Source organism: Cricetulus griseus, chromosome X, assembly GCF_003668045.3.
Source record: "Cricetulus griseus strain 17A/GY chromosome X, alternate assembly CriGri-PICRH-1.0, whole genome shotgun sequence".
Taxonomy (NCBI): Eukaryota; Metazoa; Chordata; class Mammalia; order Rodentia; family Cricetidae; genus Cricetulus; species Cricetulus griseus.
The window spans coordinates 15,878,888-15,933,727 of NC_048604.1; the positions used below are offsets into that span (position 1 = coordinate 15,878,888).

The window sequence follows — 54,840 nt, forward strand, 5'->3', positions numbered from 1 at the left end:
TCTGACAGGAGTAAGATGGTATCTCAGAGTTGTTTTGATTTGCATTTCCCTGATGGCTAAGGATGTTGAACACTTTCTTATGTGTCTTTCAGCCATTTTAGATTCTTCTATTGAGAATTGTCTATTTAGTTCTGTACCCTACTTTTTAATTGTATTAGTTGGTGTTTTATAGAATAGCTTCTTGAGTTCTTTGTAAATTTTGGAGATCAGCCCTCTGTGGGATATGCCCACTCTGTGGGCTGCGGTTTTGTCTTGCTGACTGTATCCTTTGTCCTTGTAAGGATTTTTATTGTAACTTTGTTTCATGTATACATTCACTCTGGGGTGAAAAACACCAAGTTTTTCCATACACCATGCAACCCTTCTCTAATGACTTTCAGTAAAATTTTATAATTATTTGCATACTGGTTTTATATATATTTACATAGTTACATACATCTACTCTATACATTGTATTATAAAAGATGTATATTTACGTGTCTGGTCTTATTGTAGCATATATGCCCTGCTTGGTTGATATCCTTGGGAGGCCTGCTCTTTTCTGAGGGGAGATGGAGGATGGGTGGATCTAGGGGAGAGAGGACACTGCAGGGAGGATAGGAAGGTGAAACTGTAGTTGGGATGTGATATATGAGAGACGAATAAAGAAAAAAGGTGTCTATTTCTGTATGTTTATATATTTATTCCTCACAGTTTTGTTAATATCTGAAAGGCTTGTATTTCTTACATTTTTGGGTACTGCTTTTTAGAAATTCAGTTCATTTTCATATGCTGAATTTATACTTAATAAGCTACTTGACCTTTTGGTTCATCAAAATAATTTATATTTGAGTGCTGTACTATTGAATATAATTGGTGACAAAGAGCACATTTCATCTTGTCTCATATCTTTGGAAGATTCTAATTATCTTCTCAGATGAAATCTCACTATGTAGCCATAGCTGGCCTTGAACTTGCTTATGTAGGCCAGATGGCCTCAAACCCTGAGAGTAGCCTACCTCTGCTTCCCAAAGAGAAAGAACTGGGATTAAAATCGTGTACCACTATGCCTGACATATATTGTGTAGGTAAACCTAAAAAAACAAAACAAAAACTCATTGGCTCACCAGGGTGATCTCTGGTGGACTCAAACTTTAGTTTGTTATTAGAATCTTAGAAGGAGGGGGGGTAGACATTGCTTAGCCTTGCCCCCATGAAAATTTTCACAACAACCAGAAAGAGTTGGGTACAATCTTCATTCACACATTATATACCAGCTCCTGTACAACCCTGGCAGTGTTCCTTACCTAGAATTTTCCAGTCACTCTGGTATCTCATTCTCACATACCTCTCTTTTAGCAACTGCTGACATCATTATCTCTAATGCAATATCTGACAATTGTCTCTCCACTCCAGCCCATGTATCATGATCTCTCACCAGTGGACCATGACATCCTCTTAAATGGTCTCCCTAACTACTTTCTAAATTTTTTCACACCCTGCAATTTGTTCTTAAATATCAGTACTTGTCATTCTTTTTTTGCCTCCTTTCCTTCTCTCATTTACTCACAAAATACTTTTGGAATCAGATGGTTTTTCTCTGTCCTTATAGCCTACTCTGACATTATTGACATTGATCGTCAGGAAGTCCAGTAAGTCTGTTCTGATTAGCCTGCTTTCCATTTGTGTCCACTTCCTACCCATCCTCTTCCCAACACTGCATTGGAGTGAGGACAAGAACAGGTAAATGAGCCATGCCACACCCGTGCTGAAAGCCCATCCTCTGTGTTCCTTAGCCCCAAAGACACAACCCAACTCCTGACTGTGATCTATAAGAGTCTGTATAATTCATCCCACCATTGCTTCCTCTCCTAGTCACAGTGGTCTCCTTGATATTGTTGCCTCTGCCTCTGCCTTTCATTCCATGCCTCCAAACACATGCTTCTGCATCCTCTGCCCTGGAACTCTCCCTCTGCATCTACACAGTCCTCCTGTCTTCTCAGGTTCCACTTAGAGGACCCTTCTGAGAAAACCATGCCAGCACCCCGGTGAGCTTTGCTTCTCCCTATCACATCTTTGCTCAATTCATCTCCAACACAAGAAAAGCTGTGTGTGGTTTCACCGCACTCTTTCTCTCTTGCATGTTGGGGGGGGGGCAGTTCCTGTCCCTATTTCTTCTGCCTCAGAATACCAAATTTTCTTCACTCCCAGTCTGACACCTCCACGTCATTTCCTTATCTGCTGTGCCTGCACAATCCAGGAGCTGATGATCAGCACAGAACAAGAAACACAGGAACTAGGGCCAGGCGTTGGTGGCTCACGCCTTTAATCCCAGCACTCAAGAGGCAGAGGCAGGTGGATTTCTGTGAGTTTGAGGCCAGCCTGGTCTACAGAGTGAGTTCCACGACAGCCAGGGCTACACAGAGAAACCCTGTCTCAAAAAAAAATATGAAAGAAAGAAAGAAAGAAAGAAAGAAAGAAAGAAAGAAAGAAAAGAAAATGAAAAAGGAGACAAGAAAGTGGCCGAAACCACCTGATGACTTCTCAGCAAAATCGGCTCCACTGTATACTGTGAATATAGCAAGAAATGTCATTGTACCCTCAGCTGCATTCTCTGTCTGATGACGTAACTAGTGTCAGCAAAGACGGGCTGATTAAAAGCCCCTGGAAGTGATGGGCTAGAAGATGAATGTGTTACCAGCGATCTCTCTATAGCTACAACAAACAAACAAGCAAATGTCTGTTTGGGGGACTGTGCCAAATGCAACCCAGTAAATCCAAGGAAATTCGAGTCCAGTATCAATTAGTTAAAAAAAAGCAAAAGTTTGAGTAATATAAGTAGTGAAAAAACATTTATCACTAAAAATAGGGGGAATCACACTTGTTCTTTTTCAAGGCACAAGGTACTTCTTGGGGTGCATCTTTTAAAAAATAAATGTTATGGGGTTAGAGAGATGACACAGCAGTTTAGAATGCAAACTATACTTGCAGAGGATACAAGTTCATTTCTAAGCGCCCACAATCATTTGTAACTCCAGTCCCATCTGACACCCTCTTCTAGCGTTCGAGGGCACTCACACACACCTGTGGCACACACACACACACACACACACACACACACACACAAATCTTAAATCTGTTATTAATATTTTAGGCCTACATATCATGAGAAATAAAGAGTAAAATGCTTACTGAAGGGAAGCAGACTAATGTCTTTCATGTGGCATATTTGATATTTGCCCTTTTCTTTTTCATATGTGTCCACAGCAGTTCTGAGGTTATCTGTGAAAAAATGCTTCCATGATTTATTTTCTCTGTCTGTCTGTCTGTCTGTCTGTCTGTCTCTGTCTCTGTCTCTGTCTGTCTCTCTCTCTATGTGTGTGTGTGTGTGTGTGTGTGTGTGTGTGTGTGTGTGTGTGTGTGTATGTGTGTGTGTCTCCCTCTACCCCAATTAGGTTTCTGTGTGTAACAGCCCTGGCTGTCCTGGAACTATGGCTTGTAGACCAGGCTGGTCTTGAACTCACAGCAATCCTCCTGCCTCTGCCTCCTGAGTGCTGGGATTACAGGCATTCACCATCACTGCCTGGCTCTGCCTTCTCTTTACTTTCGCTGAGGAGACATGTATTTTCCCTTTTCTTACTTGGGTACCTTTCAGTTTAGCTCCCTTACATGCAAAGGTCTCATTTGTGTGTTCATTTCTGCATCCTCCTCATATTCCTAATGGAAACATTCACTTGGGCCACTTTGATGCCCCACCTATAGTTGAGCAATGGAAGCAATGGCATTGAATGTCCTACATATCCCCCAAATATTTACCACCTGAATCTTTATAGACAAAGCTTACCCAAACTTTGTCATACCTGACTAAGTAATGCCTGGTGAGCCCATTTATGGTGCTGCCATAGGACAATGAAGGACTTGCCTAATTGTTTACAAGTTTGTCATTTGCCTCAACAATACTGGTAGATATGAGCCAAACCACTGAAAGCTACCTGAGAGTCCTCTAGTCCATCCAGCCCACAATGACCCAGGAGCAGTCTACTTTTGAAAACATTACTGGTGTTATCACAGGCCCTGACCTGGCCTCAACTACCCCACCACATACAATGTTTTCTTCCAGGCAGGTCAGCAGATCAAGCTGGGTGGTTAAAGCTGAGTTTGTTTTAGGCACATAAGTGGGGTAGGTCTAGGTCCTAAATGCATCACTCGCCACACTTGGAAAATGGACTCAACAGACTGTTTAAAATTGTATACATTTATTCATGTGTTCGGGCGTGCGTGCAGGTGTGTGTGGGGGTATGTGCACGAGTGGACATGTGTGTCTATATGTGTTTGGGGACATGAAGGCCACAGGCATGATATGGAGGTCAGAAGACTACTTGCAGGACTCAGAGATCTCTCCTTCCACTACATGGAGATGGAACTCAGGTCATCAGACTTGGTAGCATATGCCTTTACCCACTGAGCCATCTCACTGGCCCTCAACACATTTTTTTTCTATATTCATATACACCTGCAACTTTCCATGGTTAACTCCAATTCTAGGGGATATGATGCTCTCTTCTGGCCTCTGTTGGTACTGCAACATGTGGGCAGAATTCTATATTAATTCTTCTAAGAATTGTCTTTAAATACACAGTTGTTTTTCTTGTTTACCTCCTTGAGAAGGGTATGTTATCAACTCATCAGGCTAAAGACTTTAGCACACCACAAGCGAGTATTGGGTGGAAAGCCTGGAGATCTGGATGAATGACAAGATGCCCGGTCGTTTTCTGAGAGAATGTCTCTCTCACCTTTATTGTGGAGCAACCTTATATACAAATTTACAAAAACCCCAGGTGTAAGGGTTCACAACAGGATGTTGGTGTGAGTGGGGCGAGGTCGGGGAAAACTGGAGGTACCTGTGGTTATGCTGGAAAACAACTCATAGAGACCCCATGGGGGCTGGGTCCCAACATAGCACAAGTATTAAAAACCCAAAGGCATATTGGGGCTCAAGCTGAAGATCAGAAAAGCAAAACGGCCTGCCAGTCGCTCTTTTCTCTACCAAGGCTGAAATGGAGATCCTGTCTTTCCTGTGACTGGAAAGTGAATCTCCCATGAGACCCTTTGCTTCTTCCTTATATACCTCTATGGTGCTGGGATGAAAGGTGTGAGCTCTGTTTCTCTTTTAGAGTAAGTCATTCTCGTCTTGGACTCACAGAGATCCATCTGCCTCTGTCTCCTGAGTCCTGTGCTTAAAGGTGTGTGCCACTGCAGCCTCTATAGCTAACTAGTGTGGCTAGCTTTGTATTCTGATCCCTAGGCAAGCTTTATTAAATCATAAACAATAAATGTGGGGGACCGAATATCGGGTCCCAGGTTCTGGCCACCATAAACAGCGGTGGCACCAGGAAACTCCGGCCCAATATTGTATTGTTAATGTCAGAAGGGATACTTTTGTTTACCATGGCCTCAGGATAATATGCCTCCTTATTTGCATATCTATGCACCTAAGCATCTGTATAGGCCTGCACCTGGGCAGAGAGGTCAGAGGTATGTGAGTAACTTGAAGATGGAAGGTTAGGGTGAGGGGCGAGTGGCCAGAGCAGGAGAGAGAGAGAACAAAGAGAAATGGTTGCCTCATAGTATTAGCAGGATGGTTAAGAGACACCAGAAAAGATGGCTAATAAAGAAATGGCTCTAGTTCCACAACATGGAACTGAGAGTTCTCTAAAGATGACAAGATGCCTGTGTTTGGTCTTTATTGCCGTTGGGTTCCTCGAAGTTTCCAGGTCCACCCCCCCCCCCAACTCAGGTAGAACCTTATGGATTAAGGCTGAGACATGCTGGGTCACGACAAATAAATCACCCCAAAAGACATTACCATCTTGGAGTCTGCAGTAGATCACAATGTCATATCTGGTTTTATAGCTGCTCCTCCCTACCCATGCCCTCTGCCAGCACCTTATCTGCTCGTGATTCTTGGCCAGAGGGAATGACTCAAACATGAATTCCTCAATGCTCTGGCCATTAGAATTCTGCTTCAACTGGATTCTTTTCATTACTCCTTGCCCTAAGTCACAAAACATAGGAGTACTAAGAAGAGATCTAGCCTTATCATGTATACCCCTTTATAACCCCTTTTGAGGTAGGAACTCAACTTATATTTGACAGTCTGGTCCAATCACCCTAGAGAGTATAATAAAGTACAGCCTCTCTGACAGAAAAACTAAGCAAAACAACTATGTTCCTGTTGAAAACAATGTTAACACTTTGATATCATTCAAAGTAGATTACAAGAAAGGGATGTCCTAGGAGATGTTCTAAAATATATGCAAATCTTAGCATGGTAGTCTATGAATCTCTCACAATAAAAAGGATCCTTCTAAGGGACTTTGAGAGCCCATCCCACATGAAGGGATACACCCTGGCCCTGGACACATGGGGAAGGGCCCAGGCCCAGCACAGGAAGATTTGGTGGACACTCCAGAGCCCCTGTTGAGGGCCCTACCCTGTCTGGGGAGTGGTGGGTGGATGGGGTGGGGGTAGGTTGGGTGGGGGAGGAGGGAGGGGGTGAGGGGAGGGAGAGGGAGAAGGGACTTACATGTGAAACAAGCTTGGTCCCTAACTTGAACTAAAAAAAAAAAAGGATCCTTCTTGTAGCGCCTGCACTAAAACACTTCCACAATATAGGGCGAGGGGCTTGAGGATTTAAATAAAGACAAGACAGCAGGTCTTTCTTGCAGGGAGAGTGCCTCTTATCCCAACAAGAGTGGGGGCTTATATACCAGTCAGCAGGGATGGTGGAAAACTACCCAGATAACAAGTTCAGGTTCCCAGGCCCATCAGGCAATCCTGAATGGGTGAACAACAGGATAACAGGAACTTGCACTCAGGCCTTCAAGGAAGGAAGAAAGAAAATAAGATGTACCTACTAGGTAAGCTCCTAGTCACAAGCTGGTCAGCAGACCCCTATGGGGGAAGGGCCCAACACCTTCTGACAATGTGATGAAGAAATACAACTCCTGGGACCTGGGGAGATGGCTCAATGGGTGAGAGCACCTGCTGTGCAATCATGAGGATCTGAGTTCAAATCCCCAGGACCCACATAAAAGTCAGGACATAGCCATGCACGTAACTCCAGTACTCTGGGGGTAGGAGGTACATGGTGACATGAGGATCATTCTGGATTTCTGGCTGTCAGTCTAGCTACAGGTTGAACAAGAGATCCTGTCTCAGACCCACCTTATTCCCTTGAGACAGGAGATGTGGCCTTGATGGAGGCTTAAAAGACTGGAGCCATTTCATGTTTGCACTCTCTGCTTCCTGCTTTGGTTTGATATGTGAGCTCTCAACTGTTTCTACCACCATGTATGCCTCTGGCAGCATAATTCCCTACCACAGAGAATAATTATCCCCTGGAAACAGACACAATCAAGTTGAAAACTTCAGTTTTAAAACTTTTTAAAAAGATGTTATCGGTTTTTTATTTTGTGTGAATGTTTTGCTTGCGTGGTGCAGTACCCAAGGAGGCCGGAAGAGGGCATCATATCCCCAAGAACTGGAGTATAAGTGGTTGTGAGTTGCCATGTGGGTGTGTGAGCTTCCATGTATAGGCTGGGAACTGAACCGAGATACTCTCCCAAAGCAACAAGTACTCTAACTACTTAATCCTCTATCCATCCCCCACAAGCTTTAAAGCTTGATTACATACAAGGGGGGGTCACTGTATTTGGACAATTTTACAAGTTTTCTTCTTGAAGTGTACACACATCATTGCATGTGTGGGGGTATATCTGTGTGCATGTCTTCCTTCATCAGATACATCACTCTCCACATTATTTTTTGAGGCAGGATCTCTCAAATTATTTTTTGCTCAGCCCAAAACTTTCTAACCCTTTTGTTTGGACAAGTATCAAGGCCAAAAGATGATCTATCTTTGCAATTAGGAATCTTCACTTCAGTCTTTAAGAGTTTTTATAGAGGCGGAGTTATTTATGTCCCATTCTCCATTTTTCTGGTGATACAATGGCTACCAGAAAGTCAACTTCTCATTGAGTTTTAGAGTTCCTTGAAGCATATGCTGCTTACTTTCATTTTGGAAAGATTCAATCTGGACAATTTGGGCAGGCAGCTTATAGATTTCCTTGTGATTTATGTTAAGTCCCCAGCATGAGTAATACAACCATAATTTTCCAGAATTTTAGAGGATAAAGTACAAGTGTGTGTGTGTGTGTGTGTGTGTGTGTGTGTGTGTGTGTGTGTGTGTCTGTGTGTCTGTGTGTCTGTGTGTGTGTGTGTGTGTGTGTGTTACTGGGCATCATTATTTAGCTTGAGCTTGTCTCAAACTTACCATGTAGCCTAGGCAAGCCTCAAACTCAAGTGACCTTTCTACCTTGACCTTCTAATGCCTCAGCCTCCCCTAAGTGTTGAGATTATAGGCATGTGCCACCAAGTCAAACTATGGCACAGATATTGTAGAATCTAGACTCAATTATAACTTTATGGATAGAACATGTCTGTGAGGTGTGTGTGTGTATGTGTGTAGTCAAAGCTGAACCCATATTTCATTGTGCAGATTTTCAAATTTCACATCTAATTGGTGAGTAACACTGTAGAAGCTGTGAGTGGCAGAGATAAGACATCACACAAAATTAATTCTTGTTGTCCTAATACTTGTACATTTTAAAAGATGAAATAATTTTATTCTAATTGACTCACTAATAAAATAACACCACACAACTGGTCTAAGGAAGCCACTCCAATACTTGCCCAGTGCTAAACTCTATACATCACAGTGGGCACCCACAGTTAGAATAGCCATTCTGAAGCAATGGAACATCATTTAGGGTTTTTTACTTTCACTATTAATTACATGTTTATTCACTTGTTTACCAGGAAAAAAAAACAATGACAGAGTTTGTCTTAGGGTTTCCACTGATTCCATCAAACACCCTGACAAAAAACAAGCTGAGGAAGAAAGGGTTTATTTGGCTTACATGCCCCCATCACAGTTCATCACTGAAGGAAGTCAGGGCAGGAACTTAAGCAGAGAGAGAACCTAGAGGCAGGAGCTGATGCAGAGGCCATGGAAGGGTGCTGCTTACCAGATTGCTCTCCATGGCTTGCTCAGCCTGCTTCTTACAGAACCCAGGACCACCAGCCCAGGGATGGCACCACCTACAATGGGCTGGGCCCTCCCCCATAGATCACTAATTTTAAAAATGCCTTATGGGCTGGCTCATAGCCTAATCTTATGGAGTCATTTTCTCGATTGAGGCTCCTTCCTCTCAAATGACTATCGTTTGTCAAGCTGACCTAAATCTAGCCAGCATAGAGTTGAAACTAGAAAAAAAAACTTTATATCCCCTTTCATGACTCAGGTATCCTTTTGCCTACATTCAGGTCTTCCTCGTTATCTAATATTACCCTCAAACGGTCTCCTTTCTATAATATTCGCACGTTCAAAGATGGTGAAGGGAGAATAATCTTCTAAATTTTAGGCAAAGTAGCCCGTTTTTCCAGCAGACCACCGGTGCATTGTTCTGCATTCTAAAGCTACACGCCAGACTGCAGTGAAGCCAATCCCTCCCTCCCACAGTCTGGGCGTTTCCTGAGACTTTCAACATTTTTAATAAAGAAAAGGCCAGGCTACACCTAAACGCATAGTTCCACTGGAGGTCTTGTTTGCTTCCACCCTCTCCCTGGTGTTGCCTAAACTTAGAGGTATCAGTTGAGACACAGGCATTTCTTTTACGTATCCCTAGGAAAGTGACACAACAGTTGTCACCTGAACGTAGACCCCAGCATATAGATCCAAAATGAATCAGGGTGGAGCAACTGCAGGGGAAATACCAGAAAGTAGACATCATCATCCATATGGTTTGGAATGGCATGCTTCCTTGATGAGTGTGCTGTGCTGCGTGTAGCATCCCAAGTGATTAATGGTAGAGAGAATACACAGATCTCCCTGCAAGTAGTATGTATGGAATGCCCCCCTTACAATAATAAGACATGTTCAGCCCCAGTATCACTAGCCTGAAGGACATTCCCTAGCTAGAAAGCAACATGCAAGGAGTGTCCTCCACATTAGCCTGAGTTGACAAGAAAATAAGATAAAAATGGAGGATGAAATAGAGGTTTTGGTTTTTAAAATATTTATTTTTATTTGTATGAATGCTCTGCCTGTATGTCTGTGTGCCATATTCATTGCATGCAGTGCCCACAGAGGAGGGCCTCAAGTCTCTAGGATTGGAGTAACAGACAGTTGTGAGCCACCATGTGGGTGCTGGGCAATGAACTCGGGTCCTTTGGAAGAGCAGTCAGTGCTCTTACCCACTGAACCATCTCTCCAGCCTGAAATGGACGTTTTTTGTAATGTTGCTCATGATTGTGAAACAAATGGGACTTGAGTGCAAAAGACAAAACCAAACAAAACATTTGAGGGAACTAGGAGAAAGAAAAGGGAGAAGAGGAGGGGAGAGAAGGACATGAGGGAGCAGCAAAGTTTAGTCTGGGGAAGAATAGAGGAGAGCAAGTTAAGAGATACCATAATAGAGGGAGCCATTATAGGTTTAAAGAGAAATCTGGCACTAGGGAAATGTCCTGAGATCTACAAGAATGACCCCAACTAACAATCTAAGCAATAGTGAAGAGGTTGCCTTAAATGCCCTTCCCCGATAATGAGATTGATGACTACCTTATATGCCATCCTAGAGCCTTCATCCAGCAGCTGATGGAAGCAGAGGCACACACCCACAGCTAAACACTGAGCTGAACTCCTGGAATCCAGTTGCAGAGAGGGAGGAGTGATGAGCAAAGGGGTCAAGACCAGACTGGTGAAACCCACAGAAACAGCTGACCTGAACAAGGGGGAGCTCAGGGACCCCAGACTGATAGCTGGGAAACCAGCATAGGACCAACCTAGACCCCCTGAACATGGGGTGTCAGTTAGGACTGGGCAATCTATGGGGCCTCTGGTAGTAGATAAGTATTCATCCCTAGCATACGAATGAACTTTGGGAGTCCACTCCACATAGAGGGATACTCTCTCAGCCTAGACACACAGGAAAGGGTGTAAGCCCTGCTCCAAATGATAAGACAGAGTTTTAAGATTCCCGCATGGAAGGCCTCACCTTCCCTGGGGAGCAGAAAGGAGATAGGCTAGTGAGGAGCAAGGGAGGAGGGGAGGGAGAGGAAACTGGGATTGCCATGTAAAAGAAGCTTGTTTCTAATTTAAATTTAAAAATTAGGGAAAAAAAGCTCTTTGTTCCTGGAACAAAATTCTAAAATCCATGGAAAGAACTGAATAGTGAGGAAAACAGTGAGATAGTAGGTGTGCATGATGTCCCCACATACCAAATCCAACTTGGGACAGGGAAGGAGAAAAGTTCACAGCTAAGTATGGAGACGAAGATACTGCCAACGGCCCTAGTTAAGTCCCTCTGATCCTTAGGGACTATCGGGCTTCTGAGCCAAGCTGCTTGAAGTGAGAAAAGCTTTTAAATAGGCATAGAAAGGAAGCCCTTCCTGATTGGTTGGTGAGGCTCTGGCATATGGATGTGAATGTTGATGAGCTTTAAGCACACTGCTGGCAAAGGGACTCAGCAGCACAATGAGCCATCCTTTTCCTGGTCAATGCCTGCACAACCTCCGGCTGCAAGAGAAAAATCACTTACTCCTTAAGGACTGGCTCATATAGGCCTTTAGGGACACTTGGATGCTGTGTGCCAATGTCTCAATACATTTTAGTGATTAGAAAACCATTGGAGGATCAGGTGATGTTAGGAGAGCTGAGGATGCAGCAGGCAGCTTTTGCTGCTAAGTTACCAGGGCAGTTAGAACTGGGATTACTAAGACCCCCTCCCAATATGTAATACAACAGGACCTTGAAAGAGGTTTTGATTCCTAGTGGCTTTATTAGGCCAACTAGTGGAGCACAAAATCTTTGGGGTGGGGGAAGCTCTGGCCAACCCACACCACTTGAACTGCTGCACAAACCAATGATGCAGTCTAAAGGCAGCCAAAAGGACACAGAAAGGGGAAAACAATCAAGAGTTCCCCATTCTAGTGACCAGGAACCAAACATGGTGGGTTTGTACCATGCTGGTGTGCCACAGGTTACAATTGATAGGAAACCCAATGCTGTCTTAGTAAGTTTCCCCAGGGCATGGAAAGATGAGAAGGTGTTATTCTTCTCATGCTGGAATTAAATGATCTTATACAGGGGGACTCCCCCAGCCATTCCTCACAGGGTAGCCAGACGGGCCAACTGGGGATGCCACATTGTGCTGCAATCACATTGGTCTTGTAATAATTAATGGAAAGGCCATGTGGGATTTAGTAGCCATCGGGATAGAGTGCATATCAATTTGTGAGGACTTCTAACATGGAGGGCAGCAGGAAGATGACAATAGGTAAAGAGATGAAACACAAGAAATCTAAGCTTATCATAAGCAGGGGTGGAAACTATCCTATCCACACTCTTTTGTGAATGTACTGACTATGTTTTCCCTCTTGAAACACTCCTGGGATTAGAAGTGGTTCTGAAAAAGTCTATACACCAATGTCAGAAAATTTATCCCAAAGATACAAACAGTAAAGATAGCAACTTGCAGCTGGGCATAACGAAAACTGGTAAAGCTACCATACAGCTCCTGGAGAATGGCTATGGATTATAGAGAGTTAAATACAGCAGTATCCATTGTCTACTGTACCAACATTCCTCTTTTGATGGAACAGTTGATACAAGTGGTGTGATCATGTGCTCATTTTCATATTGCTCATGTTTTTACTCCTTTAACCCCCCAGCCCCATGACCAGTGCACATTTGACTGCAATGGATACCAGTGGAGCTTCATAGCAAACCCCAATGACTGTACACAAGTCCCACTACTTACTATGTGATAGTTGACCTCACTTTATCATCCTACCAATCGTGGGAGAAATAATTCCCTATATAAGCAATGTTATAACCTCTTTACAGGCTTAGAGAAACATCTGGAGGTTATATAAGAACATCTTTAAGAACAATGATGGCATGTTAATCTATATGAGGTCCAAGGGCCTGGCACAGCTGCAAATTTGGGGGATTCTTGTGGTTTGGCAAGATATACATTAATACCTATGAAAGAAAGTCACTAACTTTTTTATTTTTAAATTTTATTTTTTTGTTTATTTACTTAATTTTTCCATTTCCAGATGTTTTTAATTTGAATTAGAAACAAGATTGTCTCACATGTCAATCCCAGTTCCTTCTCCCTCCCGTCCTCCCCTACCACCCCCTTCCAACTAAAACCCTACCTATCACATATCCTTTCTGCACCCCCAGGATTGTGAGGCTTTCCATAGGGTGTCATCAGAATCTATCGTTTCCTTTGGGATGGGGCCTAGGCCTACCCCGTGTGTCTTGGCTCAGGGAGTTTTCCTCTATATGGAATGGGATCCCAAAGTCCACACCTGTGCTAGGGATAAGTAAATTTTATTTTTATTTTGTGTGTATGGGTGTTTTCCCTGTGTGGTGGTTTGAATGAGAATACCTATTCCCATAGGCTCATATGTTTGACTATTTGATTCCCAGTTTGTGAAACTGTTTGGGAAGGGTTACAAGGTGTGGCTTTGTTGGAGATGTGTCACTGGAAGTGGGTTTTGAGGTTTCAAAAGTCAGTGCCATTCTCCCTCTGTCTGTCTGTCTGTCTGTCTGTCTGTCTCTGTCTCTGTCTCTGTCTCTCTCTGCCTTGTACCTGTGGATTGAAATGAGAGCATCCAGAACCATGCCTGCCTTCCTGACTCCGTGCTCCCTATCCTCTCTGCCTGTGCCTGTGGATTGAAATGAGAGCATCCAGCTCCATGCCTGCCTTCCTGGCCCCGTGCTCCCTATCACGATGATCATGAACTGTAGCTCTCTGGAATCATGATAGGAAATTCAACTCTTTCTTCTGTAAGTTGCCTCGGTCATGGCGTTTTGTCACAGCAACTGAAAAGTGACTAAGACAGGCAACATGCATATATCTGCTCATCATGTATGTGCCTGGTACTCACGGAGGCTGAAAGAGGGCATTGGATTTCCTGGAACTGAAGTTACATGTGTTGTGAGTCACCATTTGGGTGTTTAAAAATGCAGATCCTGGCTTCTGGAAGAACAACTGGTGCTCACAACTGCAGAGCCATCTCTCTTACTTTGTTGTTGTTTTGAACAGCAACATGTACCAATAAATGTGAAGCAGACACATGTATTATAGTAGTTCTGAATATGACAACTGTCTTAGTTGGAATTTCTATTGCTCTGATAAAACACTATTACCAAAGCAACTTGAGGAGGATTGCTTACAGTTCCATATCACAGTCCATTATCAAAGGAAGTCAGGAAGTCAAGCAGGGCAGGAACACTGGGGCAGAAACCTGGAAGCAGAAGCTATAGAGGGGTGCTGCTTACTGGCTTGTTCTTCATGCTCAGCCTGCTTTCTTAAAGCACTCAGGACCACATGCCCAGGCATCAATGTCTAATTAAGAAAATGCAATAAGGAGCCGGGCGTTAGTGGCACACACCTTTAATTCCAGCACTCAGGAGGCAGAGGCAGGCAGATCTCTGTGATTTCGAGGCCAGCCTGGTCTACAGAGCGAGTGCCAGGATAGGCTCCAAAGCTACACAGAGAAACCCTGTCGTGAAAAACAAAGAAAGAAAGAAAGAAAGAAAGAAAGAAAGAAAGAAAGAAAGAAAGGAAAAGGAAAGAAAAGAAAATGCAATAAGGGCTTGCCCACAGGACAGTCTGGTGGGGACATTGTTGTGTGACAAGACTTTTCCTGTGGAGACACTACACACATGTCTATTCACCCCAGACAGGGAACCCAGGACAGACCAAGTTTAGTTATCACCAAAGAGAAACTTGGTGCTCCACTGAGTTTTATTGGTGTCACAGGAATATGGATGAGAGGTGACTTAGAGAATCAGAAATGACTGAAAGCTGCGTCACCAAAGTCCATCCCAGTACAGATGACAGCTCACAAAGCTGGGAACCTGGAGCACACTGCACAGCATGCAGGCAGCTCAACAGGTTAGAGAGTGTCCTTTCCAAATGTCTCCTTGGTCTGAACTACTTACTCTTCCAGGCAGCTCGGCTTGTTGTTTCTTCTTCCGGGCAGCTGGTCTGCTCTTAAGAGTCTTCTTAGCTTTGGTAGTGCATGCCTTTAATTCCAGCACTCGGGAGGCAGAGGCAGAGGATATCTGTGAGTTCGAGACTAGCCTGGTCTACAAGAGCTAGTTCCAGGACAGCCTCCAAAGCCACAGAGAAACCCTGTCTTGGAAAACAAAATAAAAGAAAGAAAGAAAACAACACTCCTGGGAAGAAAGGGCCTAGAGAATCTGGTCAGTTTTTTTTTTGGGGGGGGGGGCGGGATTCCTGAAGCTATTTTGAGTTGTTTACGTTCTGTTAAGGAGCTTCCTGATAGAATGTTTCAATATCAGAGGAAACTGTTACCTAACAGCAGCTTTCTTAGTTGAGGTTCCTGCTTCCCAAACCACGCTAGTTTGTATAAGTTAATATAAAACTAGCCGTCACGGGCACATTTTTGTGTATCATCTTGTTCAAGTTGCTGTTCTTTATATGACCTGTTAAAAAGGGGATCATGTGGGGATTGAACCTAAACGGCTCAAGAGGATTTGAGTAAGATAAGATTCTTGTGGCACAGGCTGAAGTTACAAGTTCCTGAGCCCCAGGGCCCATTGGATTTAAGATTACAGAGCCCAGAGGGCTATAGCTAGGGATGGTGGCAGAAACAGTAGAACAGATTGTTCTGATAAGGTTTGGGTTCCATTCTTGAAAAGGGGGTAGGAGCACCCATAGGCAGCACAGAAGCAGAAATTACTTGTTATATATAAAACCCTGCAGCAGGTGAACGTCACCACTGAGCCTACTCCAATACCAATAAAACAAATACCATCAAGAGTTAGTTGTATTGAATGTCTTCTAGCCAAGCCCCTTCTGGGATTGTGAAAATTCCAGACTCTATGCAAGTGGCACATATACTTAAAACAACATGGAGTTTTATCTGCTAGTCTTGTGACAAATATCAAGCATGCCATAATGGCACTGGTGTCCTTCCAAGCTACTGGACCACTTTCAGTGATTAAACCAAATAACCATGCCAGATAAGAGGCTAGAACAGATCCTAGCCATCTGTAAAGATGGCCCTGGTGGGCTGGGGTACAAAACAGGAATAGCAATACAAATTCATATAGATACTATCTGGGTAAAGAAAGGAAAAGATCAGCCAATGGGATCACTTAAGAGTTGTGAGGGTCAGCCTGGAGAGAGGGTTCAGAGGTCAACACCACTGGCTGTTATTCCCCAAGGACTTGAGTTAAATTCCCAGAACTCACATGATGGCTCACAACCATCTGAAACTCGGGTTCCAGTGGATCCAACAACTTCTGTCATCTACAGGCAACAGGTGGACACATGGTACACAGACATATATCCATACACACACAAAAAAAAAAAAAAAAACACTGTGGTAGAATTGAAACTAGGGTCAGGCTGGGAGGGGGTGGTGATGGGAGGGGGATGCGTAAAACCAGCACTGACTCACATGGAATGGCCACTAGCTTTTCCACAGACAGTTGCTCTATCTTTAGGGGTGTGGTCCGTGGATGGCACAGTAGCAGAGAGCACTTAAAACTGTTTGCTGGGCCAACAGATACAAAAGCATGAGAAATACAAAATAAACAGGAGCCACTAACAGTCTTCCTGTGGCTTCCATCAAGCACAAGCTCAGGCCCTTCAACTGTCACCAAAAGCTGATGCCTTCACAAACGTGGGAGCCATTTGTTCATTAAATGTGAAGAAGTTATCCATTGGGTACATGTGAAATCTGGGTACAAACGGAGCAGGGGACAGTACAGGCTGGGAAACAGCAGCACTTACAGGCATTACAGTATACTGATAGGTTCCATTCAGTGCCTAATACCTGAGCCTTGTCCCTGGCTATCCAGCCTTGAAGGATCGTTACACTATCCTAACAGTATGCATATAAGTCAATGTGCCTAGTAAGTGATTGATGGGTGAATTACGTAGGGTTTAGGCACCTGGATGAAGAAAACAGATGTGCCTTCATGTGTGTGTATTGTCGTGGGATTTCTGTAAGTGTTCTTGAAAAGTATAAACAGGCAACTGGTGAAACCCAGCTCACTATTACAAGTAGGTGTCTACAAAGGTTTAACAATAACAAGGACAGACACTGTCTCACAAATAGTGCTGTACAAATTTGGACAATCAATGAAAATATTAAAAAAAAATTGGGGCACTCCAAAATGGTGATATTTTTGACAGAGACAGAGGAGACAGACAGGGGCATTTTACTAGTCTATATTATATGATACGTTTGTACTCTATATGACAGAAAGGAATCTGCACACCCATTTGATTAGCAGCTTAGCATGTACTAACTGCTTATTTGTGCTGACTTAACTCCGCCCCCAGTTCAGATACCTTGGAAGAGTACAAGGGTGGTACCAGCACACACTAACTAGATTCGGTGTTCTGATAAGCACCCGAGGCCAGCCATCCAGAGAATGAGGGAAGAGTGCAGGGGACGGTAACAGGAGAAGCACACATACTGCGCTCTTAGAGATGTGGCTCATTAGCAGACCAGAGGCAAAAAAAAAAAAAAAAGCCTGAACTCTGGGGCAATTTTTCCCCATTCTCCTCTATAATCTACTGACTGGAGATTGAGAGACATGGAAATCTTCAAAAGATAGTCATCCTCAGGCCAGCAAGATGACTCAATGAGTAAAAGCTCTGGCAGCCAAGTCTGATAACTTGATTTCCATCTCCAGAACCCACACGGTGGAAGGAGAGCAATGATTCTGGCGAGTTGTTTTCTGATTCCACATGCTTACTATGGCAAACACATCCTCACACAACACACAACACACAACACACACACACACACCAGAATGCAAAAATAAATGAAAAATATAGGAATCCTCTCTCTTCCCAAGACTGCCAACTGTCAAAATAAGATACAATTTAAAGGTTAAATTCCGGTCTCTGTTAGAATTTGCTGTAAGATTCCCCAAAATTCTAGTGTTCCAGTTATGTCTTTACTTGCCTTATAACTCCACACGTTATTTTGATGGGTGTTTATTTGGGGGAAGGGGTTCGAGACAGGGATTCTCTGTGGCTTTGGAGCCTGTCCTGGAACTCACAAAGATCTGCCTGCCTCTGCCTCCCAAGTGCTGGGATTAAAGGCATGTGCCAAAAAGTTTCTTTTAATTTTATATCTATGAATGTTTTGCACTCAGGAGGCAGGCAGATGTCTGTGAGTTTGAGGCCAGCCTGGTCTACAGAGTGAGTTCCCGGCCAGCCAGGGCAACACAGAGAAACCCTGTCTCAAAACAAACAAAACAAAACAATTTTAAAAAATATTAAGAAATTATAAAAATAGCAAAAGTGTTTAAATAAACACTTTTGGGTAGCTAAAGATGCTTTCCAAACCAAACTCATAGGTTATTAAATAACCCCATCTCAGGGTGGCCTGTCTATGAGTCATTGGCCTGGTAAACAGGCAAGATACTTCCCACACTCTAAAGATACTGTAACTTCAGCCAGTTGCATGACCAAACTGGGCAGTAAGTTCCCAGTGTTAAAGACAGAACAGGCTCTGGATAAAAGTCAAGCAGGAAAAAAAAAAGCTGAGATTGAACAGAAAACGTCTTCCTTGTTGGCTAGCATTTGGAGTGTCAGAGGATGCTCTTTGGGCCGCTAGCAGGTAACTGTCCCAAATGGCCCCACTGAGCTACAGCTATGCCAGATCAAATGTCCTTATTAGTGTGACAGTGGTGCAAACATCATGCTACAACCATATGTATTCTGATTAGCTCTCAGGCTGTCTATGAGAAGGAACGCATGTGTCTGCTATGCTAAGCTGCATCAGAAACTTGGGCTAATGGGTGTCATAGGTACCTGCGGAGAAGCCACTACCATTTATTCAGTAGATATGTGACTGGATCTACCATCTAAACATTTTTATTTGTATCCATAGATTACTACCGCTGCCAGCCACACAGAAAGTGAATTTCTCCTTAAAATGAATGGTGACCACAGTGGCAATCTACAAGAGCAATTGTTAGACATGTGGAGAATCTCCCCTATGCAGTCAGACAGTCATATTCCACTATAGAATATGCTTCAAACAGCCTCCCAAGTTGGAATAGCTTTCTTGTGTCCCCAGCACCAAGATGGCACTTTCCCTTAAGTGAGGGATCTGACAACTCCCATCCAAGCCTTGGTAGTAGTGAGAAAATATAAATAAATCTTCATCCATACATACCACGAGACAGGGGAATTGCAAGTTCAATGTCTGCTGGAGCGATGGAATAAGTTCAAGTCCAGCCTGGTCAACTACTAAAACCTTGTCTTAAAATTTAAAAAATGACAGAGGACATAACTGAGTGGTAAAAATCTTGCCTTGAAATCATGAGGCCTGGGTTCAATCCTCAGTACAGATATAAAGCAAAACCCAGCAAAAACATGCATACCACAGTATAGGACAAACTCGTCTCTGTGATAGCTCAGTATGGATATCTGTATACATACATTTATTTTAGATGCCTATGAAACTTCTGCACATTGACTGGGCTTTCTAGTATGCTGTGTTTGGGATGCCCTGGGAGTAAGCATTCATTGTTACAGTTTATACTGTTGCTGTGGCACTTTAACCCTTGACTCACAAAACAAAAGGAATCATATACATCACTCTCCAAGGATCAAAGGAGCATCAAAAAGTGGAGTAAATAAAAGTACCAGCAAAAATGCCCCCAAAAACTGGGGGGTGAGCTGCACGGAGACTAGTTCTCCAAATTCTAGCATAAGAAACAGCATTCTGCAGAGGTTACCGTTTAACTGTTTTATGAATGGAGGCTACAGCCATATTGCAGCAAAATGAAGCCAGTCTTCCCACGGGCTGACAGGGTTCATGGTGACCCTCAACATTTCTGATAAGGACAGGGGTGGAGTCCATTCTTATCAACGTCCAGATTGCATTTACCCTGTGATGGACACCACATGAACTCTATAAAACAGGAACCAGGGCATGGGGCTGTGATGGGATAGGGAGTAGGTAAGGACAGTGAGGAAATCCAGCCAACATTTTAAAGAATCTCTAATGAACTCATGTACTTGTCGAGCTAGACTTCTAAGGTGGCGGGGGTCATTCCAATTCACATTCAAGCAATTCTTCTCTATCTCCCTGGGAAAAACCACAAATGTATGGTGAAATTCTTAGGCTACACAGAGATCCTCTAACAAGAGCCTAAATGCATCCATCCCACTCCTGAAGTAGTTTGATACTTTCCTATACAAAATGCAACAACAAGGGTGATTGCTTAAGTTGGCCTCTTGAACAGCTGAAAGAGCAGCATTCTGTACTTCCAGACACTTCATCCACAAAGCCACATTGTTCTCCAGGTCTATAGGGCAACCTTTGGGGTCACTGCACCCAAACTGGAAAGTTACTTTTGCCTTCTGTCCTGGCTCATTCAACAGCCTATCCTTTTGACTTGGAATTCTAAACTCTAAAGTCTCTTTAACACCTCTCTTCTCCTCAGCTCATATGATTAAACTTTTAGAAAAGTAATGTGCTTGGATGTAAAGAAAATGCAGGTGCTAGCCCCAGGAGGTCACACAGCTCCCAATAGGCTTTTGAAAATGACTAGAGGGAAAATGTGCAGCAGAGACAAAGACCCCTCCAAGCTCACCGATTTCCTGCTAATTGGCTCATTTTAACCTGCTGCATGCATTTCATGAAAGCCCTTTGCATTCTTCAACTCCCTTGTTGCAAGATGGCAATTTTCGAAGGAAAACTATTCTCCTAGGGCTGGCCTTGAACAGATCTATTTCATAGCACTAATTTCTGTCTCTTAGCTTAAGCAGTGACCAGCAAAAGCTTTAAAGTCCAGTAGCAGTGCAACTGGGGGTGCCACCAGGGCTCAGAGACGCTCAGCATGACTATGGCACAGTTTTTAAACCTGATTGATGTCCCTTGGGAAGCCGCCTTGCCACTTAGGGGTCTCTGTCCCTTGTTCATGTCGTGACCTTCAGATGTTCCACTGGAGCATCACAGAAGGCCAGTCTTAGCATTTGCACCTCAGGGACACACCTCCTTTGCACTTTCAAGTCTGTCACAGGTAGAGAATTGCCAAGTTCCAACAACACTCACAGCCTCCATGACCTCTGGTATCAAATCTGAGACAGACTCTTGTGGATAGTGAAAACTCGCTCTTGTTTGTTCCTGTCACTCAAGTGGACACTTTACAAGCAAATTTCTCTGTCTAAGAGGAGAAGAAGATATTCCAAGGACAAAAAGATTTTTCTGCCGCTTTGCTGTTCTGCAAAAGTAGGGACCCTGGAAAAAAAGAAATGCCAAAGAATCTTAGGAGTTCAGACCTTAGGAGTCCTGGCCAGCACCAGAAAGGTGGGGGAATCTCATTTCTATGACCTTCAACACACAAATGCCTCCTGAGTGCTAGGATTAAAGGCATGTACCACCGCCCAGCTAGCTTTCTCACTTTTTAACTCTAATTTTGCCTAAGAGAAATTGAGTCTAGATACAGGTTAAGAAGCAATGGTTCATGATGGCAGCAACTCTAGCAGAGGATCAGTAGCACCCTGTAAGATAACTATCTAAGACCCTTGTATGCTATTCAGGCAAAGGAGAAATGAGCTCCCCAGGCAAGAATGGAAGGGCTGATACTTTTACTGACAAAGACAACTTGCAGTATTTAGGAGTGTGCAATGGACTGAATGCGTGCCTCTCCCAAATCTATTTGTTGAAATCTTACCCCCATTGTGATAAAATTAGGAATTAGGGGCATTGGGAAATGATTAGGCCATGACTGTGAGGCCTTCGTGGATAGTATAAGTACCCTTGTAAAAGGAACCTCCGAGGTCTGTCTCATCCACATGCTGTCACATGAGGGTAGCCCAGGAAGCTAGCAGTCTGAAATCTGGAAGAGGGCTCCCAGGAAAACCTGACCACGCTGGCGTCCTGATTTTGGATTTCCAGCCTCCAACACTGGAGTTCATTCAGTCTATTTATTTTAAATTTTATTTTATTTTGGCAGACTTCTCTAACACAGAGTTCACTGTGCTCAAATTTACTGGAATGCAACTGTATTCCAATGGTATGCAAGTATTTTAATTTTCAGTATCTTATTTCTTCCAGTAACATGATGTTAAAATTTTCCATAAGGCTGTAAATTTAATTTGCATTTTAATTCAGCCACTCACAGGATTAAACTGTGTGTTGTTGTTGTTGTTGTTGTTGTTGTTGTTCATGGAGGTTAAAGGATGTGCCAGACCTTAGGGTTGGAGATGCTGCTGTTCAACCTGATGGATTAAATACAAAGGATTTAATTGGGCTCCAAAGTAGCAGGGGCCAGTTGGCAGCACTGAATTGCCAAAGAATAGGTAATCATAGTTACATATTAGGCAGCACAGACAAAACAATGCCCATATGGCTGACCCATAATGGTCAGCACAGGCAAAGTGAATTTTATGGTGGCATGTATAGACCTTTGGTACTAGATAATCAATCATGGTGTTTCCAGGCATGAAATAGATAAGAAGCCTACTGACTTTTTGTTAGATCTCTACAAGAGGAAAAATTCTCAAACAAATGAAAGGAAGCCTCCATTGGACCATGGCAAAAGGGTCTCAGCCCATGAGCCAACTTTCAGGCTTGAGCCAGTTTGCAGCCCAAGAACCCCTTGAATAAATGAATGACCAGGTTCCCCTGAGAAAGGATCCTGATAAGACACCTAAAAGTTTACAGTTAGCCTTTCTGCAGTCCTTTCATGCATTTTACAAGTTAACTGCACACTGAGGGACAGTGGTCCTGAGAACAATGGAAATCATGTGTGTTTTAGAGAGAAAGAATGTTAACAAGTGTCCTAGAGATCATTCTTGTCATATTTTGGCAAAGAATGTGGCTGCTTTTTGCCCTCGTCCTAAATATCTATCTGCCTGAGACTAAATGGAAGAGTTTTGGATTAATGGCAGTGGCAGAAAAGACTCCAAGAAATCCTAGCATTGACTGTGTCACAAGGTCCTTAGTGGTCACATTCTGCACATATCTATAATGAAAAGGTTCAAGGTGTGCAAGCAAAAATGCGAAATGAACAGCTTGAGGAAGAAGGAGCACCAGGAGAGAAAGAAAGAGAGAAAGAGACAGACAGACAGACAGACAGACAGACAGGACCTGGCATGGGCTTTTAAAACCTCAAAGTTCATCTCCAGTGACATACTTCCTTCAACAAGGCCACACCTACTCCAGCAAGACTCCACCTCCCAATCCTGCTAATCCTTCTCAAACAGTTCCACTCCCTGATGACCCAGCATTCAAATATATGAGCCTATAGGTGCCATTCTCATTCAAACCACCACAGAGAACAACCTGGGGCCACAGCTTTTCTCTTTCCATCATGTCAGAATTTAATTTATGGTCTCAGGCTTGACACAAGCACCTTTACTGACGAGCCCCTGCTGGCCACAATTATTATTTTTTTCTGCATCCACTTTTTCTTTTTTTGTTTAATTTTTACAAAATTATAATTTCATATGTCAATCCCTTCTTCCTCCCCCCAACCCTCCCCCCAGCCTCCCACTAGGCCCCCTCCCCGCTCCGCTCCCCATGGAGGGTAGGGCCCTCCACGGAGGTTCCCCAAATTCCACAACATAATCCTGGGAAAGGCCTAGGCCTTCCCTCATGTGTCCAGGCATCACTTCACGTGGGATGGGCTCTCAAAGTCCCTTCTTACATCAGGGAAAATACTAACCACTACCAGGGGCCCCATAGAGTGCAGAGGCCTCCTCACTGACATCCATGTTCAGGGGTCTGGATCAGTCCTGTGCTGGCCTCCCAGACAGCAGTCTGGGGTCCATGTGCTCCCCCTTGTTCAAGCCAGCTGTTTCTGTGGGTTTCACCAGCCTGGTACCGACCCCTCTGATCTTCATTCCTCCCTCTCTACAACTGGGTTCCAGAGTTCAGTTCTGTGTATATCTGTGGGTGTCTCTGCATCCATTCTTATGACCTTTTAGTAACAACTTCATACTCCCTTTGCACTTAGCAAGGTGACTGTCCAGTGCTCTTTTTTCCTAGCTGGCTGACTCAAAGTTTCATTTGTAGACATTGAAAATCTCAAAAGAATCATTGGGAACTGGTGTTGTAGACATAGATGGCACTCTGTGGGAAGTCTCTCTCCACAGCCAGCAACTACAGTACAGTGGAGGCCTCTCTGGTGTATTCTTATCAAACCTGGATGGGGGCAGAACTTCATGTTACCCTGGGGGGTGGCATCTTTCCTTTACCCTCTTCTTTCATGCACATGAGGGTTCTTTTCAGCCAGCTTGTCCAAGTCCCCTCTGCCATTTTTGAAGATGGAGAATGAACCTTCAGGTCTAAGTATCTACACCAAAGTTGGGTTCTTTTTGATTAACCCTTCCCAGGCCCAGATGACCAAGAATCCTTAGGGATTTTCCTCAGTTATCCAGCAGCAAATGTGAAAAGCTTTTCCTTGATAGGAGCTGAAAGGGGAGGCAGATAATAGGATACTTGAGTGCTTTTCTGACCTCTGCTTATGTGTCTGGGACACATGTGTGGTGGAGAGGAGAGGGGGATGGTGGGAGGAGGATGGAGGGATAAGGGGGATACAGGTCCTAAGTTCAAATCTCCAGCACACACAGAAAAAGCTCACACAGCTGCAGGCACCTGTAACCCCAAAGCTAAAAGGATTGGGGAGCAGGAGGGAGGAGGGAAAGGGAAGAAGAAGAAGGGAAGGAGGTGGGCAGGAGGGGGTGAGTCAGAAAGCGGGGGGGACAAGGCAGAAGTGAAGAGGGGAAGAAAAGGAGATGGGGGATGGGGAAAGGGAATAATAAAGGACATTCACAACTATCTATATCACAGGTCTTATTTCTCATCTCCAAGGCCTAATTTTTCCTTGTCTCTAGTGGTTTGCTGAGCCTAGTGCCATGAAAAGATTTGCTTTCTATGCTTGTTTCCAGACCGTCTGTTCTTTCCCACTGCTGTCTGGCCATCCTTGCTGCAGTGCCATATTCTTTGAATCATATTCTTTGCTCTGTAGACTGAAACCGCTATCCAGCAATATGTCTTCTGATTTAGTTGTTTTGCTTGAAGACTGTTTCGAGAGCCTCAACTTCATATTCACACACATTCTATTATCAGGTTGCCATTTTTTCAAAAAAAAAATAACATAGCAGGATTTTGAATGACATTATCATCCTTTTGGGAGGAAATGTTGCGAACAAGGTGGTTTTTGTTTAGTTGTTGTTTGTTTTTAAGAGAGGATTTCACTGTGTAACCTTGGTAGCCTGGAACCCATTTGTAGACACAGCTAGGCTTGAATTCTCAGAGATCCACCTGCCTCTGAGGTGTGTACTACCACAGCTATCTGTGCTATTGACTTCTAATAGAAGACATCCACCCCACAGACACATTGCTCATGTCCATTTATTGCAGTCTCTAAGTTCTCTAAGTGTGACATACTTTCTAGGGACTGTATTAGCATATCCGTCATTATATTTCTAAGTGGTAAAGGCTTAGGGCACACTGCATTGCTACTTGGAATTGTATTTACTCATTTTTGTGTTTACTATACAGAAGTACAGGTGGCTTGTGATTCTTGTCCCTCAGTCCAGAAACTTGGTTATTGTCACTTAATAACTGCAATGATTTTTTTGAATTTTGTGTATTTGATATTTGTGTGTGTGTGTGTGTGTGTGTGTGTGTGTGTGTGTGTGTGTGTGTGTGTGCTTATTCCCCACATATGCCAGAAGACAGAGTCAGATGCTTTGGAGCTAAGAGTCATAACATGGGCCCTCTACAAGAGCATTCTTAACCACTGAGCCAACCTCTCTAGCCTTGGCTTTATATAATTTTATTTTTTTTAAAAAATGTATTACTTTTAATTATGTGTCTGTGTGAATATGTGCATGGAAGTGCAGTTTCCCACTGAGGCCAGAGGATCCCCCTGGAGCTGGACTTACAGATGGTTGTGAACAACCAAATGTAAATGTTGGGGATTGAACTTGAGTCCTCTGGAAGACAAGTACATGCTCTTTACTCTGAGCCATCTTTTTACCCCTGGGATTTACATCATTTTAAACATTTTATTAATTTTTTTAGCGTTTACTTCTTTTATGTGCATTGGTAGGGTTTTTGTTTTGGTTGGTTTTTTGCCTTTAAGTATGTCTGTGTGAGGGTGTAGGAGCTCTTGGAACTGGAGTTACAGACAGCTGTGAGCTGCCATGTGGGTGCTGGGAATTGAACCCAGGTCCTCTGCAAGAGCAGCCAGTGCTCTTAACTGCTGAACTATCTCTCCAGCCCTTGTTTTATATCATTGTAAATGCTGTCTCTATATAGGAATGTCATCTGTAGGTAATGACACTCCCACTATTCCTTTCCAGCCTTTCTGCCACAGTATCAAGATGTCTAACATGTTATTGGGTAGAGTATTCACTCATCTTTGACTTGTTTTAAGATTTTAGGGAGAAAATGCTTATTATTTTTAAGTGAATTTTGACATTGCCATAGAGTAGGGCTTTTGTTTGTTTGTTTGTTTGATGTATTATCTATTTATTTGCTTGGTTGGTTTTTTTGAGGCAGAGAGAGGTTTGAGATAATCTATATGGTCCTGGTTGTCCTGGAGCCCACTATAAAGATCAGGCTGGCCTCAAACTCATAGAGATTCTCCTACCTCTGCTCCTGTGCACTGGGATTGAAGGCCTGCACTACCATGCCCTGCCTATACTTTAGTATTACTTGTTAGGCTAGACCGCATCATAATATCTGGTGTCATCAAGATCCCATCCCTCCTGCATCATTGCACTGTGCTCATGTTCACTGGCCATCCCAGCTGCTGTCCCTTCTTCCTCCCTCTGCTCCTGGACTTCTTCCGTCCAAAAGGGCCTGCTGCTGCTTCCTGCTGTGCACACATAGTGATAAAATCTAGACTGTCATAGGAGAGAAAAAAACAGGTAATTTCGTATCTGATAGAAACACTTCACTAGGTTACAGGAGCTGTTTTTGTATTGTCAGTTGCTGTTCCTTTCAGATCACAAGAGGATTTGAACTTAAAATGACTTGCTATTTCCCTGACTCTTTCCTGCGCTTAAAATTGATTGGGGTTAAAGCAGCCTTGCCTTTCTGCATTGAACTGTAGGTGACATGCTGCGTGGTTTCCACCCACCTTTGGTTTTTGTTTGATAATCTTTTATTTAAGATGTTCATCTCAGGGCCAGCAAGATGGGTCAGGATTAAAGGTGCGTGCTGCCAAGGCTGATGACTTCATTTTAATCTCTGGTACCCATGTGGTGGAACTCACCTGGTAGAACCCACAAGTTGTCCTCTGACCTTCACACATGTATCACACTTGTACACACACACACACACACACACACACACTACATCTTGTAGGTTGGTATCAGCTTCTGCTGGCTTCACAAAACAGAAACTTTTCTGCTTTTTTCTGTTTTATGAAATAATTTGTGTAACACATTTTTTCCACGCCCAAATGTTAGGGAAGACTCCTTACCAGAAGCCTGTGGATACAAAGGTTTCAATTTTTGTTCCGATGAATCTTACCAAATGCAAAAACATTCAGCTATTCTGTTCCGTGGGAATTTTATTACATTCTATTTTATCTCTGATTTTAAACCGAAGTGAAGTTTTTTTCATAGCATTTACCTCCTCCCACTTTACCATGTCTGTTCCCATGGTTCTATTTTCTTTCGTTTTATTTTGATTTGCTTTGGAGTCCGGGTGTCATTCTAGCCTAGACTGGCTTCAAACTTGCAGCAATCCTCCCTCTGTCTCCAAACTAGGTTACACTCAGCATCCATGACGCCAGCTTGTGTCCCATGTCTTCTCTCCGTAATTGTTTGCTTTGCTGCACACAGCTTTCCAGGTGGATGCAACACCATCTGCCAGTTCTTTTTTCTCCCCTGACTTAGTGAGATCATATTTGAAAGGTCCTTGTGTTTATATCTTGAGGTGTTATTCCTGTTTGCCTGTAGCAGTCTCAGGGTTTCAGGTCATAGTTTAATCCATTTTGAGTTTCAGTCTGTCTGGTTTGAGTCTTGTACGTGTGGATACTCAGCTTGTCAAGCACCACCTGGTGAAGAGGCTTCCATTCCTCCATCATGTATCTTGGCACCTTTGCTGAGAAATAGTTCTATTTATTGGTCTTATTTCTTGGGTCCTCTATTCTGTTTCATTGTGTCTCTGTCTTTCATCTCCTCTCTTCTCTCCTGTTTTTCTCTCAGTCTCTGTCTTCTTATTTCTCTCTCTCCCCCCATCTTGCCTCCCCTCCATGTCTCTCTCCCTCTGGTGCCAGCACAAGATGTTTTGTCTCTGTGATTCTGTAGTAGAATTAGAATTTAGGGATTGTGATGCCTCCAGTATTGCTCTTGTTTAGTGAGGATTGATACTATTATTATTTGGTGCCTTGGGCTTCCATCTAGATTTTTGTAGTTCTTTTTAGTTTTGTGAATGGTGTCACTGAAATTTGGGTGGGGGAGTGACATTGAACTTGTCCATCACTTTAGGTAATATGGCAAATTTACCAACATGATATCTGCCAACTAACCCATGCACATGAGAAGTCTTTCCATCTTCTAGCATTTCTTTTGAATATTTTATTAATTTATTATTTCTTTTCTGTATATGAGTGTTTGTGCACCACATGTGTGTCCGTTCTGCTGCCTGTAGAGGTCAGAAGAACATGTTGGATCCTCTGGAACTGAAGTTACAGAAGGCTGTGAGCCAACATGTAGTGCTGAGATTTGAACCTTGCATCTCTGGATGAGCAGCCAATGCTCTTAACCACTGAGCCATCTCTCCAGCTAGCATTTTCTTAAATTTATCTTTTCAGTCTTTTCTAGTTTTCATGGTAGAACTCTGTTATTCCTTTGGCGAGGTTTATGCCTAGGTGTGTATAGAGACTATTGAAATGGAACTGTTTCCTTGACTTCATTTTCACTCTATTATCAGTGTGTAACAAAGCTACTGATTTCTGAATTTGGATTTTGTGAATTGCTACTTACTGATATTCACATTGAATGTGTAGAAGTTGGGAGTTTGTTCTCTCCTTCCACCACAATGACTTTGTATTAGTTGAGCTATGCTGCAGACCCATGGTCTATTAATTGATGAAATGTGGTGTTGAAGTCAGTCATTCTTCTTGTATCCAGATCTCTCGTCATGACCAGTACTTCTTGAGCGATGAAACCGATTGTACCAATGTGGGAACAGTTTTTATAGAAAATACCTCTTGCCTCAAGATACTGAACTTTTCCCAGATCTTCTAACCAAGTTGATGCTATGTCTTGAGATTATTTAAAACTACATATATAAACTGCTCTTCTAGTGTGAACTCAGCTTAACTTGAGCTTAACTTAAACACTCAGTTTAACTTGAGTGTGAGAAAACAACGTAACCAACATTCCTATGAACTGGATTTTCCATGCCATCAGCTTTTACTACCTAAGCGACATGTACAGCGTTAATATTAAAGTATGTATGCTTCTGTGCCCCTTATCAAGGATGATGTAGATAATGTATGTGTGTATGTTGTGGGAATCATATGCTGAAAGCAGCTAACAAGTTCAAAGCAACCTTACATGACAAATGTCCCGTAAATGTTGGAAGCAGCATGTGGATATTCTAGGTTGATAACATCTCTCTGCAGTTTTGAACGCTATCATGGGTCAGTAAAGTAATTTCTTCCCTTGCAAAACTCGGTTAAAGATTTCTGTAGAAAAGAATTTCTCATTCCTTCCCCCTACTATGTTTTCTGTGCTTTTAAATAAATACAGAGCAAAGCCCTTTGTTAGGGACAGTCAGACACCATACATGCGGCAGACAGACCACAGTCAGGCCCCAGATCAGAAACTCCAGACAGACAGATGAAAGATAAGGGGAGAGGAGCAGGGAACTCAAATGTGGGCTCACTATTGGTCCACAGCACTCCATGAAGTCTCTTGTATCATCCCTCCAACATTTGCCATGTGTACTTCCAATTATTAAATCTTTTGATGGATTGTTCTCTTTATTAAGATGCAGTGACCTTCTTTATCTCTCCTTACAGTTTTCGTCTTGAAGTCAGCTTTTCCAGATAGGAGTAGAGCTGCTTTTGCTTATATGAAGATTCTGTTTGCCTGGAAAGACAATATTCCAAACTTTCACGTGCTGTCTTTTAATCTTTGACAAGGAGGTAAGTTTCTTGGAGACGGGACACGGTTGAATCTTGTTTTTTTCTTTTTTTTCTTATCATTTCTCAATTCTGCTTATTTTTAGTGCTTGCACATTTTTATCAGGTGTCTTCACCTATGCATGTCTGTGCATGCAGAGGCCAGGGAATGACGTCAGGTGTCTTCCTCTAGTGCCTTCTACCTTAGTTTTTTAAAGACAGAGTCTCCCAGTGGACATGGACCTTACTGATCTGGCTAGACCAGCCCGCCAACTAGCCCCGGGGACTGTCCTGTTTCTGCCACTCTGGCTTCCGGTGTTGAGGTTACATATGCATGCCATTGTACCTGACGGTTTCTAAGGTACACGTGCTGGCTCAGCAGCCACTTTACACACCAAGCTGTCTCCCCAACCCTCAGGCTGCATATTTCCTGGAGAGTTAACATTTATATTCAGAGAGATCACTGCAAGGTATGTACCGATTTCTTCTTTGTTCATCTTAAAGCTTTGTGTGTTCACTGAGGTAAAAATGTTAGCCCCTTTCAAAATTGCTGTTTGTCTTTCTATTCTTTAATGATAACTTTTTTCTTCCCCACACTCTCATGCTGCTGTGAATCTTTTTCTTCTGTGTGTAGTATTCTTTCCTTACTGTCTTCTTTCAGGATGTCTGGGTAGTGGTGGATTGTTTTAGTTCAAGCCGATCATGGGAGGACTTCATTTCTCCTGATTTTAAAGGATAAATCTACTTGGCATAGTAATCTGGGCTGACAATTACTGATGTTTAAGGTTTAAAAGATGTCAGCCTGTGGTTCTCGTCAATTAGAATTTCTACAAAGAAGTCCCTTGATGCCCTGATGGGTTTGCCTTTGTGCCTAACTTGGATCTTCTGTCATGCAGATTCCAGTTTTTTTTTCTTTGTTCTGCTCCATATTAGAACTGTGAGGTGACATGGAGAGGCGCTTCTCTGGTCATGTCTAGCTCCAAGTTCCTCCTTTACTTGCATAGCCACATGTTTTCCATGATTTGGGGGATTTTCTGCGGGATTTCCATGGAATAGCTTATGAGCTTAGACTGTAACCTGGTTCCTTCTTAAGGCAAAATTTCAGAGGATTGGTCTCCTCAGCATGTCCCAGCATTCCTGCAAGTTGTAGTCATGATTGCTGTGGGGCTTTCGCTGCTGTTGTTGTTTGTTTGCTATGTGAAAGTAATAATTCCTTAATCTTGTCTTTAATTTCTGGAATCTTTGTTATGATTGATCTACAGAAGTGCTTTTCAACCTTCCTAATCCTGCGACCCTTTAACACAGTTCCTCACGTTGTAGTGACCCACAACCCTAAAACTATTTTTGTTGCTACTGTATGACTGTAACTTTGCTGCTGTTATGAATCATAAGGAAATATCTGTGTTTTCTGATGGTCTTAGGAGACTCATGTGAAAGGGTGGTTTGAGTCCCAACCACACAGGTTGAGAATCACTGCACTAGTTGCTGTCTGTTAAATGTTTTCTTTGATGCATCGACCTTTGCATTTCCAAGGTTTCTGTTTGCCTCTGTCTCCCCAGGATCTCTATTTCAATTGCCTTTTTTTTTGTTTTTTGAGACAGGGTTTCTCTGTGTAGCTTTGGAGCCTATCCTGGCACTCACTCTGTAGACCAGGCTGGCCTCGAACTCACAGAGATCTGCCTGCCTCTGCCTCCCGAGTGCTGGGATTAAAGGCGTGTGCCACCAAGGCCTGGCATTTGCCATTTTTTCATCTACTTCATGAACTCACTTCTTAATTGCTTCTTTAAGCCTAGGGATAATTTCTAAAACTGTACGGTAGAATTCTTTGTCCATTTGAAACATTTTGGTATTTTTAGATTTAACCGAATTTGTTTTTCCTCAATTATTGGATTTCCATGTTTTCCCGACTCTTCTTTTTTTCAGAGTCACTTGGAGGAAACTTCCTATCCATCTTATCTCATACATGTCCTATGTTTTCAATGTTGTGGTCGTTGCAGTTTGTTAAACATTATGTTTTTGCCTTTCTTTCCTTCCTTCTTTCTTTCTTCTTTTTTTTTCTTTTCACAGGGTCTTCCTACATAGCCTCAGGTGTCCTGGAATTCACTATGTAGACCAGGCTGGCCTAGAACTCACAAAGATCCACCCGCCTCTACTGAGCTCTGGGATTAAATATGTGCACCAGTAGACCCAGGAAATAGTATATTTTCATTGCTGTTTTCTAGGGCAAGAAGCCTGGAAAAGGGAGCGCCACACAATGCTTAAACAAAAAGTTAGGCCTGTTGCAGAAGGAGAAGCCATGGGTCCATCACCAAAGAAAAGGTACACCATGGACATGGTGTCAAACAAATCTCTTCAAGCTTCTGCCAAGGCGAAGGGCGAAGGTAAATACATCACTGTTGAGTAGACAGATACAAGCATATTTATACGCTGACGAAAGCGCATGAACCAATGAAAGTGCTGGGAGTTGCTGCAGGGAGAGCAACAGCTATCATAGGACAAGATCGAAGAGGGGCAGATGTTCTTCCCACCTGGCTGTGCTCCTCCTTCCCCTGTTCTCTCCTTCCCTCCGTATTGTAATGCCTTCTGAGTCCTCCACACCACACAAACTGTCGTGAACATCAGCCGTCTGCGATGACACTGACATTCGCTGCTCGGCAGCTTCTGATGTAGACACCCGCCACTTCATTAATGACAACTGTCTGGGACTTCTTATTTTCTTTTATGTGTGTGGATGCTATGCCTGCATGTGTATCTATGCCCTATGTATGCACCTGTTGCCCACAAAAGCCAGAAGATGGCATGGGATCCCCTGGGATTGGAGCTGCAGATGGTTGTGAGCAGCAATGTGAGTACTGGGACTCAAACCTGGGTCCTCTGGAAGGGTGGCCAGTGTTCTTTTTAAATTTAAATTAGAAACCAGCTTGTTTTACATGTAAATCCCAGTTACCACTCCCTCCACTCCTCCCCTGGCCCCCATCGACCCCCTATCCCATTCCCTATATGCTCCCCAGGAACAGTGAGGCTTTACATGGGAGATCTTCAAAATCTGTCAAATCATTTGGAGCAGGGCCTAGACTCCCCAGTGTGTCTAGGCTGAGAGAGTATCCTCTATGTGGAGAGGGCTCCCAAAGTTCATTCGTATGCTAGGGATAAATACTGATCTACTACCAGAGGCCCCATAGATTGCCTAGGCCTCCTAACTGACACCTACGTTCAGGGGCTCTGGAATAGTCCTATGCTGGTTTCCCAGACATCAGTCTGGGGTCCCTGAGCTCCCCCTTGTTCAGGTCAGCTGTTTCTGTGGGTTTCTCCAGCCTGTCTTGACCCCTTTGCCCATCACTCCACCCTCTCTGAAACTGGATTCCAGGAGTTCAGCTCAGTGTTTAACTGTGGGTGTCTGCTTCTGCTTCTACCAGTTACTAGATGAAGGCTCTAGGATGGCATATAAGGTAGTCATCAATCTCATTATCAGGGAAGGGTATTTAAGGTAGCCTCTCCACTATTGCTTAGATTGTTAGTTGGGGTCAACCTTGTGGATGTCTGGACACATCACTAGTGCCAGATTTCTCTTTAAACCTATAATGGCTCCCTCTATTATGGTATCTCTTTTCTTGCTCTCCTCTATTCTTGGGTGGTCAGTATTCTTAACCACTGAGTCACCTCCTCAGCCTCAACTTCCTGGGATATCTAATCTCCGTTATCTGTTTTTTATTGGGGAAGCCTTTCTCTGTGGGTTTCCTGCCCTTTATTTTCTTCTCCTGCTTAATCAAGAAATATTTCCTATCTCGGGCCATTTGAGTCTAGTTCACACTGCCAAGATTAATTCCCACAGATAGGTGATTTCTGCTCGGTCTCCATTCCATCTGTACCCACTTCCTAACAGTGTCTCTCAGCCCTGCAGCCAGGGTAAGGCTATCAGTAGGTAAATATAGTAGGCCACATTCATCCTGAAACAAAACCCATGTGCTAGCAAGCATGCAAGATACAAGCTGACTACTGTCCCGGGTCCACCAGGCTCCGTGTAACCCATTCCCACCATCTACCTAGGCACCTTTTTTTTTTAGTTCACGTTAGGGAACAAGCTTGTTTCACATGTAAGTCCCTTCTCCCTCTCCCTCCCCTCACCCCCACTCCTCCTCCCCCACCCCCAGCCTACCCCCACCCCATCCACCCACCACTCCCCAGGCAGGGTAGGGCCCTCAACGGGGGCTCTGCAAAGTCCACCAAATCTTCCTGTGCTGGTCCTGGGCCCTTCCCCATGTGTCCAGGGCCAGAGTGTAACCCTTCACGTGGGATGGGCTCTCAAAGTCCCTTCTTACACCAGGGAAAAATACTAATCCACCACCAGAGGCTCCCTGGAGTGCAGAGGCCTCCTTATTGACATCCATGTTCAGGGGTCTGGATCAGTCTTGTACTGGCCTCCCAGACAGCATCTGGGGTCGATGTGCTCTCCCTTGTTCAGGCCAACTGTTCCTGTGGGTTTCTCCAACCTGGTACAGACCCCTTTGCTCTTCATTCCTCCCTCTCTTCAACTAAATTCCCGATTTCAGCTCAGTGTATATCTGTGGAAGTCTGTCTCTGCTTCCATCAGCCACTGGATGAGGGCTCTAGGATGGCATAAAGAGTAGTCATCAATCTCATTCTAGGGGAAGGGCTTTTAGGTTATCCTCTTCACAATTGCCTGGATTGTCAGATTGTGTCATCCTTGTAGGTCTCTGGAGATCTCCCTAGCTCCAGATCTCTTCTTGAACCTATACTGGCTCCCTCTGATATGGTATCTCTCATCCTGCTCTCTCTCCTCTATTCTTCCTCCTACTCAATATTTCTGCCCCTCCATTTCCTCTCCTCTACTCCTCTTCTCATACTCTTATTGTGGCAGCTCCCTCTCCCCTACCCTCATGCTCCCAATTAGCTCAGGAGTTCATGCCACTTCCCATTCCTGGGGACCATTTATCCCTTAGAGTACTTCATGTTTCCTAGTTTCTTTGGTGAAGATTATAGGCTGGTAATCCTTTGCTCTATGTCTAAAATTCATATATGAGTGATTAATACCATGTTTGTCTTTTTGTGACTGGTTTACCTCACTCAGGATGGTTTCTTCTAGTTCCATCCATTTGTACCTAGGCACCTTTATACTCTATTATTTACCACACAATGCTTATGCCCCTCTCCCTGGCTCACACTACACGCTGGCATCTGTGCAGTCTCCTCCATTTTGCTTAGGGACCCCTCCAATGGGGAGCACCAAGCTAGTGGCCCTGTGAGCATCTCTGCTGCTTTCTCTCACATTTCTGTTGACTTCTTCCCCTACATGAGGATAGTCGAGTGTGTGGTTTCTCTCCGATGTCTCCATGACACTGTAAATTCCTTCAGAGCAGGGGGACATTACTGTCTTCCATATTCACAGATGATCCCTACTAGCACCTGGCAAATTCTGGGCACAACAGAACATGAATGAATTTGACACAGAGGTGTCAGAGGGAGAGGAAAAAGAATTCACCTTGACACTGAAGTGATGAGCAGTCACCTATAGATGCAATTTTTTTGTGAAGGTGTGCACCTAACATTTTGACATCTGTGACATCTTTCGCTTTTCAACTTGTAAAGTATATCAATATGACACAAAGATGAGAGTGCCAGGGACGTATGTTGTTTCTTCATTGACCTGTCCAACTAGTTAGTGCATATGATCATGGAGCCTCAGGTATGAGGTTGCGTTCTTCTATACTTTACCGTGGGGTCAGTTTGTCATGGTTGAGATTTTCCTCTGGTGTACTCTCCTCCTCTGCAATAAGTTTAGGTCCTGAGGAGCACAGAGATGCCTATGTGGAGCCATTGGACTCACCCACTTCAAAGCTCCATTTGCTACTTTGCTTTCCAGGTGCTACTGTCATCCAGAAAGCCCAGGTGGGGATGATGGAGGGTGATTCCAAGTCACCTGAAGTCTACCTGAAAGAATATGATCAAAACCAGCTTAATCCTGCGGCAGGAGAAGCCATTCTCCCCAGTCCACAAGGTTCTCTGACTGAGGACTCTCTTCACCGCAAAGATGATGTCACAGTTGCAGGGGGAAGTGTTAGCTGTGACGACTCTGCAAGCACTGCTAATGCACCAGCAACACCTTCATCAGAAGCTGGCCCCTCTGTGTCCCCACGGAACTCAACTATCACTAATTATGAAATAAAACATGCTCTGAGGACAGAAATCCGACGCTATGGGCGCCGTAAGTACTCAAAAAATGGTTAGTAACACAGACAAGGCAGGTGTTTCTAGTTGTATGATTAGAATAACCTGAAACTGCCTCAGGAGAGAGAGCCTTTGCCACCACCAAGGTTTTCTGTATAATTGACTACAGTCACTCTTCACTGAAACATCTCAGGAGACTCCATCTTTTATTTGTAATGTTGCTTGGTCGTTGCTCATAAGGATTGTGTCCATCTCTGTGCAGAGGCATTTAGAACACATACCCACCGTTTAGCATTCTTGACCATAAAGCATATTACTGAGGTACACACAGATCCCCAGAGATCCAGTCCCATTTCTTCATTTCTGAGAAATACTCAAGTATGCTTACATTCTCTCCAGAATATGGAAGGATTTTCAAGCTGCTTGAAGAAGTACAGGGACCTCTGGAAGTCCGGAAACAGTTTATTGAGTTTACCATCAAGGAAGCGGCAAGGTAGGTGCACAGCAGGACCATACATCTTCACACAGTGGTTGGGTGAGGGGTGGAGAACAGCACCTGCTTGGAGTTTCTCAGTCCCTGGCCCCAACTTTATAGTTAAGGCTGGTTGTGTAGACATTTAGGTTGATGTCACTCGCGTTGGACACATCCTTCCGGGCCTACTCAACCCTCCTTTGTCAGGGTAGTCTTGAGCTGGGCACTGATCCTCAGTAGACAACCTTCATATTGCCTAGAACACCTGTACCTGGGATGTACTGACTATTCCCACAATGGGTGAGCCCCTGCTTTGGGTCGCACAGCACTTCCTACTGCACAGGTTCTTTGGGTATCATTTTTTTACACAATGTTTGTGTTTATTTTCAGATTTAAAAGACGTCACTTAATACATTATCTTGAGGAGATACTGGAAAAGTTAATGTCAGAAATCTCTCTCAAGAACAATGATCTAAACCCAAGTGTGTGATCCTGTTATTCCCGTGGTCAGAAAGATACAACATATATTTTAATGTGTTCCTGAATGTAGCAGGGAGATGCTGAAGCCTCCCATTATGTATTAGCTAAGATAATTACCTCTACGAAAACTGTCTTAAACTACTTTGAATAAAAGATGGGCTTTCTCTTTATGCATTTTGTTTGAAAGCATAACTTTTGGTTTGTTGATTTTTTTTTTCTATCCCCTCTGCTGGGTGATGTTATTGTCTCATCAGGTAAATATTATGACAAGCCTATATTCTGAAGCAAGTCACCAGTGTCATCTCTGGCATTTAGAACTTTCCCAAGTATTGCTTTTGGGTTTTTTGTTTGGTTGGTTTTGTTTTTTGATTGTTGTTTTGTTGGTGGTGGTTTTCTGAGACAGGGCTTCACTGTATAACTCTGGTTGTCCTGGAACTCTCTATGTAGAACTCACAACGATCTGCCTGGCTCTGTCTGTTGAGTACTGGGTTAAAAAGTGTGTGCTGTTATACCTGGTGTCCCAACCATCTCTTATTCCCATTGTTCAGAGATAGCCCCTCAACAGGTCCTGGTGCTTGACTTAGTAAGCTATCTCCAAGTCTTTTTACAAACCATCTGGGATGGGCCTTTCCATGCCCTGGGCAAAATGAGCTTCTTGAAATGTCCATCACCTCTAATGACAAAGCACAGGAGTACTAAGAGGGACTCCACTCCTTTCACACCATCCTCCTTAACCCTTGGAGTGCATTCAAGTATCATGTGATAACCAAGTATTATTCCAGAAGTTATGGAATCCTCCCCCAAATGGTTGTTGATCGAGAAAGATGTGGTTTCCATAGTGATGAGCTTTTTATTTCCACTTCCATGTCAATGGATCCATTTTGGCATCTTCTTGCAAATGTGATCTAACAGTGTCTAAAACTGTCACGATAGGAAACACGAGTTCAGTGTTATATCCCTAGGAGTAACAGGTGGAGTTGGATCCTCAAATTACTCCCTTCATCATCAAAGACATAAACAAGGCTGTGATACAAACTGCTCCAAACACTTGGTAGCAAAAGAGAGACTTGCCACCTACCTATCCAATTCCACAGGCTGTGCCATTAGCTAGAAACACAGGCAACTCTTCAAACATAGTCATTTTAGCTAAGAATGTTGGCACACACCTGTCATCCCAGAGTTTCGGAGGGAAAAGCAGGAGGATCAGGTTTTGAAGTTTATTGGCTAACAATGCTAGTTTCAAGGCTAGCCCAGACTAAATAAGGCTGTAAAAAATATCATTTCACCTCCATTTCGAACCAGTCTATTCCAGTTGTAGGAAACACAATGAGGCAGTGCATGTCAAGAACATGCACACTAGATACAATCTCCCAATTTAATGACCTTGCTGTATAACGAGCCATAATAGTCAGGAAGTCATTTCCTAGGTCCATGAGTGCTGGCAGTCTCTTGATAATATGGCTAGGAAAGGAAGTCTGTGCCTTAAATAAATCTCTGTGTAAGAGTAAGAACAAATCTGCCCTTCTCCTACTTTTGGTCAGTTTCCAAAATCATTGGCCTGCCACCTGGAAGCCAAATATTCACTCTGGGATGTAGTATCTTGTATAGTGTCACTGTCATTTCCCCTGTGAGGAGACTGTGAGGAGCAGTGTGATTGATCTTGGAAGTTCATCTTCACAGGCTAGTATGAAATATCCAACCTGACACCATGACGGTGATGTCCTGTGACAGTGTGGGAGCTTTAGGAATGTGCACCAAAGATTATGGGTGTGGCCCTAATAACTTCCAATGTTGTTTTGTCATGCATACAACCTTGAGAAGCTGGACTTGCCACTAACCAGAAAGAGCTTGAAAGTGATTTATCTTGAGGTCTCCAGTGAGTCAGGGCTTGACTGAAAATTCACCTTTGGTTTTGTGTGACTCCCACTAGAGACCCACAGTACTTTTCATTTACATATTTTGGTGCTTTAAGCTGTTGGGTGAGAGTAGTTTGTTATGTAGCAGTGAAGAAACCAACATAGGTTCTGCCTACATGTTGTTAGTAATTAAAGTCACACATGATTTTTTTAGCATGCTTGTTTTCTTGTTTTCCTTATCAACTGGCCACAGAGAACTAACTATTCCTGAAGCCACAGATGCTATACAAGAAAAACTTTTTTTCTGGGCCCTGCTCCAAACTAGTAGATTCTTGCTCGACACTGCACCACACAACCCTGAGGTAAATTGTTTTTGTGTCCCCTGTTAAAGCCAAGATTCAGGTATTTGTTCATGTTACAAGAACTATCTTGATATGCCTTAGATTATATATATGATCACCAAAGTGTCACTCATTGCAAAGGCCCTGGTTTTGTTTCAGAATGATTTCTCATGTTCTATCCAGCAAGTGTGCTGCCAGGGTATCTGGATTGGTATCCATTTCCTGCTCAATAAGAATAATGCACCAATTCAAAGGAATGCTGCTATATGTTGGTAATCAAGATCCCTAAGGACTGCTTTATGATGTAAGCCTGAGGTAAGAAGTGATACAGGGGCATGGAGAAATGTCTCTATGAATAAAGTGTTTGAAGTACAAATACGAAGGCCTGAGTTCAGATTTCCAGAACCAACACAAAAACCAGACACAGTGACTTACACCAATAATCCCATTGCTGCATTGGTGAAGATAGGAGTATCCGTGGGGCTTTCTGGCTAGCCAGCCCAGATGAATTGGCATGCTTCATGTTCACCGAGAAATGCTGCCTCAAAAACTAAGGCAGAGAGTGATTGAGAAAGACACACATGCACACACACATGAACAAGTATGTACATACTTCACATATGCTTGCACACACAAAATGATGCTACATTGACTTTTCAAGTAAAGTCAAACTTGTCCTTGTGACCATCAGGTGCCCAGGAACACATTGATTGTAAAAACAAGGAAGCCTCACAGAGAATCACATTGATTCCTGAAATAATCAGCTGATTGCAGTTATCGTCATTGTGATCATTCTCTGAGCTGCATGGTATGAGGATCAAAAACCTGCATCTTTAATTGTCAATGGTTTCACAAAGCACCACAATCCCCTCTATGAATGAAGTGTCGTTTTTTTACTGTATGTATGCAATTCTAGTGCTTTCCACTAGGCCTTTCATATTGAAATGGCTCTTTCTCAGAAGGTCACAGGACCAATATATGAAATCTGCCATTTTCTGAATGTCTATTCTAGTGATAGCTTTCTGAGTTAGGTTATTAATAACTGAAGGGTAAGTTCAGGACCAATCAGAGATGGATATAAGTAAGTACAGCTGAATTGATCATATGATCTCTACTCTCACCCATGAGCCACAGTGGCATTTTGCTTCTATGGAAATGGGTGTTACTCCAGAGATGGTATCAAATAATCTCGGAATTCTGATGACTTCCCATGATAATTTTGTTTCTGTTTGACTGCACTGTGGGGGTGCCCAAATACAACATTATTTTTGAGTGTATCTGTCACAGTTCTGAACTAGATTGACGAGTAGGTTGCTCCAGTCTTAAAACATTTTTTGTTTCCTCAGCAGAGTACTTAACACTGGGAATTTTAGAAGGAGCTGAGATTTACTTCTTACAGTTTTACAGGCTAATAAGTCCAAGGTCAGGAGCTCACATCTGATGAAGTCTTTCTTGCTGCACCACAACATGCCAGAAGGAAGTGTATGGCTAGAAGGATTGAAAGACGGCCATCCTCACTCTGTTTTATTTTACTTTATTATATTGAGACAGAGTCTCATGATGTAGCCCTGGCTGGCCTAGTATGCATTATGTAGACCAGTCTGGCCTTAACTTGAAGAAATCTCCCTCCTAAGTGCTGGCACTAAATATGTGTGCCAGCAATTAGCCAACCTCATCCAAACAACCTCACTTTTAAAACCAACCTATTCTGATGATTACTAACCCACTCTAACATTGACAATCCATCCAGGAATCGAGATTCCCTCATGATATAATCTCATCTTAGAAGCTCTACATCCGGTCTGGAGATGTTGCTCTATCTTCAACACCAGAAAAAAGTTATACCTCTCAACTGTGTTGCATTAGGAAGTAAACCTCAAGGAACACATTCAAACTACAGCATCTTCTTGACATGGCTTGGAGTCATCCAGTCATGCTGAGTAAACAGTCTGCTTTGGGTGTTCATGGGGGTCATATTATGGTGAAACATCCTTTTGAGCATTGATTTTCCTAAAAGACTTATTAATGCCATGGACATACAACCAGTAGCACAGCCAGGGCCTAAGCGAAGTTTAGCCCCAGCACCATAGGTAGGCAGACAGCATAGTGGGAAGTCTGATTAGAGTTTAGGCCTACAAGGCAGAGTTGGGTTGGGGGAACTTCTTTGGGATCTCAGAGGACACTGGAAGGGTTTTTTGCAACATGAACCTACAGCCAGTCTGTCCTTGATTCCCTACCACCCAGTATGTTCAGATTTCTCTGGAGACACCTGAATAATGTGCCTACCTTTACAACACATCATTAATCTAGTAACTGATTATAGGTCCATTTGGCATGGGTTGGGAACAACAATTAACAGAGTAATCATTTTTCACTGTAGCATGCCTGGTTCTTCCTCAAGGACAAAGCCACAGCAATTTCTGGCAAACACAACAGTCATTAGAGATGTACCTGTGCTCTCCTTACAAAATCATTTATAAAGTCACATCCTCAGGGCATCCCAAGGTGGCCAAGCAGTTCTTTGTGCAGTCAAACCACTCTAACATTGCAGAATTATGTCAATTTCAGATTATCTTTCTGTGAGTAGGTCAAGTCCTGTCTGAGATGTGTCCTTAATTTAGAATAAATCACGCTTGGGCTATATTGCTGCTCACTAACCAACAAGCTGTCAAAAGCTCCTTTAACCTCTGAAATGAAACTACTGAATTCAGAGCCTTGGTTTAGTAAGCCCACATCGATATATTTAGTCTTCTTCAACATTATTTTCCTCCTACCTTCATATACCACCCTTAAAATCTATATCCGCACAAACTCGCTGTGTTCCTGCCTAAACATAAAGGGGGGAAATCCTGGAGATAATTTGGAAAAATGCTGGAACTCTTTATGATTGGTTCTTGGGGCTAGTAAGAGGAAGGGGGTGCGCTGAACCTTCTAATGACGATCAGCAGAGCTCTGCAAGACCTCTAACTCTGGAGAGATGGCTCAGCAATTAGGAGCACTGGAGGCTCATCCAGAGGAACGGAGTTCAATTCCCAGCACCATCACGGCAGCTCACAGCTGTCTGTGACTCCAAGACCTGACACTCTCACATAAACATACATTCAGGCAAAACACCAATGAATATAAGATCAAAATGAATTATTTTTTAAAAAGACCTCTAACTCCAGTGAGACTACTACAGATTCTTCGGATAATGAAGTGACCTCCTCAGACAAGAATCAAAGTTGCATTTCTGCTAACGAGACACTAGAATATTTCGAATATTCAAGAGTCAGGAGGCTGTGCTTCAGCAGTTTTGATACGTGTGTTCTGTTCCAATATCTAAGGGCTTTTCAATTTACTGTTCTTTTCATAGACTAGCCTAATTTTTTTTATTTTGAATTTTTGTAATTCTTGTCTTTTTTTTTCAAGACACGGTCTCACTTTGAGGCTCTGGCTGTCCTGGAATTCACTCTGTAGACCAGGCTGGCCTTGAACTCACAGAGATCTCCCTGCCTCTACCTCCTGAATGCTGGGATTAAGGCTGTGTGCCATTAAAGCCAAACTTAAATGTATTATTTATTATTTACCAGTACAATTATATTCATTTATGATACCCAATGTAAATATATATATATATATATATATATATATATATATATATGACAATGATTAAATGAAGATATCTATTACCCCTTATATGGGGGGATGCAGAACATTTAAAATCTATTCTCAAAGCCATTGCTGTAACCCCCGGCACTCAGAAAACTTAAGCAGGGGGGATCTCCAATGCCATTCTATGCTGTATAGCCAGACTCTGTCTCCAATGTAGAAAAAAAAAAGGAAAGAAAACAGACTTTCCGCAAACTGCAGTGATATAGAACACTGTTGTCACAATGTTTTAGCAGTAACTGTGGTTGCCAAGTTACATATTTGAACTCTTGTGCACATTCCTCCGATCTAAGCACCTTTACATGGCCTGACTAGCAACCATCCCTAACCTCTGGCCCTCAGTCCTTAGCAACCACAATTCTTTTCTCTCTGTTTCTAAGAGCTCAATGCTATTTTTTTAGTTAGAATCCACATGGGAATGAGGTCATGCAATATTTGTCACTCATTTAGCACAGCAGCCTCTAGGTTCAACCATAATGTGGCAAATGACAGAATTTTGTTTTCTTTTTCTTTCTTTTTTTTTCTTATAGAATCGTTTTCTTTATTTTTTAAGGCAGGATCTCACTCGGTAGCCCATGCTGGCCTTGAACTTACAATAATCCTTCTAATTTGAGTCCTTGACTGCTGGGTTGATAGCACCCCATCAAATTTCCTTCTCTTAAAAATCACAATCACATTCTATTGTGCATATGTACCACATTTTCTTTATCTACTTATCTACTGATGGAAGGTACTTGGACTGATTGTATATCTTGGTCATTGTAAATAATGCTACAATGATGTTGACTTCAATTCTTCCTGAGACAAACACAGTAGTGCAGGATCTTAAGATATTTGGTGGTGGTGGCGTTTTTTTGGTTTTTGGTGGGGTTTTTGGTTTTTTGGTTTTTAAGAGATCTCCATCCTGTTTTCTGTAATAGCTGCACTAATTTACATTCTTAACAGCGTGTTCTTTGGGGAAGTTCTGTTTAAATATCCTTGACAATTTTTTTTGTTTGTGTGTAGTCATGTGTATGGGTTACTGTATGCACATATATGGAAGCCAGAGTTAAGCCACAGGTTGGGAGTAGTGTTGTTGGTCAGGTGCCATCTATCTTGGTTTTTTTTTTATGAGTCTCTCACCTGGTTAGCTAAGGCTTAGTTGGCAGGTGAGTTCCTGTCCCTGTCTCCCCAGCATAAGGATTGCAAGCAGGCACCTCCACACCTAGTTTCTTTACATGAGTTGTAGCGACAAAACTTGCATCCTCATGCTCTCATGGCAAGGTCTTTATCCACTGAGCTTTCTCTGAGCTCCATACTTGCTTTTCTTTTTGCTTTTGTTGTTTTTAAATAAGGGCAATTCTAATAGGTACAAAGTGAAGTTTTGTTGTGATATTACCAATCAATTTTCATGATGTCATTCATTTCCACTTAGTGACTTAAAATTAATGGGTTGGAAATTCACTTAGTGCTGTAATTTACCTGCTGGTAGAATTAGACTTGGGAGTTTGCTTTCTCAAACTCCCCTCCTGCCATCATAAAAAGGTTCAGCTAATTGTATGTGGATTTTTGACATGGAACACGGACATGATTACATCATTTTCTCCCTTAAGCCATCCAGAAGATTCCGAGGCACCCAATCATCAATAATCTCTTCCTTAATCTGACTTTGGTATTTGGAGCAAGCTTGATCACCTAGTCTCATTTGGTAAGGACTTGAACTCAGGACCTCTGGAAGAATAGCCAGTGCTCTTAACACTGAGTCATCTCTGCAGTCCCCAGTTTGAGTTTCTGTTCTGGCAGCTTCTGGTATCTGAGTTTGCTTTGGTTTCGATGTGTTCATCTCCCAAAGGGAAAGCAATATCCACAAGTACAATGTTCCATTCACCACACTGTTACCCCTTCATTCCTCCAATGTCACACCCTTAGGCTTCCCCTGACCAACTTCTTGGTACCCCAGGTTTATTAAGTGACCCCAGGATCCAGAATATTGTCTACTCACCTGCCTTTTCTTACAGGATTTTCCAGGGGAAAGGACAGAGGGCCTTAGTCTATCATATTTTTCCATTGGGGTTAATTATGAGAGGGCAGGAGAGACGGATTAGCAGTTAAGACATGTACTTCTCTTCTAGAGGACCTGGCTTCAATCACCAAAATTCACATAATAGCTCCCAAGTGACTGTAACTCCAGTTCCAGGTGATCAGACCCCATCTTCTGCCCTCCAATGACATAGGTACAATAGTGGTGCACCAACATACATGCAGGAAATATACTCATACACACAAAATAAAAATTGAAAGTTCATCTTATAAAAAATACGACATCACATTTCCCACACTGACCGTTCTAAGTGGACCACTCAGTAGTAGCAAGAGCATTCTCGTTGTGTCAAGGACCGGAGACCCACTAAACTCTTCTTCAGTCCTCTGCCTCCACCCCTAGCTCTTAGCAAATACTTTTCTACTTCCTGTTTCAGTGATACATCATGGGTGGATCATATAGTATCAGTTCCTTTGTGACAAATTTCCACAAGGTTTATCCACATACAGAAGAATCCTTCTTAAGAGTGCATAGTAATCTATTATCTGTATCATAAGACCTTTATCTAGTTATCTGCCTATGAATATTTGGTTGCTTCCATGTCTTAGCTGCTGTGAACAATGGCACCATAAACATAGTTGTGCAAGTATTTCTTAAAGACATGCACAGAATTCTTTTTGGTATATACCCAGAAATAAGATTGCTGAATAGTTGGGCAACTCTATTTTAATTCCTTTAGGAATCTCTATAAGACTTTCATGATATGGTTGCATTGCTTTCTATTCACGTCGTCACTCCAGCCTCTCTGGTTTGTTGCCTACTGCATTTGTTCATTTTTTACAGAAAGGGCTTGAATGGCTGCAACAGTGGTAGTGGGAGTACCTGTTTCTCCAAGCTGTCCTATCAGTTTCTGCTTCTGACTGGCTATGTGTAAACACACGGCAGCAGGACTGCTACTGCTGCTATTCCTCGTCCTCTGATCAACTCACACTGCACAGCCCTGGCTGGCCCGGAACTCGCTCTGGAGACCAGGTTGGCCTCGAACTCACAGAGATCCACCTGCCTCTGCCTCCCGAGGGCTGGGATTAAAGGTGTGTGCCACCCACACCTGACTGGTATGTCTTCGTTTAGAATTGATCCGTTTAACAGTATGGAATTCCCTTTTTTATTCATGGTACTTTCCTTTGCTCTGAAGTATACTGCTTGAAAATAACTACTGTTTGCCTGGATTACTTTTAGTGTGGGGTGTCTTTCTCCATCTCTCTACTTTCACATTCCATGTACCTTATATTTAAAGTAAGTTTCTTTTAGGTAACTTATAAGTGTGTATTGTATTTTGATCCCATCAACCTCTTAATTGTTGTACTTAGCTCAATGATTATTGAACTATTTTCATCAATATCTAGCAGATTTGTTACTGTTTCTTGTTACCCTTGTTATACTGTAATCTGGTTTGCTTATTTATTTGTGTGTGTGTGTGTGTGTGTGTGTGTGTGTGTGTGTGTGTGTGTGTGTAGGCCAGGCTGGCTTCAGACTTGCAATCCTGCCTTCAGTAACTAGCATGGCAGGCACCACCACACTTGTCCCTTGTGCGATTTTTCTTAAAGTGTGTGTGTGTGTATTATATATGTGTGTGTGCCTATGTGTGTGTATGTCTATGTGTGTGTGTGTCTATGTGTGTGTGTCTATATGTGTATGTGTGTGTGTTCTTTGAGAATTCCCTACATGTATATAATATATTTCAATCATATCTGTCCCCACTTGTCCTGAACTCCCTCCAGATTCCTCCCCCTACAACTTCCTGTCAAATTTATGTCTTCTATTTTTTTGCAATTGCCTTTGATAACCCTGAGTCCAGTTAGTGCTGCTGGTATGCTCATGGCTGTGGATCCGTCCCCTGGAGCTTGAGTAACTTAGCAGTAGCCACACACCCCCACCACCCATCAACTGCTAAGAGCTTCTTAGTGAAGGGTGTGGCTTCATGAGCTCCTTTCCAGCCCATGCTTGGATTTTGACTGGCTTAATCTTACGCAGCTAACTGGTACTCCTGTGAATTCACAAGGGCAACAGCAGCATCAGAAGGCAGAATCTCCTCACTGCACTCCTCCTTATCCTCCAGCTCTTAGATTCTTTCGGTCCCTTCTTGTGTAAGTGTTCCCCGAGCCTTGATGGAGGAGAGCTAGATGTCCCATGTAGGGCTGAGGCCTCACAGCCACTTATCTTCAGCACTTTAACCAGTGATGCATCTCTGTTGTACAGGGAATGGTTTGCCAACTCATTCTGGATAGAGTTTTCTGGACGGCTTTCAAGCTGTTTTTGAATCCTTTCTGGGTTGATGAGGGACAATACTTTTGTAGCATTCCACCATGGGATTCCCCCTGGTGTCTGCCTGTAGTACTGCAGCCGCACACATGCTGTGCTAATCCATGGTCCTGGGCTGCCACCTAGTGTTACTGCACATCCTGATACTTGTATTTTGTTCAATGACATCTCTACCTCGGACATTATTCTCATTCATGCTAAGATTCAGTCACGGGAGAAACTAGTTCCTTGGTCAACCCTCCTTAAGAATCGGGTTGTAATATGTAAATTATACTGCTTTGTCTCCCAAACGGGAATTGGTTTTCTCTTGATTGTACTGTATTGCTCCCCTGGGGTGGAGACGGTAATGGGAAGCAGGTCTGATGAGAGAGAATTCCATGAACTGCCCTACTAATCTTAACAGCAGTTGTTTTATGTTCACCTTGTGTGCAGGAACATAACTGATTTCTATATGTTTCAAAATAATTGTTTCTTACAGTGTTCTTAGTTCCAAACTCTGGGAGAGATCTCTCTAGGACATGACATCCATCTTTTCGTTTTAGCTCTTTTTTTTTTTTTTTCAAGATAGTATTTCTTAGCCCTGGCTACCCTGGAACTGGCTCTTTTGGTTTTTGAGACAGGGTCTAATGTAGCTCAGACTGGCTTCATACATACTATGTAGCCAAGGATGGCCTTGAATTCAACAGTCCCTCCCAAGTGCTAGGATTACAGGTGTAATTTTCTTTTTAAAAATTTGAACAGGTTTTTTTTTTGTAATTACATTTACCTTTGGGGGGCGTGCACATATACACACTGTGTGTATACACACTTGGGGGCCAGAGGACAAATTTGAGAAATTAGTTTTCTACTTATATCATACAGGTCCTAGGGAATGAACTCATCAATCTTAGCAGCAAGTGCCTCTACTCCTAGAACTATCTGGATGGCCCTAAATTATCTTTTACACGTATACAGGGTGGGATGCACGTACTAGTGTATACATGCACAGAGGACAACTTACGGAACTTGCTTCTCTCCTTCTATGTGGATCCTGGGGATGGAATTCAGGTCATCTGGCACTGCAGCAAGTGAACCATCTCACTGGTCCTATATTCTAATAAACAGTTAAAGCTCTAGTTAGTGGCTTCATAGGCTCACACAGCTTCTAAGAAATAGAGCCCTTCTGGCTGGAGACTCTGGGTTCTTTTGTGCTACTCTAGTCTAAGACTTTCAATACCAGGTTCACAGTTTACTTGCGTCATTTCCCATGTGCACTTCACCAGCGAACCAGTGCTCTAGACAGTGACTAAGTAAGTGCTTTTCTTGAAATAGGAATTACCAGGGAGGCTTGCTGTGCTATCCACTTTGGGCTGTGTGATGGGACAGTGATGGATGAAAGCCCTGATCCCCCATGTGACAGGATTTGGGGAGGCGATTAGGTTTAGATGAGGATTTGTTTTCTTGGTTTTCAAGAACTTTCTGTCTCCCCTCTCTTCATCATGTAAAGACACACATGGCTGGCTGCGAGCCAGGAGCAAGCCCTCACTTGAACTTGACCATGCTGACTTCCTACCATCCTGGACACCAAGAAATACATTTATTTAAAGTTTATTTTGCTCAATCCACCTAATCTATGCTATTCTGTTGTGGCAGCTCCAGCTAATACATTCTGATTGTTGAATACCCTTAAAACGGATTTTTGCCTGGCTGATTAAGATACCAAGTCAGTTGGCTCAAAGACAGGGAGATTATGTGGGCAGACCTGACCTTCTTAGGGGAGTCCTTAAGAAGCAGAAGCCTTTCCCTACTTAGAAACAGAAGTGGTCCCAGAGTGTCAAAGCTCCAGAAGGAACCTCTGAAGCACATTTCCTCCAAGGATGAAGTGGGGTGGCTGTGGAGTTTAGCTCAGCCACCCAGCTGCCAGCCAGCACGAAAACAAGGTCATCATCTTAAGGAACTAGAGCTGAATGAACACCAGTTGGGATGAGCCCCAGAGAGACACTCAGCCAACTAGAGCTTTTGGTCTGGTGACCCCTCCTCAGATTCGATGCCATCTGGTATTTTGACTTGTTTAAATCAGTGAATGATGTGGTCATTGTTATTCCAATGTATGAACAGAATGCCAGTAGTGACTACCTGTTTTGCAGTCCCAACTGCACCTCAGGCCTAAGTTGTATTTCCTAGGCGATAAGGAGAGGCCCCTGAATCCACAGATAAGAGAACAACAGTGTTCTCTTCTAGGATAAGTTAGAATCAGCAGATTTTGCCGATACTTGGCAAATAATCATGGAAGCATACAGTGGTGAAAAAGTTGATCCCCAGACATGTAAGGCATGCACCACCACTGCCCAGCCTTACATCCACCTCTTGAGTACTGAGATGTCAGGCATACACCTCTATACTATTACTTAAGAATATTAATTTTTATCCCACAACACAGGCAGCAATCCAATGACTACTTGGGCCTCAGATAGTATAGATAATTTATCTCATATCAACTGCTACTACAACGTGACTCTGGGGCCGGAGAGATAGCTTCAATGGATAAATATGCTTGTCACCAGGCCTGATGCAATGTGAGTGTGACTAAAGAGCCCATATGGTGGAAGGGGAAAAGTGACTTCCACAAGTTGTCCCCTGACTTCCATACACGCACTGTGTCTTCCTTGTCTCCCAAATAAATGTTTCTTTGTACTGTTTGGTTTTGTGTGTCAAGTTGACACAAGCTAGAATCATCAGAGGAAGGAGCCTCAACTGAGGAAATGCCTCCATGAGACCCAGCTGTCAGACATTTTCTCATTTAGTGATCAGTGGGAGAGGGCCCAGTCCATGGAGGGTGGTGCCATCCCTGGGCTGTTGGTCCTGGCTTCTATAAGAAGCTGGGCTGGGTAAGCCATGGAAAGAAGCCAGTAAGCAGCTCCCACTATGCATCAGCTCCTGCCTCTGGGATCCTGCCCTATATGAGTTCCTGTCCTTGACTTCCTTCAGTGATGAACAGCAATGCTGAAGTGTAAGCCCAATAAACCCTTTCCTCCCCAACTTGCTTATTGCTCATGGTGTTTTGTCTCAACAACAGAAATCTTAACTAAGGCATTCTTTTTTTTACAATTTTTTAATTTTAATTAGAAAGAAAATCCTTTTACATGTCAATCCCAGGTCCTTCTCCCTCCCCTCTACCCCTCCCCCCCAACTAACACCCTACCTATCCCATGCCCTTTCTGCTCCCCAGGGAGGGTGAGGCCTTCCGTAGGGGGGTCTTCAGAGTCTGGCATATTCTTTGGGATAGGGCCTAGGCCACCCCCCTTGTGTCTAGGCTCAGGGAGTATCCCTCCATGTGGTATGGGCTCCCAAAGTACATTTCTATGGTAGGGATAAGTACTGATCCACTACAAGAGGCCCCATAGATTTCCAAGGTCTCCTCACTGACACCCACATTCAGGGGGTCTGGATCAGTCCCATGCTGCTTTCCCAGCTATCAATCTGGGGACCAGGAGCTCTCCCTTGTTCAGGTCAGCTGTTTCTGTGGGTTTCACCAGCGTGGTGTGGACCCCTTTGCTCATCTGTCCTCCTTCTCTGCAACTGGATTCCAGTTCATTTCAGTGTTTAGCTGTGGGTGTCTGCTTCTACTTCTGCCAGGTGCTGAATGAGGGCTATACGATAGCATATGAATTAGTCATCAATCTATTTATCAGGAGAGGGAATTTAAGGTAGCCTCTCCTCTGTTGCTTAGATTGTTAGTTGGTGTCATCTTTGTAGCTCTCCAGACATTTCCCTAGTGCCTGATTTCTCTTTAAACCTATAATGCTAACTAAGACATTCTTAAACACATTATTATGCTTAGTCTTTAGTGTGTGTGTGGGGGGGGGTGTGAGTGTGCGCATGTACCATGGCACACACATGGAGGTCAGAGGACAATGGTTGGTTTTCTCTTTCTCCTATGTAGGTCCCAGGGATATAACTCAGGTTGCCAGGCCTGGTGGCAAGTGCCTTTCCCTCTAAGCCATCTCAACAGCCTCCAAATAATTTTTTGAAGTGCAAATGGTTTTCACTTCCCAAACATAGAAAGAGTAAATTCAAATCTGTCTGGGCTTTTGTGGGATAAGTCATCATCACACCCAGCTATAGACTCCACATGCTTCAACATTGAATTCCCTGGCAAGATATGCCTTCTGAGGCAATAGTGGCATAAATGTTCTGAAAGTAACCAACTGTTTCCTGTTTGGATCTGAGACCTGCTCCATGGGAAGGAATATATGTCTCGTGCCTTTGAACGGATCAAAATCATATAGTTAGGGAGATCATGGGCCCTGTGAGGGAATCTACTACTGATGCTTTGTTAAATGGAGTACTCAGTCTTGGTTAGAGAAGTCTCTTGGCAGCAGGAATTCATAATTGGTCAAAGCACTGATAATAAGTAACTGCTAAGTGCTTGGCTCCAAATGAGACATCTCTGTCATGCCCAGGGGAAACTGAGGAAAGGGAGATGTGGAAACACAGTGGGAAACAAAGGTTGGGGAGGAGTGCAGAAGGGTACAATCGTTTGGAAATGATGTGGCCATTGCAATCATGAACAAGACAACAGTGGCGGCCTGCATAGGGCCTAAAACTTTTTAAAAAAAAGAATGGAGAAAGGAAAGTGATAGACATGATGACAGGAAAATAACAGACATGCCAGTAGGAGGGGAAGTAGTTGGGAAGAAGGGCATCAGTAGGAGTGGAAAGAGTTGTAATTTTCAAAAGTGGAGCGCAAGAGAAAGATGCCATGTGACAGAGCTCGGGTGGAGGGGATTTTTATTGGAGGAAAGTGAATGGCAAAAGCAGGGAGTGGAGAGGTGATACTGGCCTTTGGGGACAGAAGCAGCAGAAGAGAAGAGAGAGGCAGAGAGAGAAGGAAAGACAGAGAGACAGGGAGAAAAGCAGAGAGAGAAAGAGAGGAGCATGGGAGGTGGACAGGGCCCTTTTAAAAAGGAACATAGTGAATAGGCACAGGTGGGTGCTCTTAGTGGCTGCAGCTGAGGTCATATCCTGTCAGAACCCCAAGGACATAGCAGCACAGATGCTTGAATACTAACAAAAAGGATGAGAGAGAAGTACAAGTGTAACCACTGTGCATTGTATACAATATGGTCAGACACTTTTTTAAATCTTAAAAAAATAAAAATAATTTTAAATCTCATAGACATAGTGGGACAAAATCTATGCAATCCTCATAAAAATTGTGACTGAAATACTTTATACCACAAACTGCGATGCAAAATTTAAAAGCATGGGGGCTGGAAAAATGGCTCAGGGGTTAAGACCACCTGGGCTGGATTCCTAAAACTAGCACGATAGCTCACAATCATCTGTAATTCTAGTTCTAAAGGATCCCACACCATCTTCTGGCCTCCACAAGCACTGACTGCATGCATGTGGTGCCCATATATGCAGGCAAAAAACCCATACATACAAAATAAGTATAAATAAACCCTTTCAAACAAATTGTAAAGCTCTATACAGTTGTAAAGGGAAATAAGCAAACCCTCTATCAAAGAAAATCTGAACTTTTTTGTCATGTAGCTAGACATTCAGCAAATGTATCAATGGAGGCTCTAGCATGGCAGGCATTTGTAGTTGTTTGTTTTTTTTACACTTCTGGCTCTTTGGGGGGGGCACCACCCGGCTTACTCTTTCTTAGGAATGCCAGGTCTTAGCTTGGCTTGTTGCTAGCCAGCTTTTCTTAACTTAAACTATCACGTCTACCTTTGCCTCTGAGCTTTTACCTTTCTCTATTCTACATACCTCTCCTTCTTAGTTGGTGGGTGGCTGGGTGGCTGGGTGGCTGGGTGGCTGGGTGGCTGGGTGGCTGGGTGGCTGGGTGGCTGGGTGGCTGGGTGGCTGGCCCCTGGTGTCCCCTCTTCTTTTCTCACTCCTCGATCTTCCCTTCCCAGATTTTCCCTCCCATTTATACTCTCTGCCTGCCAGGCCCACCTACTTCTCTCTTCTGTCTTGCTATTGGCCATTCAGCTCTTTATTAGACCAATCAGGTGTTTTATTCAGGCAAAGGAACACAGCTTCACAGAGTTAAACAAATGCAACATAAAAGACTGCAACACTGAGTCTGAGATGTCCCCTGTCTTCATCACCCTGATTCTCTCTAGGCAGGTGTTCCTCCAGCCCATTCTAACTCAAGGCTAAGCCTAGCTGTATGGGTTTTTGCCAGTCATGGATGCCCTGGACCAGCCAAGGTATGATTATGGTGGGTCTGTGTCATGAACCCAAGGGAACTGAGTGTCCTAGTTCTAGCCATCTGTATTTAGGCAGTTGTAGCCAGGATGAAAGACACAATACTCACAGGTAATGTTCAGAGTGAATGGGTCACTCAGGGAGTTGCTCCTCGGTTCCGGGTTTCACACTCACAGGGTCCTGTGTCAGTTCTCACAACAGTGAATAAAGTGAGATTTCTGTTGCCCTCATAAAAAAGAATGCAGCACATCTTTGCATCACTAAACAAATCTTCCACGGCATAAAATGTAATACATCTTTAACTAATACAGGCATTTTACATGTACCTTCACAAACTGGGACTCAGAGCACCAAGCAACCCTGGACTGTGGAAATTCAACTGTCCAAATTATAAAACTGAACAACTAGAGCCCTCTTCCCAAACAAGACCATGTCAGCATCCCAGAGTCTCTTTCATTTATCACTAGCATGTATTCAGAGGCAATTGATACCCAAGGACCAGAGAACCAGGACTATTTCCCTGCAGCTCAGAATTCTCCAGTGTCTGAGATTGACCAGCCATGAGTTTATTTCCTAACAGTCTTGACCAGAGTTGTTACAGCAGCACTTAGATTCTTAAACCTGCCATATCATAAAAAAATTCAGAAGCAAATTGGTGAAGAAAATATATTTGTGCTAAGTACCACAAGAGTAACAGAACTGCGCTGTTTTCTGGGATTTTGTTTTTTACTTTTTTGTTGTTGTTTGTTTGTTTGTTTTTGTTTTTTGTTTTTTAAATGGAGTGTGCTGGATGTCTCTACAATTTTGTTCAAATGACTGCAGAACCTGGAAAAGCTGTTGCTGCTATTGATGCATAACATATTGCCATTATTGCTCTCTCTCTCTATATATATATATATATATATATATATATATATATATATGCTAATTGAAACTCAAATATGTGATGAATCCAAGGTGTTTCAGAGAGTGCTCACCTGTGCATGCAAATTTGATTTCATCTTTAATAAGTAGTAAAGTTATATGCTTGCCAAAAAAAAAATAAGTGACACACTGGAAGACCAAAGTCACACAATTTCAATTGT

The 54,840-nt window shown here is 43.1% G+C and overlaps 1 protein-coding gene across 1 annotated transcript; it reads left to right on the forward strand.

Annotated features, from left to right (window-relative positions):
- Positions 1-28,961: 28,961 nt before the first annotated feature.
- LOC100768508 (integrator complex subunit 6-like) lies at positions 28,962-37,531 on the forward strand. The gene is made up of 5 exons (XM_027433357.2): positions 28,962-30,247; positions 32,446-32,604; positions 36,105-36,446; positions 36,809-36,902; positions 37,272-37,531. The coding sequence occupies exons 2-5, from the start codon at positions 32,478-32,480 to the stop codon at positions 37,369-37,371; spliced, it is 663 nt and encodes a 220-aa protein (XP_027289158.1). The 5' UTR covers positions 28,962-30,247; positions 32,446-32,477; the 3' UTR covers positions 37,372-37,531.
- The last annotated feature ends 17,309 nt before the right edge of the window (positions 37,532-54,840 follow it).

Coding starts and splice junctions, on each gene's coding strand:
- LOC100768508 (XM_027433357.2), top strand. CDS start 32,478: ATGCTTAAACAAAAAGTTAGGCCTGTTGCAGAAGGAGAAGCCATGGGT. Junction 32,605..36,104: donor TGCCAAGGCGAAGGGCGAAG/GTAAATACATCA, acceptor TTTGCTTTCCAG/GTGCTACTGTCATCCAGAAA. Junction 36,447..36,808: donor AATCCGACGCTATGGGCGCC/GTAAGTACTCAA, acceptor CATTCTCTCCAG/AATATGGAAGGATTTTCAAG.